The sequence below is a fragment of the Thunnus albacares genome, chromosome 16 (genome assembly GCF_914725855.1).
Source record: "Thunnus albacares chromosome 16, fThuAlb1.1, whole genome shotgun sequence".
Lineage (NCBI taxonomy): Eukaryota > Metazoa > Chordata > Actinopteri > Scombriformes > Scombridae > Thunnus > Thunnus albacares.
Window position 1 is genome coordinate 26,913,307 of NC_058121.1, and position 56,387 is coordinate 26,969,693.

A 56,387-nucleotide genomic window follows, 5' to 3' on the forward strand; every position below is an offset into this window, starting at 1 on the left:
CTCTGAGACTCCAGCAGTGCACGTTAATACATACTGATGCTGAGTTAACTTGTTTATACTTAGTTGAGCTTCAGTTCAGGCAGCTTAACATTTAATATGAAGGTTTTTCATGCTATATGCACACTGCAGAGGTGACTTTGGTCATTTAAGCTGCGTGAAATGTATTAACAGTCATCATAGTGAAGCAGTAACTTCCACAGCTTGAGGCTTTGTTACGTGTGGCATGTAGGTACAATACTGCACACTGCCTGTGGGAGTGTTTTCTCTGTCTCTCTCTCTCTCTCGCTTTCTCTCTTTCCGGTGCTCTTCCTCTCTCTCCCTCTGCCTTTCTTTGTAGGAATGAAGCACCTGGAGCCAATTATTCCATGAGAGAAAAGGGGAACCTGAGGGGTGGTGTGGACACACACCTGATTACTGACAGCAGCAGTGGCTTATGGGGAATTTTTCTTCTTCTTCTCTTAGTTTTCTTCTCAACATGGTTTAGAGTGTTGGGTTTTGTTATTTTAGTTTGGGATGGAGGTTACCGGTAGTCTAGTTTTCGGGTTTGGTTTTGATTAGGTTGAGTACACTTTTCTTTTAATAGGTAGGGGAATGAGCTGGGTGCAACGGCCCATGGCGTGGCTGGCCCAGTAACTTCCCATCTTTTGTTCTTTTTGGCTGGGATCTCCATCTCCTTCTGTTTGTTTTTTTTCTTTACCTTTTAAGTATGGTTAAATAGTTGAAAAATAAATGGCTGTTGTTAAATCAGAGGTTTTGGCGTCCTTGTTATGTTTCGGTCTCCAGGGGGAGCCTTTGTTTGGTGAGGCCGTAACATATTGGGGGCTCGTTTAAACGTTTTGTCACACTGGCGTTGCTTTTGTAGGCTTGTTTCCAACGCAGAGTGCAGGTAAGTTGTTGTTGGCTTTGTTTGTTTCACCTTAGTGTGGTAACTGTGCGTTTTGGTTCAGCGCAGTTACTCGTGACTACAAACTGCGTCATTGTAACTTTTTTTTTGCCTCTCCAAGTGTTTATGGATACATAGTTGACACTGTGGGGTGTTGCATTGATACATTGTTTTGTTTGCTAGTTGTTTGATAGTGTATACGTTGTGTGTATTAGTAAAGTTTTACGCACACGTGTGTTGGACGCCACTGACCGTGTGCTGCTGTCTTGTATGGGCAACATTTGGTGTGTGTGTGTGTTTTGTATCAGGCTGTAGTTGACCTGTTCTTCTGGTTTTGTGGTTGAACTTGGATTCTGATGGAGTTTAATCTTGAAGAGTTTGCTGCGCAGCCTAGCCTTGATAAATTCCATCATTGCACGAAGGAACATTTGTGTCCAAAAATTTGAGGAAACAAGTGATAAAATCAAAATAAATAAAATCAAACCGGCTCCGTCTGTCTTTATATGCAGCCTATGATCACAATGCATTGTCATGTGCTTTAACACTGCTGAATGTATATTGAATTATTGGATTTCTGTGCATTCTCAGGTAACTTTGAGTGTATTTCTATTTGTATTTAGAAACATTTTAGATCCAAGTGTGAATAGAGGGAAGATTTAGAGGTGAAAGAACAGACAGATAAGGGAAGTTGTATTCTGAGTAGAAGCAGGACGTCTATAGCTGAGAATATCCACCTTTCATTATCAGTCAGAACACTGTTAGTACATGAAATAATTACAAAACACAGTGTAGAATTAAGTGGTTAATATTTCTTTATTTGCATATTATATTATTATCAGATATAATAAAGAGAAGACTGTTACTGACTGCAGTAAGACTCAAAGCTCATTCAAACCAAACACATGTTGGATTCCTGACAAACATGTTAACAATGATAAATGAAAGTTAAAATTAATTCTTCTGTAAATTTAAACATGAAACTGATCTGAAGCTGCTGCAGCTTAAAAAGCAGCAACAAAAGTCTTAAAGTCAAGTCTAAATTCTTCCACTTGAAGCAGATTTAAGGAAGTTAAATGAGTTAAAATGTGAGAAAAGTTTGAGAAATAATGCAGGAAAAGACATTTAATAAAACTCACAGCTTCTTAACAAGAGATAAAATCCAGATTTGAATATTGTTGTCCAAGTCAGACTAAAAATAAAAATTTCTCAGCACACAAAACATACAAATCTCAAAGTGATCTTATGATTCTTTCTTTATGTAAAGAATTCAACTACTCATGTAAAACTGAGACCATATTAATGATATAACAGCAAGGGAGTCATTTCTCTGGTGAGTTGATGTTGGTGTGGAAGTCGTTGATCAGTGGAGTCTGACAGAAGTAGAAGGTTCTCCAAAGTTTTCATAGTTCACCGCACCATCATCTTCATCATTCTGCTCCTGTGAAAAACAACACAAAGAAACCCACTCTGACACACTCACACTGAAAACTCACAAATCACAACCCTACTTCTTTGACCTTTAGGTTTCTGCTGCTGCACATTCAACACAATCACAGATAATCTAACATATACAAATAAATGAAGTTGTTCCTCCCCAAAAGAGCCCTGAACTCCCAGATTTTCCTCCCAGCTGACTGTTGAAGTTTTAAAAGTGAACACAGGTCACAGTGGAGTCAGCAGAACCTGAACGCACCATCAGATATTTACCTGACTGGCTGCTGGACCAGAACGCTTCGCTCTTCGGCTTCTTGCTGAGTATAAAACCTGCACAAACACAAACAGTGAGACATTCACAGTCCTGCACTGACTTACAGTCTCTTAATGTACACATTTGTCTTTTTATACATCAGTTCAGTTGTTATTTTCAACTCACAATGTTGTCATCAGGTGGTCTCTGGTTCCCTGGAAAATAAATGACAGAGTAATATTTCAGTTCTAAAGTTACAGTTTGTTTTAAACTTAACAAATGTTGGTCTGAATTTTCTCACCTCGAGCTCTGAAGAGAAGAACAGTAATCACAGTGATGAGGAGGAGTTCAGCCACACGCATCACCAACATTATGTAGCTCAGAGCAGAACAATCTGTACGAACTGTGGAATATAGAAATGTGTCAGTGAGGAAAGTAGAAAGCAAAAACATTTGAAGTAGTGTGGCTGTAGGGACGACAATGTCAGTCGGTCTATTTGTCCACCAACAATTGCCACAAAATTTTGTACAGACATTTATGTTCCCCAGAGGATGAATCCTAATGAACTTGGAGATTTCTTTTTTCCTTTAGTGCCGCCATGAGGTTCACTTTGTAGTTTTTATTGAAATATCTCAGGATGAATTGTAATATCTTTGATGATCTTCTGACTTTCCATCATCAGCTCAACATTTCAAGTTGTCTAATACTTTGTTTTATGACCAAATACCTGCAATCTAATGACCTTCCCATCATCCTCGGCTGTACTTTAGGTTTTGTGCTGATTAGCAAATGTTAGCATGCTAACACATTAAACTAAGGCCTCAAACATGCTCCATGTAGTGCACAAGTGCACAAACACAAATGGAAATGTCTCCAATGCCAATCTCAGCCCTCAGTGAGGTGATACAGGCTGGTTAAAGCTAATCAGTATGTTTCCATGACCACACAAGTACACAAAATTGTGTCTGTGGAGGGATGTGTATTGTAGGGCTGTGCAATATATCGATATTATATCATCTCTGGACCGCAAAATGGATTTTAATGCACTGTGCTGCTAACTGCTCGTTCTTTTGTTTTCTCCTGGGATTTATATGTTTTCATAATTTTTTTAAAGGGAATTTTTAGATAAGAAGTTAAGAAGTGAACCACCGTCGTAGGACTGAAAACCCAGAGTTAAACCTGATGTTACCTCGTTAACCCCAAATCCTGCTTCATAGTACAGAACTCTGGACTCATTTCCATTGATAATAGTTTGTATTTTTGCAATTTGAACTGATTAAAAGTCTTTGGGAAAGAATGTCTACATCTACACTAGTAAACAGCTGTTTTCACATATTGCCGGGGCAGCAGTGGTTGAATACATTGAATAAAATGTTGAATACATATGAGTGACTTTGTTGCTCACCTTCTTGTGTTGTTGACGTCGTTGTTTCAGGTTCTGTTGTTGTTTCAGCCACACCTGACAGATTAAATAACAAAAACCAACAAACTTTAAAATGAGAAGAAAAAAAAATGTTCACCATCTGCTGTGACTAAATGAGAAAGTATGATATCATCTTAAAACTTAAAATATATCAAATAAACAAATGCAGTTTGTTGTGGTCGTATCTGTTTTTTTCCTGCTTTCAGTTATATTTTCATTTGTTGTCATTGTTGTTGGCTGAGTTGTTGTTGTTTTTCCTTCCTCACCTGGACAAACGAAATCACAAACTGTTCAGTAAGAGAATGCATCATGTTTACCATCTGCAGCAACCAAAGAATAAACAATGATGAAATATTTCAACTTAAAATACATCAAATAAACAAATGTAGTTTGTTATTTTTCATATCAGAATAAAGTGATTTTAAACAGCTCATCATCTTCTCACCTGGTTTCTCACATGACAACTGAGGACCGAAGTTACACAGCTGCACTTTTCCATTGTTGGGATCTGTGACTTCACACTTCAGTAACGTATAATTTGATGTGTAAATATCATGAGAAGTCAGGAAGGAGGCAGTGGCTGAGCAGGTAGACTGTGATGTCTTTGTGGCTCTGGTATTTACGTCCCAGTCGTTTCCATTATACAACCACTTCACTGTGTGTCTGCACTCATCATATGTCGACACAGAGCAGCTTAACGTCACCTCATCAGTGTCCTTATGTTCAGTCACTGGTGAAGATGGAGATATTGTGAGAGAAAGACAACAAGAGTCAGATTAACTTCATCACTGTAATCATAATTATTGTAATGTTTCAGTATATTGTTCTAACAAGACAGTTTGAGCTGAAAACATTATGATGTAAATACTCACTGGTAACAACAGACAGATCAACCTGAGAGTCTTGATATTGTTGTTGTCCTGATTTGAACTGTCGGCAGGTGTAATGACCAATATCCTCAACTGTGACCTTCTTTATAACCAGAGAACAGTTCGCTGTAACACTCAGTCTGTCTGATTTAGCTTTGGCTTCTTTATCAGTCTGCCCCTCTACATCCAGCTCTACTGCTGATGTGTTTCTTGAATGACTGAAGATCCAGGTAGTACTGTCACATTTATCCTGATCAGTCGTCACATTTTCACAAGACAAAGTGACTTCATCTCCATCTCTGACAGTGATGTCGAGGGAAGTTTGTTCAGTTACTGCTGTTGAGAATTTGAGAGAGAAATGTGATAAATGATCTAAAATATGACTGTAGTGTGAATGTTACAAACACACAACATATTTGACTGTCTCAGTAAAATAAATGATATTTAATAAAGTACAACAAGGTAATAATGCAGATTTTTGTATCTTACCTGTAAACTGAAGCCCCAGTATCAGAAATAAAGACATTTTAATCCATCTAAGTTCAACCATCGTGCTTCTCTGTCTTTCTCTCTGTCTTCTTCTCTTGCTCTGAACTCTCAAAATGCAGAAATACACTGTCTACTTCCTATCATGAGCAAAGTGTCTCCTCCTATTTTTCTCACTTGTAAGTTAACAAACTTGTAACTTTTTGTAGGCGGAGCATATTAGCTTCCCTTTTCTTCATGTTCAAAGGTTTTTTGCATTTTACAAGCAAGAACCTGTGGTATCTTATATAATCTTATATATTTATAAAATATCTGTATACTTATAGGATTCGATATTAGAGAAGTTAAGGGTGAATGTTTCCACCTACTCACCACCAAGACCACAACACACTTCCTTTCCACTGCTGTATTTCAAAGTTTATCATGTTTACAATCATGACCTCATCATGTAACACTTTTAACATGTGAAAACATTTTTTTCTCACATCCTGTGCACAGGACCAGAATTTACATTTAAAGATAAATGATTTTGCTTTAAAAAAGGACATTTTCTGTGGCGCCCTAATATTGGTTAAGACACAGACCACATAACTGCAACATCTGATGAGCATAAAGTAATTTAAATTATGTTGTTTGTCTGCACTGTCTGTGTGTCGACACAGAGCAGTTTAACGTCACATTATCAGTGTTCTTATGTTCAGTCACTGGTGAAGATGGAGATATTGTGAGAGAAAGACAACAAGAGTCAGATTAACTTCATCACTGTGATCATAATTATTGTAATGTTTCAGTATATTGTTCTAACAAGACAGTTTGAGCTGAAAACATTATGATGTAAATACTCACTGGTAACAACAGACAGATCATCCGATTTTCATGCAAACAGTCAAAAATTCATTTTTACTTTTAAAATTTAGTTCTGTCTCATCCACAGTGACACAACTCTGACGACAGTCTTGATCAGTAATATGACGGGTAAGCAGCACTAAAGAGGTCAGAGGTCAGATGTCACAGCTGTCTGACAAAGATCCTGTGAAACTGGGATGTAATCACGGATCACAAGATAAAGAAATATGTTTCTGCAGTCAGAGCAGCCATATTAAACCATATTAAGATTCAACAAGTGCACACTGTGTTCGTTCCCACAGTGTATTTGTGACAACGACGTGTTTGACCTCCTGAAAAGAAGAAGAGGAAGTTGAACGTGTGAAGACTGTTAAGTAAGATGAATGGTTGCAGTAACGCAACTCTTCTTAGGAAACACACAGACAGACATGTTAATCCATCTGAATTCAACCATCGTGCTTCACGATCCTTCTTTGTCGATATCTTCAGAACAAGAGATCGACACTCTCAACTGTCAGAGTCTGTAAAGTAGTTTGTGTTGTAGAGAGATACAGCATCTACCTCCTGCAGTTAGTGTGATGTCACTTCCTCATAGTGATACTTAGTCTTTTGTCAGCTGTTGGATTTACTGTATTTTCATCCAAACAGTCAAAAACTCATTTTTACTTTGACATTTGTAACATTTAGTTGTGTCTCATCCACAGTGATGCAACGTTTTTGATCAGCAATAACAGAAGCTGCCGACAGTCAGAGGTCAGAGGTCACAGCAGCCTGACAAAGATTGAACAGGATGAACATGTAGGATGGAGACATGATTATGTGTCACTGATTACAAGACAAAGGAATATGTTTCTGCCTTTAAAAGAGACATTGAGGCAATCTGATGCTGTAAGAAGCAAACTACTGTATATTAAGGCTCATATTTTGTCTCAAGTGCACACTGTGTCCAGTCCCATGATGCATTTGTGATGATGACGTGTCTGACCTCCTGAAAGGAAGAAGATAAGAATTGAGGAAGTTGAATGTGTGCAGATTGTTAGTTAAGATAAATGTTTGCAATAATGCAGCTCTTCTTTTCTGTAGATAGTGTTTATTAGAAAACAGACAGGATTCATGGTGACGTCTGACAGCACACATGAACAGACAGGTGAAGAGTCAAACTTTGACTCTTGATGCTCAACATGGTGCAACATGGTGATACTGTAGCAGCTGTAAAAGAACAGATAAGATGATGTTTTAGTGGTCTGAGACCTGTTAGTTCCTCATTGTATCTTTGAGGTCAGTTTTTCTGAGAAATGAGTGTCAAGTGTTTTAGTGAGAATGTGGAAACAACAGCAGCAGAGCTCTGGAGGTTTTACCCTCTAATGATGACCAGATAAGAATCAGAAACACAAGAAGCTCACAGGAACAGACAGTCAACACTTTATGAAGATACAACTTTCTGCTGAAATCTACTTTAATCTCTGGAAGGTTTGAGGTCTCTGAGACTCCAGCAGTGCACATTACTACATACTGATGCTGAGTTAACTTGTTTATATTTAGTTGAGCTTCAGTTCAGGCAGCTTAACATTTAATATGAAGGTTATTCATGCTATATGCACACTGCAGAGGTGACTTTGGTCATTTAAACTGCATGAAATGTATTTACACTCATCACAATCAAGCGGTAAGTACCATGGCTTGAGGCTGAAAGTACCTCAAGGTGCCACCGACGCTAGATGTTCCATCTGACTCCCATTCAAAAAGCCTCAACTTCTCTCTAGAAATACTGAGTCAAACATTTTTTTCAATAAGTCATTATTGTGTTGATTTGTAGATTAGCAGCTGGAGTGGTTCACAGGGTTTTAACATCACCATGGGTGCATCGGTAAGAATACGAGGAGATCATTGTTGTTCCTGTTTAAGACACTTATTGCCACAGTGCACACATGTAGAGCAGTTGATTGTTGAGGCTTGATATGGTTATGGTTTATATCTATGACTGACAAAAAATATAACAAAGATTAGTAATAAAACACAATAATTAATTAACTAGATACCTACAATTCAATGAATAGTAATTCAAAGTAGACCTGTCACTAATTAAATGAGCAGAGTACTACATCACAAGTATAGTATAAACAAGAATTCTACATAACAGAATAAGTTCTAAAGATTCACATAATTGCATCTCCTTAAGGTATAGAATCTGACCTGTTAACTTATAGTGTATGTAAAGTGTCCTATTACCCTTCAAAGTTTTTACTTCCTAATGGCATATTACCTTATTTTGCTCTAGAAATAAAGCATAAATACAACATCACTTCGAACAACATTTATTTTTACAAAATTTAACAAAATTCAGCATTTGTGTGAGTGGGTCTGTGTCTGTACGTGTGTATGTGTGCATATGTATGTGTGTGTGTGTGTGTCACAGGTAAGAAATGCATGCCTTGAGACCTGGCTGTATTTAAAAGTTTAGCTACGACCGCAGCCACATAAACAAACTGATAGTTTAGGGTGCCTTGTTTGTTTTTTGCCTTTGCGGTGCTGCAGGTTTCTACGTCTGGAAGGAGTGCATGTATATATGTGTTCAGGCAATCGGGGGGCTTTGGACTTACTTTTATCTCTGTATTTCAAAACATATGAATCAGTATTGAAAAGACACATAAATCAGAGCAAATGAAAAAAAATGCCATGGGAATCACTTGTCCTCTTGTTTCACACACACACACACACACACACACACATAGACAGAGTGACAGATATGCACTTGTTCTGTCACTCCAAGCACACGCGCATGCACGAACACACACACACACACACACAAACCTTCAAAGCGCAATAGCATATACTGTACTGTAACTCAGGTAGGCATCTGTATCAGGTATAATATATTTTACTGAGTCAGAAGGCCTGCATGTGCATGTGCATGTGTGTGCATGTGTGTATTAGTACGGGCGGGAGGGTGAAGGTGTGTGTATTTGTGTCTGTGAGAGAGAGAGAGGGAGAAAGGAGTAATGTGACCTGGAGCCCATATAAATAGCATCTTTTTGGCTGCACACACACACACACACACACACACACACACACACACACACACACACACACACACACACACACGCACCAATTTCTTCATACACACATATACATCACATTTAGACAACCCTACCCACATATACAACTCAATGAAGCTGTCATATACTTGGCTGCAGCATTCATAATAGAGGATTAGTGCCCCTAGTGGAACCAGGAAAATAGCATGCATTTTGCACAAAGGGTTAAAAAAGGGAAAATGGCTCAATCAGCTAGAAAATATGAAAAACTAAAACTTTGAAGCCAGGACTTCTACATCTAAAAACTACCAAGCGGTCAAAAACAGAAACAGTCAACAGTTTAGAACAAACAGGCTTTTATTTTGAAGTTACTGAGAAATACTGAGATCTCTTACTTTAGTAAAAGTAGCAATACCACAATGAAAAAATGCTCCATTACAAGTAAAAGTCCTACATTCAACATTTTACTTAAGGAAAAGTACATAAGTATTGGCAGCAAAATCTACTTAAAGTATCAAAAGTAAAAGTACTCTATGTACAAAATGTTCCCCATTGAAAACGTTATATTCATCATATACTGTATATATTTTTATACTGATTCACTGATATGTACATGTAAGCAGAATTTTAATGTTGTTAAGGTAGAGCTCATTTTAAAAACTTATACTGTTGGGGAGTCTAATCTATAACAATGCTATTTTATAGTTATTTTATAAAGTGATCATATGTTTTATGTACAAAGTAGAGATCTGAAAAGTAGCTGGTAACTATAACTGTGAAAGAAATGTCACACAGTTAAAAAGTACAATATTTCACTCTGAAGTGTAGTGAAGTAGAAGTACAAAGATTTTGATTTGTGTGTCTGATTTGTGACATCACAGCTAGCTTTGAGCCAATCATAGTCCAGTGGGCAACTTACATGTACAAGTGTGTAAACTTGAAGCCTCCAGTGCACACACACTGAGAATGGACTTTACAGTGAAGTAAGTGACCTCTTGTGTTCAGCAGTTAAACTTTTGAAATTAACAATGTTGATATTTTCATAGATTCTGGATTTTTCAGTGAGTGAGAAGAAGTAAAATTTATTTTCAGAATTTTAAACTAGTTGACTGAACTATTTTGTGGAAAACCCAGATCAGACACAAGCAGATATTTTTATAGACTGTATCTTAAAACATGTTGATCTTTAATGTTTAGTTTGGAATTCCTTTGTTTAACATGACCCTATAAATGCAGATTTGATCCCACTTTTTTTGTGTGTGTGCAAAAAAACACTCCACACGTCATTGAATCTCCACCTTTTCTGAAGCATTTGCATGCTATATGAAATACAAGTGAATGTGTTAAACATTTTAATTAGCAGATTATATCAATTATAATAAAGAAGAGACTGTTACTGACTCAACAGTCAACAACAATACACAATAAAAGTTAACTAAAATTAAAGCTGCAAGCAGCGTTGGTCGGGACCTCGCACTTTGGCCCGTCGGGATCAGATCATTTTGCTTTTTAAAAATGTGGTGTGCTTTAATTTTGAAAGTTTGATTGACAGGATGAGAATTTTCTGCAGGGTGAAACATGTCTGTCTTGCTCACACCTGTGTCCTCAAAATTATGCAAGTTTTGGGCCCATTCACTTGAATTTCAATAGTAAATTGAAAACTCTTGATGAGTTTGTGTGTAAAACAAATTATTTTCCTAATTTTCATCAAGTTTGTTTTTAGAAAAGGAAAGACTTTTAACCCACATGACCTGGTGAAAGTTTGATTGACATGTGTACTGTCAGGTATGTAGAGACAATAAGTAACTGCAGCTGGACAAATAATCATATATTTGAATGGAGAGTGTGAGCGAACCCACACCTTTTTGAAGCTTTACTGCTTCCACATAGTTTTAGATACAAACTTCTTTTGAACTTTAAATGACCTTTGACCTACAAATCTTGAATTTACATGTTTTTTCTATCTTTTATTGGTTTTGAGATATTAGAGTGTGAGTTTTAAAGTCTTTTCTTGTTCTTTCATCTTATCAGATAAAATCCAGCTGCTGTGTACTGAACTGATTACAAGTCAGAACAGTTTTCACAGCTGATGAAGGAAAAAGGCTTTTAAATGTAAGATGTCATCAGGACTTGAATATCATTCTGCAAATCTTTTTTGGTTCACTAGAACACCAACATCTGATGTAACATAAAGCTGTAAAGAGATGTTTAACTAATGACTAACTTCTCTGGTGAGTCTTTGTTAAAGTTGTTGATCAGTGGAACCTGACATAGGTAGAAGTTTCTCCCAAGTTTTCATAGTTCGCCGTACTGCCATCTTCATCATTACGCTCCTGTGGAAAACAACACAACACACACGAGATTCTGAGTTAAGAAGGAAAAAATAAATGTTAAAGTCAGCAGAACCTGAACGCACCATCAGATATTTACCTGACTGGCTGCTGGACCAGAACGCTTCGCTGTTTGGCTTCTTGCTGAGTATAAAACCTGCACAAACACAAACAGTGAGACATTCACAGTCCTGCACTGACTTACAGTCTCTTAATGTACACATTTGTCTTTTTATACATCAGTTCAGTTGTTATTTTCAACTCACAATGTTGTCATCAGGTGGTCTCTGGTTCCCTGGAAAATAAATCACAGAGTAACATTTCAGTTCTAAAGTTACAGTTTGTTTTACACTTAACAAATGTTGGTCTGAATTTTCTCACCTCGAGCTCTGAAGAGAAGAACAGTAATCACAGTGATGAGGAGGAGTTCAGCCACACGCATCACCAACATTATGTAGCTCAGAGCAGAACAATCTGTACGAATTGTGCAACAAAGAAATGTGTCACTGAGGAAAGTAGGAAGTGAAAACATTTGAAGTAGTGTGGCTGTAGGGACGACAACGTCAGTCGGTCCGTTTGTCCACCAACAATTGCCACGAAATTTTGTACAGACATTTATGTTCCCCAGAGGATGAATCCTAATGAACTTGGAGATTTCTTTTTTTCCTTTAATTTATCTCAGGATAAATTGTAATATCTTTGATGATCTTCTGACTTTCCATCATCAGCTCAACATTTCAAGTTGTCTAATACTTTGTTTTATGACCAAATACCTACAATCTAATGACCTTCCCATCATCCTCGGCTATACTTTAGGTTTTGTGCTGATTAGCAAATGTTAGCATGCTAACACTTAATGTGTTAGCCTAAGGCCTCAAACATGCTCCATGTAAAGTGCACAAACACAAATGGAAATGTCTGTCTCTAATGCCAATCTCAGCTCAGTGAGGTGATACAGGCTGGTTAAAGCTAATCAGTGTGTTTCCATGACCACACAAGTACACAAAATTGTGTCTGTGGAGGGATGTGTATTGTAGGGCTTTGCAATATATATCGATATGATATCAATATCGTGATATGAGATTAGATAGCATCATCTTTGATGACACCTTTGAATCGCTCACAGAGAAAGAACAGAGAATTCCTGTCTGTACGAAGGTGACAAAGTTCAGCTGGAGCTTCATCAAACTGCTCAGCATGTTGTTTTTGAGCAGAAGTGAACTCAAACCAAAGGGGGTCAGCTCTCTGTTGTTGCTATAGCGACCCCAGCTGCAACACTCAGACTGCAGCTCACGCTTGTGTCACGTTAAAAATTTTCAGGTAACACTCTCCAGAACGCAACACATGAAATTGATCTTGCATGGAGCATGTTTGGGGCCTTAGATGATGAACATTTTAAACACTTTAAATGTTATACCTGCTACACATCAGTTTGTTAGCAGTAAAAGCACTGCTGTGCCTCAGTACAGCCTCACAGAGCCACTAGCATGGCTGCATGACTCTTAGTCTTGGTTTAAAAGATTTTGGCTACTAATCAAAATTTCAAGACTTCGTTTGTGGGTAATTTTGCAATTTGAACTGATTAAAAGTCTTTGGGAAACAATGTCTACATCTACACTAGTAAACAGCTGTTTTCACATATTGCCGGGGCAGCAGTGGTTGAATACATTGAATAAAATGTTGAATACATATGAGTGACTTTGTTGCTCACCTTCTTGTGTTGTTGATCTCATTCTTTCAGGTTCTGTTGTTGTTTCAGCCACACCTGACAGATTAAATAACAAAAACCAACAAACTTTAAAATGAGACAAAAACACATTGTTCACCATCTGCTGTGACTAAATGAGAAACATTTATATCAACCTAAAACTTAAAATACATCAAATAAATAAATGTAGTTTGTTATTTTTCATATGATAATAAAGTGATTTTAAACAGCTCGTCATCTTCTCACCTGGTTTCTCACTGGACAGCTGAGGACTGAAGTTATACAGCTGCACTTTTCCACTGTTGAGATCTGTGACATTACACTTCAAAAAATAATTTGATTTGTAAATAAAATGAGAATTCAACAAGGACGCAGTGGCTGAACAGGTAGACTGTGATGTCTTCAAGTCTTTGTTATCTTTGTCCACATCTTTACCCTGATACACCCACTTCACTGTGTGTCTGCACGCATCATATGTCGACACAAAGCAGCTTAACGTCACCTTGCCATTGTCTTTATGTTCAGTCACTGGTGAAGATGGAGATATTGTGAGAGAAAGACAACAAGAGTCAGATTAACTTCATCACTGTAATCATAATTATTGTAATGTTTCAGTATATTGTTCTAACAAGACAGTTTGAGCTGAAAACATTATGATGTAAATACTCACTGGTAACAACAGACAGATCAACCTGAGACTCTTGACCTTGTTGTCGTCCTGATTTGAACTGTCTGCAGCTGTAACGACCAACATCCTCAACTGTGACCTTCTTTATAACCAGAGAACAGTTCACTGTAACATTCAATCCAATCTGCCCCTCTACAATCAGCTCTACTGCTGCTGTGTTTCTTGAATGACTGAAGAGCCAGGTAGTACTGTTACATTTATCCTGATCCTTTATCACGTTTTCACAAGGCAAAGTGACTTTCTCTCCATCTCTGACAGTGAAGGAGAGGAAAGTTTGTCCAGTTACTGTTGTGGAGCAAAAAAGAGAAAAACTATGAAAACCATTTAAAATAAGAACATGAAAAACATGGTGTGGAGAAAGTTGATGATAATTCTTAACAAATCACTCACCACGCCCAAAACAACAAAATAAATATTCTTCTAAGTTAAATGAATGTTTATTAAATGCTGTTTTATGTTTTTAAAGCAGTCTTACCTGTCAGAAGCAGCAGCAGCAGAAATAATGAAATCCATCTGAAACCAGACATTCTGCTGTGTCTCTCTCAGTGTCTAACGAACTAATGTGTCCTCAGATAAAAAGTCGTCCGTATGGTGAAGAGATGTAGATGTCACTCCCCTATGATTGCTTCACTTGTTGGTTTTGTGTTTTTTTTTTGTGATGAGGCATCTGCGTCACGTCCTCCTGGTTGCTGAACTTCATATTTCTGTCTGTATTGTCTGACATTTTTTGATGTAAATGTTTGATTTAAAAAAAAAAGCGAGAACATGCAGAAATTCAAAAAAACTAACTAAAACAACCCAAACAAAACATACAAGAACACACTAAAACCAGACTGACAAACTGGTTAACTTGATGACCTGATGACCCCTAACATGATGAAATGATGGTGTGTCAATGGTTGGTGAGCTGTCAGTTCCTTATTCTGTTGAAAACTTGATAAGAAGTTACACCACTGCAATGAATTCACAGTTTTTAGACCTGGCACTTCCCTTTTTATATTCCCTCAGTAAAAATAATACTCCATCTCTCATCTATTTATTATTAATTTACTCCCTCTGATTTGACTCATCGTTTAAAATTAGGACCATACTTTCTAAGACAAACTCTACCAGATCAATCCAAAAGTTAACAAATATTCGATAAGGTTACTGCGTCTGGTGGACCTCCAGAATGCTTCAGTTTCTACCAAATCTATCTCTGTTTTGTCCTCAGCTACAAACATCACATCATTTCTCTCTAGAAATACAAACACCTTGATGACTTCTCTCCTTTTAAAGAATACTGTGGATCAAATCATTTATACTTGGCTCTCAGGATGTCCGTTGTTAGTTCAGACTGAAGTGAAAACAACTATTGGATCAATTGATATAAGATGTTGTACAGACGTTTGTGGTCCAAAGAGGATGAATCCTACTGACTTTGAAGATCCCATGAGGCTCACATTTGTGTTTTTTAGTGAAACGTCTCAGTTAAATATTGGATGAATTGCCATAAAATTGGGTTCAGACGTTCATGTTCCTCTCAGGATGAATTATAACAACTTCGATCCTCAGACTTTTCATTTCCGACTGGCGTAAATTTGTGAACTGTGTTTTATTTTTGATTCTCCTGTTTTATCTGTCTTATTCTATTTCAGCTTATTTTTTTTAATCTCCTAATATTTTACTCTTTTAAATACTAGTTAAATGTGTTTTTGTGTGTCTTTAATGTCTTGTAATGTATTTTATGTCTTATGAGAAGCACTTTGAATTGCCTTGTTGTTGAAAGGTTATATACAAATAAACTTGCCTTACCCAACACCATCATAAAGTCCATCCATCCATCCATTTACCACCACTTATCCAGGACCGGGTGGTGGTGGCTTCAGACTGGGTAAGGTAACCCAGACATCCTTCAATGCCCTCCAGCTCCTCCTGGGGGATCCCAGGGTGTTCCTCCCAGGCCAGAAGAGATATGTAGTCCCTCTAGCGTGTTCTGGGTCTGTCCCGGGGTCTCCTACCAGTTGGATGTGTCTGAACACCTCCAGAAGGAGGCGTCCAGGAGGCATCCTAACCAGGTGCCCAAACCACCTCAACAGGCCCATCTCGATACTCCGAGCTCTCTCCGGATCTCCGTACTCCTCACCGTATATCTCTAAGGCTGAGCCCAGACACCCTCCGGAGGAAACTCATTTCGGCTGCTTCAGTGATCTCATTCTTTTGGTCACTGCCCAAAGCTCGTGACCAGAAGTGATGGTTGGAACATAGACTGACTGGCTCAGCTCCTTCTTCACCACATCATCAGGTCAACATTTTAGTTTTGTCCAAAACACTTAATACCCGCAAAATTAATGACATCAGCCTCAGGTGTACTTTGTGCTAATTAGCTAATGTTAGCGTGCTAATATGCTAAACTACAGTACATTAAGAACAGTTAACAGACCTGCTTATCATTAGCATGTTAGCATTGTTATTATAAGTAGGGTTATGTTAGTATTTAGTTAATTCTCACTGAGCTGCTAGCATGGCCATAGACTCTTTAAGGGCCTTACTTTTATGGTAACAAAACAATCAGCATTTTCCTTATCTTGAAAAAATTTAGCGGCTAGTGTAACGGACTTGGCAGAAATGGAACGTAATATTCATAAGTATGTTTTAACTAGTGTATAATCACCTGAAAATAAGAACTGTGTTATTGTTACCTTAGAACGAGCCCTTTATATCTACACAGAGAGCGGTTCCTCTTCCACGACGCCCGCCATGTTGCACCACCATGTTTCTACAGTAGCCCAGAACAGACAAACCGAACACTGGCTCTAGAGTTTTTTGTGAGTTTCGCGGACACTGTAGGTTCTCCTACATGCTTGAAAGGGGAGGGGGAGGGGTGTACACTCGGTTGCAATCTGCAACGTCACCACTAGATGCCACTAAATCCTACACACTGCACCTTTAAGTTTAGTGTAGCACTTTTCATACAGTGGTTGTAACTCAAGTGCTATACACAGAGGAAGACATTTAAAATAAGTACAATACATTAAAAATAAAAATAAACATACATAGATGTTGGGGAGGAAGTTAATTGAAGGCCAGTCTGTACAGGTGAGTTTTTACTTGGCTTTTAAAGGTGCTTGCAGAGGTCGCCTCTTTCATTTCTGCTGATGAGGTGTTCCATATTTTCTTATGTTGTATGCTTCTTATGTATTATTATGCTAAAAATTATCAAACGCCTGAGGTGAAAAAGTCTGTTTTTGTGATAGACTTTATGTAGGAGTCAAAATCTAGAGATCTGTCCACTCAGTTTTGTAAAAGCTTTGTTCTGGACACGAGGCCTGTCCGTGTGGTGCTTTTGTGCCTGGTGCAGCACACACAGTTCAAATAACAGGAAGTTCATTCAAATGAAGCTGCACAAAGAAAGTTGTTGATATTTTGGTCAAAACTGGGTCTTAGAAATTGCAGATAAGTTTGATTTCTTTTAGAAACTTGTAGGTAAAAAAAATAATGTTTCCAGCTGCTTATTGTAAATAACATCAACCAAAACAATGAGGTTTAAAGTTATTTCAGGAAGACGGTCCGTCAGCGGTTAGTGGTGAGCTGTTTGTTCCATAATCGGTGTTGAAATATGTGTAGGATGTTTTGCAATCAATAAAAGTTCAACTGCAACAGAGGCGTAGTTGTTTGTACTTATAATAGAAACACCTAATACACTGAAACACTTTGTTACGGATGTTTTGGTGTCTGATCTTAAGCAAGAAAATCCCAAATAGAATTTTTTCACACCATAAAGACTTTATAATAAAAATAAACTAAATGAAAATAGAAGAAACCGTCTGTAACAGGAAACACAAACACACTAATGTGACTTCTCTTAGCGTGTAATAAACACAGACAACATTTAATAGGGGTAACCAATATTTTAATATAATTTTTTTAATTTAGATATGAAACACTTCATAAAATAAACTTTTTTTTTTTTTTTTTTCCAAATTGTGTCATGGGGTCGTGTTGAGCATGTTCTCATAACTGGAATGAAATCATTTTAAAACATCGCAATGAAATAGGCAGTTTTTGAAACTACAGTAATACAATTTTCCATTTACGTGACGTCACAGAGGTCAAGAAACAAGATCCAGCAGCTGCCTGCATCCACAGAAACCATGGAGATAAAAATAAAAACAAAGAAAGAAACACACACACACACACACACACAAACACACACACACACACACGTGGTACATAATCACAAGATCGTCTGCCTCGAATCCAACACATACTGTACTCTTGGTAAAAAATAACGTGCTTTAAAGTATCTCAGAGAAATGAAAAAGGTAAAGAAGAGGTATGTGAAATGGAGTCGTGGGTGTGAAAGCAAGTCCCCTTTAAAAAAAAACAAACATAATATACAGACAAAATAAGACCACGTCCACAAGAAGCCGCCCAATTTTTAAAATGCTGTGAGAACAACGAGCGAGATCTCCGTCCGTAACCTCAGATACTTTATACTCTGGTCAAATGTATGTTTATCTGCCTCCATTGTCAGATAATGGAACAAGTATTAAATCTAAATAACTGTCCGTCATAGCCTGCTGCTCTGCCCCGCAGGTAAAAAGAATCGATGATTTTATGACTCGCACATGTTTTCATTATTGATTCATCTGCTGACTGTGTCCCAGATGAATCTATGAAATGTCAGAAAATAGTTAAAAATGCCCATCACAGTTAGAAATGTCTTGTTTTTTTGTGACTAACACGCTAAAAATCATAAAATATTCAGCGATATTCAAAGATATAAAAACAGGAAAAAGCAGCAAATTCTCACATTTTCAAATCGACTCATTGTCTGAGCTCTAATTAGACATTTTCTGACAAAAAAAAAAAAGGAAAAAAAAATACAGTTAAGTGACAACAGCTGTGTTGTTGATCAGCTATACTGACATTTAAAATGAGTGATGTGATAATAATGACTGGGCAGGTGTGCGTCTCGTCTCGTCGGGTGAGAAAGACGCCGACTTGTTGTGGACGGAAGGCAGAAACACAAGAGATCAAAGATTTTTTTTAAAAATTGAGCCGGTTTAATGTGGACGTGCTCTTGAGTCAGTGCAATGAAGTTTATAAAAAAAAAAAAAAGAAAAAAAAAAAAAAAAAAAGAAAAAGCGGTCTGGATGCTGGATACTGGCTTTCTGCAGCAGCTGGTTTGGAGACTTTTCACACGGCCATCTTCTCTTCAGTTCGCTGAGGCTCCGACGGCCTCGCCAGCTTCACAGTCCCTGATTTGACTCTTGGCTTTTTCCACCGGCTGGACCCGTGTTCGGGTTCAGGGAAGGAAGATTCAGCCACCAGTCGACGGCTGGTAAACTTTACCCGTTGACTTTGGGTTCGTCCGCTATCGGGGGGGCCGTTTTGAAAGTAACCAGCCGAGATGTGAAAGTCCTCTCCTGTGCTTTAATCTGGCTGGTGAATTCATCGGAGTGGCCGCTCAAGCTTCCGAACCTCAAAGTCAGGTTTCCCGCCCTTCCCGATTTTAGTTTTCAGTGCAAATCGGTAAGAAAAAGTCTTTCTTACGTCCACTGTACCTCACGCTGAAGGAGCTGTTTACAAAGTGCCTCAGTTCGCAGGGGACTTTTTTTTTTTTTTTTTTCTTCTTTTTTGGAAAAAAAAAAAAACCTCAGTAACAAAACTAGAATCTCAGTTAAAATAACGAGGAAAAATATACACAAATATATTATGTACATTTACACAAGCTCTTTTAAAAAGTCGATCGACGCGAGGCTGCCTTTTTCAAAACTATTCACAGAGAAAGAGCCTTCATCGCTTCGCAAACATGGAGACGCTGATCGTGTTGCTGCTGGAGACGACTTCAGCCTCCCGCTGCACTTTCATACCTTCACTTTTTCTTTTTTTTTTTTAATAGTAACCATTTGTTTTCTCATAAATTCAAATCACAAAAACATCTTACTCTCTTATTTCTCCTGTCAAAGAGAAGAGTAAATATCTGATTAAGGACCGACATACACAGCATGTCAGTCTGATCTCCAGCAACAACAAGGAGGCTCCGAACTGTTTACAAATGCAGGCAGCGTGCTGGCTTATTACAGGAAAATGTACTACAGTTAATAAAAACTCCCTATATTGTATTGCAATGTGTTAAAGGCCAAACTTAATTTATCTCATTACTAATTTTCCAGTTGTTGGCAATCGGTGATATCCGTCGGGACTCCGCACTCGCCGTCACGCTTTATCTTGAACCTTCAGCAGCGACTTTAAATGAACAGTCATTTGCTCTCGGCTTTGGTTGCTCTGTTGAGGCTCGTTTTCTCCGACCCAGTGACTGGGCGGTTTAGGTAAGACACTGGGTGAGGGCGGCTCACTGAACTTGGCTCCAGCGTACACCTTCTCGCCGTCTTTGAGGTATTCGGGCGCGGCTTCGGCGGGCGGCGCGTTGAAGATCTTCAAGTTGTTGGACGCGTGGAGGGGTTTTTTCTGCTCTCGGAGCGCGGGCTGGTGGGGGGAGGAGGGCTTGTTCGGGCTGCCGTTGTCTTTCTTCTTGGAGGCGTGAGGAGCCCCGGTGCTTTGGCCCTGCTTGTGGCTCCGGACGTTCACATTTTGGCTGATTTGTTCGTGTCCGACCGGGCCGCGGGCTGGTTGGCCTCCTGACGGCGCCGGCCCTCGCTCCGATCTGCCACCTTTAGATTTCAGCAGCTGTGAAACAGAAACAAACGGTTATTAATCAAACTATCTGACAAACTCTTAAATCAACATCCTCACAGTGAGTGTTTCACCACATCTCACTGTCTTCGTCTCAGTGACCACAAACCCCAACGTGTCTTTTAAATCAATTTAAATTAAATGATTCGTTTTGATAAGAGATGTATGTAACTTTAAAATCACAAAAGTTTCAGTTTCTTATAGCAGGTGCTTGAGTGGATGCAGATTATTAAACAGGAAGTCTGTGCTCTACATGAGTTGAATCAAGTGTTACTGATGGTTCAAAGCTGTACTTTTAAATATACACAATGATTACAGCCTTGCAAATGATGCAGGGCTCAACTGTTTTGCACATAAAGACCTAGAAAAAAATACATTTCAATCATGTTTTTGACTGACTGAAATCATGGGTTTTCCCAAACTGTGAACAAAAAAATAAAAGATTTTATGTTTCAACCGTGCTGCCCAGCTCACGGAGGAGCTTCAGTCTGTGTTCACATGAACTTAAGTAACCAGATTTCTGGAAGCGTGGCTTGCTGATTTTAATTTTAAATGGTAAGGACGCTGCTTCCTGACTTTTATTTTTTTTTTGGTATTTGGTGTGTGTGTGTGTGTGTGTGTGTGTGTGTGTGCGTGTGTGTGTGCGTGTGTGTGTGTTGGAGCAGTCGGGCAGGCATTTTAACAGTTAAAAGTTCAGCTGTGGAGGTGGACTTCTACACGCTTCCCTGTTTTAGTTTCAGTTTTAGTCAGACTTTGGACGCATCACTCTGTGTAACAATGTCTCCTTTCATCCAGCTGCTTCCTTCTGTGCTTTCCCTGTCTGCAGTCTATTGTTATGAACATGCATACTTGTAAAAAAAAAAAAAACAAAAAAAAAACTGGTCACAAGTATCTTGTAGATAGCAGAGAAATCTGCGTTCTCCAGAGAATAATCTACTTGGGGAAACAAGGTTTCTCTAATCCTCAACCCCAGTTACTAGAACCAGGTTCTTTGTTTACATGACAGTTAAGACATCAGCGTTCTGGAGAAAAACAGCAGTCAGGTGTCCATATGAACAGTGAAAGAGGTTTTCCTCGCTGTAATCATTCCTCCTGTTCATACTGGATATTAAAAGATCCTTCAAATGTGTTTTTAATGGAAGTGATGGAGGATAAAATCCACAGTGTGTCCACACAGTCATTTAAAAGTCTGTGTGAAGCTTCTATTCAGCTTCAGCAGTCTGAGTTAGTCACATCAAGTGGATATCTGACACATTTACAGTCTTTTTAGCATAAAATTTCCTCTTTGTGTTTCCTCGGACAGTGTTTCCCTGTTGAGCTGCAGGTGGAAGTATAGTAACAAAAAGAGGAACTTTGGCACTAAAAAGACTGTAACGTTGAAAGATATCTACTTGATTTGACTCATTTGGACGCTGAAGCTTCATATTAGCTTTTGTCCTCCATCACTTCCATTGTAAGGTCATTATGAAGGGATCTTCTAATGGTCAGTATGAACAGGAGGAATGATTACAGCAAGAAAAAAACAGGTTTCACTGTTCATTTGGGCTCCTGACTGTTGTTTTAAGACACAACTGAAAAACTGTGAACTCGTCCTTTAAGTGCACATAAAAAGCACTGAGTATGTTGTTTAGAAACTGGTTTTTGTTTTGTGAGTGAAAAGAGGACAACCACACACGGATGAAGCGGTTAGGTAACGAGGTTTAGGAGCTTAAACAGTTTCGTGCAAACCTCAAACCATAATCACACTTCCATCCAACCTGCTTCACAACATTTCCTCTTTTTACTCTCTGCACCGGTCCTGACAACATACGGTCGTATATTCTGTTAAAAATCAAGTTCCACAGCTTCCCCCCCCCCTCCAATAACTATCAGACACAGTCAGTGTCTGCCCCGTAACAACTGTTAAATTACATAACTTTAATACGTCAATAAACCATTATATATGATAGTGTTGAATACGTCATAAAACATGTGCAAAGCTTTTTCTTGTTCTCTCTCTTTCTTGTTTTCTAAGTGTTATGAAACCTGCAGTTCTTCTTCTCCTCTTTTATCTTACAGACAAACCTGCCGCAGCCTGCGTTTCTCTGCCTGAAGCGGCCGACAAACAGAGGAAGTCAGACTTGTTCACCACATGTCTACTTTCGATTCTTCACAGCATGGATTAGTAACTGCGTCATTTCAAACCCCTCAGGCACAACTGGGGATTTAATCAAGATTAAACCCGCTTTAGTTCAATAACACATGAACCTTTTATTCGGATGACAGAGTTTATTATCTTTTTATGAGTCTTTGAAAGCGCATATCTTTAAAAACTTTATGAAAGTGGTGTAAGTAGGGTGGCAAGTACGATTATTGTCAACTGCTGATTATTCTCTGCATCTACAGGATGATATTTTGGTCTAAAACATGTCAGAAAATGGTGAAAATGCAATTTCAGAGGCCAAATTAATGTCTTATAATGTCTTGTTTTGTCTGATTGACAATCAGAAACTCAAAAATATTCAATTCAAGATCACAGAAGACTAGAACTACAATGATTAGTCAATTAATGGATAAGTTGCCAACTACTAAATCAATTGCCAGCTGTTTTGATAATCAATTCATCACTTGCAGTCGTTCTTTAAGAAAAAAAAAGTCCAAATTCTCTGATTTCAGCTTCTCAAATGTGAATATTTTCTGGTTCTGGTTCTGGTTCCTTTAGTCCTCTATGACAGTAAACTGACACTAAATCTGAAACTGTGTTTTAATGAGTCTCTGGAGTTTCCTGGTTAATCTAATCCAGATTTGCATGTCTAAGTATAGTAGTTTTTGTTCTAGACCTAGTCTAATGTGGTCTGGATGGAGAATTATTTGTTTTATATATTTTATAATATTTTTTTCATTTTTCACAAGCAAAAAAAGGGTTTCACAAATCTGAAAGTGGGCTAACAATTTTTTATAAGTGTAAATGGTGAAAAGACTGAATCAGCCGTTGAGTATTAATATTTATGTTTCCCCTTAACTTTCCCTTCATCCCCGGAGCGGAAGCTAACTTTAGCGTCGTTTAAACCGAGGAGTTAATGTTACCTCTTTCCTGGCTCCCGGTTTGAGATGACGGAGGTTCAGTACGGTCTCGGTACCGGCAGGCAGCTCGGTACCGGGCTGAGCTGCGGATGAAGCCGTCAGACTGTTGTTGTTGTTGTCGGTCAGGCGGATGTTGAGGTTGTTTCGCGGAGGTTTCTGGTGATGTAGCGGCCGCAGCTTCTTCCCTCCTTTCTTCAGTACCGCCGGTCTCGCCTTGTTTCCCGTGTTCACCCCATCGCTGCCGGTGATCGGGTTGTTGTTTTCGACGTTGCCGATGTTGGCCTCACCGCTGTGAACCGAAGATCCGTCCAACATTTCTCTGAAGTGGCGAAAACATAAACAGGCTGTGAAATTCCTCCGCAGCTAACAACGTCACAAGCTAACAGTTGACTGAATTCGCTTCTTCGCGGGCGGATAATAAACTTTCTTATCCGAGTTGAGGACAAACTTAACGGATATAACGTTATGTTGTCGTCTCACGAGTTGCACCGTGTGAAAGTGTCGGGTTTTATTTATTTATGCTGTTAAAAATCGTCGGACGTCTAATCCCGTGATGGCGCGTCGGAGCTGCCGAGTATGTCCGCCAACGAAGAAGAACTCTAATGCTAACTTCCGGTGTTGTATTTCAAAATAAGACGCCTCTGAAGGATGTACTGCTGACTGAAGTTTTACCCAATTTTTTTTACTATGATGGAGAGTGAACCAGAGTTATCTGCCAATTTGAACAAACAAAGGACAAGAAAATAAAAATGAATAAACAAAAAAGACCTACCTAGATTTAACTGAACACTAAATTCTTTTGGTCGACCCAGTTTCTCTCAGATAATAGAAGAGACTCCCAGCCCAATGGTAAATACATTTTTCAGATTCCACTCCAAGCTTCCTGACTGGGACTCCACTAGAGTATCTTTGCATGATTCAGTTAAAAGAAACTCTCTGTGTCTTTAAGGCCCTCCCAATGAGCCCAAACAGTAAACATAATTGTACCTGTATTTATCTAGTGGTTCCCAGTCGTGGAAGAAGTATTCATATCAGTAAGTAAAAGTAGAAATACTACAATATAAAAAGTAAAAGTCCTACACTCAAAAAGTTTAAGTATCAGCAAACTGTAATGAGGAAGCCACCTGTTTACTTTCACTTCTTCACAGCATGGATGAGTAACTGCGTCATTTCACCCCTCAGGGACAACTGGTGATTTAATCATGAATAAACCCACTTTAGTTCAATAACACATGTACTTTTCATTTGAATGACAGCAAGTGATGATTATTGTCAACTGCTGATTATTCCCTGCATTTATAGAATGATCTTTTCATTTGTAACATGTCAGAAAATGGTGAAAATGTCCATTGTAATTTCCAAGGCCAAGTTAATGTGTAATAATGTCTTGTTTTTTCTGACCAACAGTCTAAAAATCACAAATATTCAATTTAGGATCTATATCAGTAAGTAAAAGTCCTACTACACTCAAAGTTAAAGTATCAGCAAATCTAACACGAATATTACAAATAAAAGCGATCTGAGTTTTTTATTACTTGAATTTTGATTGCCTACAGGTGAATTATATTTTCTGTAAAATGTGTTTCCCAGTAGAAGGTGTTGTTTGTGGTGAATGTTTTTTTTTTTTTTTTTTACTAAAAATAGTTGAATTTTATTAGATTTTGTTCCTGGAATCAGCATATAAAATACCTATATCATTAACTGTAAAATATATAATCAACCCTGAAATTGCAGAGGACATGATGTCAGTGTCGGTACCTGCTCATATGCTGCAGAATGGCCCCTCTTAGTGTTATTTTATAATATAAATTATTATTATCATTACTATATATTTTAATTATTATTACAGATATGTGCATAATCAGGATCAGAAGAATCAGAATCAGGTTTGCACGTACAAGGAATTTGTTTGGTTGCGGTACCAAAATATATAATATGTATAATCTATACAAAGTAAGAGACAATACAAGTCATCATACATAACACACACACACACACACACACACACACACACACACACACACACACACACACACACTGCTTACCCAACAGCCCATTAAACACTCACACACTCTTCCCTACTAGGCAATATTTATATTTTTACCACATCACAAATGTGCAATAGATATACAATATATATATACAATTGTAAATATTTATTTCATGATCTAATTGGAACTAGAAGAAGACAAATTTGACTGCCTTCAGTGTTGCCACCCAGTGTGTTGCTGTGAGTCTTGAATCATAAATACTATGAAATAGAAATTTACAACAAAAAGTAAAACATATGAATGTACGTATATGTGGAGTAAAAAGCACAAAAATACAAATTGTAGTGAAAACACATATCTCAAAATAATATGTAAAGTACTTAGTTACTCTCCAGAATTGATCACTACAACATATTGATACAGTATTGTTATTATTGTTATTTGCAGGTCCTACACTATTATTTTTTTGTACAGAAGCTCAGCACTTCCTGTGTCATTCCGTCTAACTTGACAGCTTTTCTCTTCCTTATTTCCAGTAAGGGGCGTTTCTAGCTGCATCCTGTCAGTGACGTTTTACCTTTTTATTTGGTCGCACCTTTCTGAGGTGGAGCACAACTGCAACACACATAACAATAGAAAAATACTATAAGTCTGCTGTGTGCAAAGCTGTTATGTAACAACAATAACGGAGAACATGAACTAACCTGAACTGTGTGGTTCCAGATCAGTCAGAGAGCTTCAGTCAGTTTTCACATCCTGTCTGCCTTCAGATCACTGCACCACACGGTAAAGTTTTCTTACCTGGAGGCCAAATTAAATCTAAAGCTCCTTTAGTTTATAGGCTCCTTCTTGTGTCACGGTTGGTCCCCTTAATGTCTTTTAATGCAGAAACATTTCCTGTGCTGAAACGATATGAGCCGATTAATAAATTACTTGTTCAACAGAAAATGTATCAAAACTTTAAAACTCCAGCTTGGTGTTTTATTGCTGTAAGAAGCGCTTTTTGCTAAGTGATCACATTTGGAATATGTGGCAGTAAAATTAGTATCGGTTTAATTGATTTGTCAGTCGACAGAAAATTAACCTGCAACAATTCAGATAGTAGATTATTATTATTATTTTTTTAATCATTTTTCAAGCTAAAATACCAAAAATCTTCTAGTTCAAGCTTCTTAAATGTGTTTGTCTCAGTTTTATATCAGTCAACTGAATATTTTTGGGTTTTGAACTGTTGGTTGAACAAAACAAGCAATCTGAAGACATTATGTTGGTGTCTGAGAAATGCAATGGGCAATGTTGACTGTTTTTCTAACATTTTATAGACTAAACAATGAACATATTAGTTTAAAAAAACTGTCAGATGAATAAAACATAAAATTTATCATTATTTGCAACCCTAAAGATTTTTTCCCCTTGTGTATGAAATGTGTTACATGAATACAGTTAACAGTATTGCTGCTGTTTTGTATTAAGTCACAGACACTGAGGACGGTTTTTGTATCACACAATTTTACTGTAGAAAACGTGATGAGCAGATTGACCACTTTTTGCTCACAACAGACCCCAAACACACCTTCATAACATTCAGTAAAATCCACGTCTATGTGCATGTCTTAGCTACATCTACACAGTCATCATTCTTTCTAGAGCCCGGACGATCTCATCCAAGAAACACTTACACTAAATTGTTGGGCTTGTACTTTTTTTTTTCCGTACAGTACATCTTGTTAGTGCACAAAAGTCTGAAAAACTACTAATCATGAGTGAAAAAACACAGCTGCTTTAATCCACTACATAGCAGGTTAATTATTTGGCAAAGAGAACCAAGAAACTGAAAAGGCAAATCTGAAACTCACGTGGGAGGACTTATTAAAGGTTTGTTTCAGTACAAAAAATAGATATATAAACAATATACAAATACAACATAAAGATCTAAACATCCCTCCCTGTGAGTGCAGTACATATCATTTGTCACCATGACTGTAGAAGGCAAATCAAAGAGACATTTAGGGTCCTGGAGGTGTTTCTTTCTCAGGGCGTTGGAGGCAGCGTCAGGGCTCAAGGCTGCGCCTCAGCTTCAGGATTGTCGTAGATGTAACTGCCGACACCTCCGGTGTTGACACCTGAGAGAGAGCAGAGCGCAGGCATTACCTTTTAAAGGGTCAGTTCACCCAAATAACAAACTTCCTACATGAAAAACCCTTTGTGCTGTCTAGTCATGTAGATAGTAAAAGGTTTCGGGATAGTTTCATCTGAGATTTCATTTAATTTTTAAAAACTCAGTAGAAAAACGTCTTTTGAGAAACAAGGTCCTGTATTCTAGATAATCCACAGACATCACTGTGAGCCGTTTTAATTGGAATTACAATTTTAAAAAAATTCCCCAAAATTGTTGACAGTTCATTCTGGGGATTGTTCAGGGTAACAGGGACGTTGTTTCAGGAAAGATGCAGCACTGTCGTGTTTTTCATTTGTATGTTTTCAATGGCTTTGAGAAGCAAAAGCAAACTTTATTCGCCGTTGTTGTAAAAAGAGTGGAAAGAGAGTTATAGTCTCTAAACCTGAGTTCAGTGAGATTTTTGTGAGTGATTTAGGTGGACTGATCCTTTAAAACAAGGCAAGACAAGCAATCCTGATATTTTTCTACTGTAAAGGCTGATTGGAGACACTGAAAAGCATTGATAAACATTTACAGAATTGAACAATAAAGACATTTTTAGATCAATATCAGCCCAAAAGTTTTGTGTAACTGTTGTAAACTCTTGTATCTAAACTGATAAAGAAATCCAGACGTTTGTGCGAGTTACTGCCCATTAAATCAAATGGAAAGTGAAACTATGACCAGACCAGTTTTATAGGTGATGGTGTCGTGTGTTTTTACATCAATAAAAACTCCTCAGACCTTTCCCAGTGAATATTAACCATCAGTTCCCTTAAACCTTTGAAAGAGGAGCCACAAGTTTATGAAGTGCAAACTGGCAAATGTTAATTATTATTATTATTACTAATAAAATTAGGAAGATATTGAAAAACATTTACAGGCTACTGAACTAGATAACAAGGCTATCTAGCTATTTATGTTTAATTATCATTACATTGGTGATATATGAGAATGTGTTTTCAGTTATAGTACTAGTGTTTCCACAGTAGTTTCTCCTTCTCTGTAAGTACGACTTGTGCTTTTCTCCGACCTTCAATCTGACACTTCTAGGCCAAAACAATGTTGGGACTACATGTGGACCACAGTTTACCACATGTTTCAAGACTCCAAGAAACCTGGGGGTTCGCACCCAAAGTGTGAAGCTCCACCCATGGATCCAGGTTATCAAAACTAGAGATTCCCCTCTTATCTCTCTGCTCTTTTCTCCACGAGCTGCAGCAGGAGCAGCTCCTTGCTCTCTTTCACACCTCCAGCAGCTGCTGGAGCAGCTCTCTGCTCTCTTGTGTGGCCTGCTCACAGCAGACACACACAGTCTTCTTTACGGCAGAAGACGCGAGAGCCTGCCTAATACTCAGAAACTAAGTTTCCTTGTGCCAGCAGCTAACACACAAGTCTGCTGGCCAGTTTAACAAGTACAGGAGCCGCGAAATTGAGTTAGCTTGCTGCTAACTCTACACCAAGGAGTGACCTGGGCCCTCTGCATGACTGGAGTGCTGTCTGCCCAGCAACGCCTGCATCTTCAGCTTCAGAGCCAAAGCCTTCTCAGCCTGACTCACCCACGGATTCACCGGCTACAAAGCAGGACACCACAAAGCATCTCTTCCTTCATGGACTGTTAACAACTGGGCATAGCCTAGCAACACAGTGAAGCATAGTACGGCTAAGCAAGAATGTTTAACTCAAACAATGTACTGTACGTGTATTGATTTGGTTAAGGTTATACATTGAACTGTTGTTGTGATGTCCTTGTTGCTTATAGTCAGGCTACTGCATAGCCACACCGCTAGGTTAACGATAGCATGCTTAACACATGTTACATCCAGTAACTAGGCCTTGCATGCAACTAACCTCATCTTAACCTGGCACCTTTAGTATACACCAATTGGCCTTGAATAGAGAACCACACAGTTAAGAGGTTAAAACCTAGTTTGGCAAACTTTGGTTCAGGCAGCACATGTGGTTCAAGACACCACATGGTCTGGCCTTTTATCCCTGTAGTTCCCTTTATCAACCAACGTGTCGACATGCCATGTGCTCAGTCACCAGGTGACTGCAGCCATCTTGCTATTGTCTTCCCTACACACACACACACACACACACACACACACACACACACACACATTCACACTTGTATATAGGTACACTTAGCTAGATTAGTATTGTGTGTTGCTTTTACCCTTTTGTTAAATAAATGCTTTTGGATATACCTGTTGTCTGTTTTAATGTTGCACAAGAATGAGTTTTGCCAACCTCTGCTCTGTAAAGAACTCCAAATCCTTCAACCTTTACTAGCTATTGATATGGTGATTTTGTTTATAGTTATTAAATTAATTATTAATCAAAGTCCCAAATTCATAGATTAGTACACTTTGAGACTGAATTGGCTATCTTTTTCCCTGAGTCCAGGGTGGTGCCCCGTTATTATTAATTCTTATTAATAATTTTATTGATTTTAATAATTAACGATTATCTTTGATAATCGTTAATTATTGCTGATAGCCAAACTTGTAGCCACGGCCCAACAAAATGGTGCCCCGTGTGAGGCAGAGTATTGTTGGCAATTATTCATAATTGTGCAATATTAATTTCAGCATAATTTTGGCCAGTACCAAAATTCTGGAATCTAAAACCTTTAGACTATCCAAAAGTCTATATTTAACACGACCAGTCTGCCACAGGAGAAGATATCTAGCTGTACTTACAAACAAGTGAAGTGTTGGGAGAATTGATTTTTTTTTTTTTCAAATCAATTCTAGCTAAAGCAATTGGTAACCCAAATCTTGAGTTGTTGATAACTACCACTTTAAGCCCTCGTAGTGTTAAACTAAGAGATTGCTATTGCTGCTAGCCACTCAGGTTGAACCTACTCTTACCTAGGAAGTGTAAGAATTTTGGTTCAGCATTCGAATAGTATACATTCAATGCCATCCAGTCAAGCTGTCAGAATTAGTTGTTAATTCAAGTGCTCCCCTTGTTAATTAAACCACAGTGTGCCACCGGCACTGTGACACATAGAGAGCTTGTAGCTGGCTGTTACTGCCATGCATTCCAGCCTGAGTAAGAAATAGAGCCTGTGAAATAGAGCCACAGTGTGCTACCAGCCCTGTGAAACTTAGAAGTCCTCTAGCTGTTACTGCCATGCATTCCAGCCTGAGTCAACTTTAAGAAACAATCCTCTAGCTGTTACTGCGCTGCATCTCAGTTAGTGCATGTTGAAATCTGTTGTGCCCACTAGAGCCACTAGACGGTGTCGTAGCTACCCCTCCTCCACAGGAAGCTACTCCCCATAGTGTAAGCCACAAAATTGTTTGGTTAGGCTAGTGTACTACCCAAACTACACTACAAAGTGTCTGCCACGCAACACCATAGCCAACCACATTGTTTTGTTGTACTAGTCAACTGTTAATCTAATCCTCCGTTCCGGATACAACAATGGAGAACCCCTGTGTAGAACAGTTTATTTCTTCCCTAGCACAGAGCCTAGAACCTGGCTACCCAGAATTCATCAGCAGGTTGAATTTCAGTGAGTGCAGGAAAGAGATAGACTCACTACTCAAGGACAGGAATGATGCACAGACCTCATCCAAAGATCCATTGTTATGCTTGCTTCTGAACTTCCACAGGCAAACCAGCCTTGCCTGTCAGAGCAGAGCAGCCCTAGAAAAGGAGGTAGATCTCCTTAGAGCGCAAAATGCTTGCCTCCTCCATGAGGTTCAGACGGCCAATAAGAAAGCCATGCGCTATTTAGAAGACCTGTACTCAGCAGAGTTAAATCTATGCTCACACAAGGAGGAATTGTTAAGGCTTAGGTCAGAATGTCCTGCCCCACTACAGTCATTCAGCCAATGTGATTCCGGTTATTCCGATTCACACTCCTCCCATAATGAAAGGTTAACTCCCTCTCCACTCGGGGGATTGGAACAATTCCCAACTGACCCTAAGTTCTTGGGAATGAAGTCAGCTTCTCAACCTCCACTGAGAGACAGAGCTAACAGCTACCTGAGTTCCCATCTCTCTGAAACAGACACTGAAGAGACATGTAGTTTATCCTCTAGAAGATATTCTGCCCAGTGTTTTTCTCAGCCACCGATACATGACACATTCATCCGTGCTCATCCTTCCGAAGGGGGGACTAGATCATCCCAGAACTGTTCAGCCTCTCCTCAGCACTATCAGGAAAGTGATAACAGTTGTTCAGCCCCTGCCCTTCAACAAGAGAGAATTGTAGCATGTGATGCACATGTCCATGATAGTGCTAGTTTAGTCTTGTCTTCACCAGAAATGATTTCACAGTGTCCCCACCTTAAAGTGCTTGAGCTCATAGCTAAGGACATTGATCATTTTGACCCAGACAGCTGTAATCACCACATTGAAGATTACTTTAGAGAACTAGAATACAATCTAGTTGACCTGCCCCATGCAACCCAAAGTGAGAAAGTTAAACTTGTGTGGAAAACCAGCTCTAAAGCTGTACACAAGTTTATACAATCACAACCTTCCAGAGTCAGAAATGACTACCAAGAGCTCCATCAAGCACTAGTAGAAGAATTCTCTTTTACTACTGACGAGACCACATCAATGGTTGCAGCCCTCCAAGTTAAACATTCCCGTCGTGAGCATCCCAGGGATTATTACCAACGTTTGAGGCATGCGTACTTCCAGGGCAAGAATGCACCAGGCTTAGAAGAAAACCCCACCTTCAAGTCCTTATTCTTGCAGAACCTTCATCCATGCGTACGCACTCACGTTGTACTTATGACGCACCAAGGTAACCCCTCACTGCGTGAGATAAGAAAGATGACACAGGTGGCTTGGGAAACTGCTGTCACTTCCAAAGCAGGAGGGAAAACAATTGAGCCTGCCAGCTCAAACACTGAAGCGTCATACAGGTCTGCTGCCTCAAAAGATCACCCTCAGAACAGTCCAAAGGGGGGTGACAAAAGGCAGCATAGGGACACTGAGCGTAAGCGCCATGCTCACCAACTGCGTCGAGATAGGCAATCACACAGTAGAAGCTTTAGAAGGCCATACGCAGAGATTCTGGCCCAGAAGTGTGACCAGACAATGGACAGATCAGATGATGACCACAGCATCTCTGACCACAGTTCAGTACATGGTCACCATCTATCAGACAGTGACAGTGCCTCTGAATGTCTCTTTCCCTCTGGCTACACGGAGCGTTACAGCCCTGAGCCACAAGTTAGAAACTTAAGGCACAAGAGCTCTAGAGTTCGCTTCTCACAATTCTAGACAGCAACACAGTCCACCCCTGTACTGACAGTAAGACAGATACCAGTGCCTTACTTTTCCTGCAGTTACATAGATACACTTGGGTTTGTTAGCAACAGTAGCAACCTCAGTTATTCTAAACTCAGTAATAGCCAGACAGCCTGCTATTAGTTGAGGAAAGCCTAAATTCTGATTCAGCTCAGACACAACTGTCCTACTTTGCAAGTACAATTGGATCAACTCCTTGGTAGTATTTTGTCAATAGGATCACTTTGCAAAATACTAGCTCAGGACACTTGATTAGGTACTTTCAGAAGTAGTCATACACATATCCTCACCCACCACAAGTTTAGGACATAGTGCCAAACAAACAATGATACAGCCATTAGGACTTTGGGATTTTTGGAAATATGATGACATCCTTCTGCAGCTACACTTGCCTGAAGGACAAAATTGTAAAGTCTGCCAAGATCAGACTGAGTACTACATTGAGTAGTCAGTATTGTCATCAGATCCAATGAGTGAAACAACAAACACTCTTGGACACTCCAGAAATGGCTTTATCATTTTAGGTGCCACTCTCTCTGCATCTCACCTTAACAAAGTTACACCACTAACATTCCTGTTCTCACTAACCCAAAGAGTAATGAGAAACCCAGGTTATGTTATTTAGGACTATGCCTTTGTTGTTGTCTGTCATGCTTTTGTTTTGCAACTCTGACTGTTCTTGCTTAGCCAAGATAGATAGTGTTAACCACTGCCCAGATGTTACAAACTTGAATGAACTGACAAATGAACTCTTGAACTCAACTGTGGACCATACAGTACATCTATGTTTGTGCTCCCAGGATCACACATCAGGTGCAATCCTAGGACCAAAGGGGGGATGTTGGGACTACATGTGGACCACAGTTTACCACATGTTTCAAGACTCCAAGAAACCTGAGCCCTGGGGGTTCGCACCCAAAGTGTGAAGCTCCACCCATGGATCCAGGTTATCAAAACTAGAGATTCCCCTCTTATCTCTCTGCTCTTTTCTCCACGAGCTGCAGCAGGAGCAGCTCCTCGCTCTCTTTCACACCTCCAGCAGCTGCTGGAGCAGCTCTCTGCTCTCTTGTGTGGCCTGCTCACAGCAGACACACACAGTCTTCTTTACGGCAGAAGACGCGAGAGCCTGCCTAAGACTCAGAAACTAAGTTTCCTTGTGCCAGCAGCTAACACACAAGTCTGCTGGCCAGTTTAACAAGTACAGGAGCCGCGAAATTGAGTTAGCTTGCTGCTAACTCTACACCAAGGAGTGACCTGGGCCCTCTGCACGACTGGAGTGCTGTCTGCCCAGCAACGCCTGCATCTTCAGCTTCAGAGCCAAAGCCTTCTCAGCCTGACTCACCCACGGATTCACCGGCTACAAAGCAGGACACCACAAAGCATCTCTTCCTTCATGGACTGTTAACAACTGGGCATAGCCTAGCAACACAGTGAAGCATAGTACGGCTAAGCAAGAATGTTTAACTCAAACAATGTACTGTACGTGTATTGATTTGGTTAAGGTTATACATTGAACTGTTGTTGTGATGTCCTTGTTGCTTATAGTCAGGCTACTGCATAGCCACACAGCTAGGTTAACGATAGCATGCTTAACACATGTTACATCCAGTAACTAGGCCTTGCATGCAACTAACCTCATCTTAACCTGGCACCTTTAGTATACACCAATTGGCCTTGAATAGAGAACCACACAGTTAAGAGGTTAAAACCTAGTTTGGCAAACTTTGGTTCAGGCAGCACATGTGGTTCAAGACACCACATGGTCTGGCCTTTTAACCCTGTAGTTCCCTTTATCAGCCAACGTGTCGACATGCCATGTGCTCAGTCACCAGGTGACTGCAGCCATCTTGCTATTGTCTTCCCTACACACACACACACACACACACACACACACACACACACACACTCACACATTCACACTTGTATATAGGTACACTTAGCTAGATTAGTATTGTGTGTTGCTTTTACCCTTTTGTTAAATAAATGCTTTTGGATATACCTGTTGTCTGTTTTAATGTTGCACAAGAATGAGTTTTGCCAACCTCTGCTCTGTAAAGAACTCCAAATCCTTCAACCTTTACTAGCTATTGATATGGTGATTTTGTTTATAGTTATTAAATTAATTATTAATCAAAGTCCCAAATTCATAGATTAGTACACTTTGAGACTGAATTGGCTATCTTTTTCCCTGAGTCCAGGGTGGTGCCCCGTTATTATTAATTCTTATTAATAATTTTATTGATTTTAATAATTAACAATTATCTTTGATAATCATTAATTATTACTGATAGCCAAACTTGTAGCCACGGCCCAACAACAACAAAAGTTATTTGGCTTCACCCACCAACTCTGCCTCTGATGAATATTTGTGGATCTACAACTATAGTACAGGCTCCCTTTTCATGATGTTGTTTGGGGACGTTTCTGTTGTTTGAACCATTGTTTAAAGGATATGTCTGAAGATTTTCTGTATTTTTCTTATTGTCAACAAATCTCAATGAGCTGATCTACGCTAGCTTGTTGGCTTCATACTAAAACTCTTTACACTGTACAGTGTAGTAGGTTGTGATATGTATGCATGCTCAGTGCTGTCTGCCTTACACAGAACTACTCTCCAGAGACTGAAAACATGATCACTGTTATTAGTCTTTGGAGCCGTTTCTAAACAAATTAACATGACCAAACTCTTCATGATGAAGGAACGTGTCACCCAGTGCAGCGGTTTGGCTCACTGATGTGTTTTTAATAGTTTTTGGACAACAACAGAGGTCTACAGCACAGAGGAATAAGATATATCAGTCTGTGGATATACATACAATACTTGTTAGTAGATCAGTTCATTGTTGGTTTGGCGCTGCACGTGAGATTTGCTGACAATCAGAAAAATATATGATGCACAGTCTCTCTCTGAGAACCTGGCCTGCTGTCCTGTACTGCGCTGAAAGAGTTTGTGATTTCATACCTTTAGGTCCAAACAGCACAGCGTAGCAGGGTTTGTGGCAGTACGGCTGTCCGTCATGCTGCAACAGGGAGAAAAGAGTGTCTGAAAAGCTTCATTTAGTTTTTTAACAGTGTGTAGACATTTTTTGAATGGAACTGACTATTGGTACGGATTCATCAATAGTATCAATAGTCAGTTTATTGTCGGTATGGAATTATTACGCATGCGCATTGATATTGAGTGTGCAAGATCAGGTGATCAGGTTCAAACTGTTTCAAAATGGAGGAACGCTTTTGCCTGCAGGTAATGCGTCAATCCTTCCCATGGTTTGGGGTAAACTGGTTAAGTTTAGGCACAAAAGCCACTTGGTTAGGGTTAGGGAAAGATCATGGTTTGGGTTAAAACAGTAAAATGTGGTAAAAATATCCCATTAAACGGCACTAAAATGCCCGACATGACAGTAAAAAATGTCTACAAGAGGTCGGGTGTTGTATGAAAGTCTGTTCCCCCCTCGAAAAATGTTCCCCTCCTGTTAAAATTGTGTTTACGTACCAAGAGAACAAACTACTATCTGCATGGAAAACCAGTCTGGTGCCTTTTTGAATATGATGTAAAGTAGTAAAATGACCAGACATATTATGAAATCAGCACTGTCAGCGTGTTATTGTCGCATCTCTCACCTCTGCGTGGCTGCCGGGAGCCAGAGTCTTACTGCATCTCTCACAGCGCAGACAGGGCCGGTGCCAGTTCTTCCCGAGAGAAGACACCTTCTCAGCTGAACACCGTGGAGACAGTAACCATGGCAACCAGTGGGACTTAGTCACACATTCCAACACTCAAACTGTATGTACATGCAAACAGAGAGAGAGATGTGGAAAAACACCAATCTGCTCACCGAAATACACCGTCTTATTGCATCTGGGGCAGGTGTTGGGTCCTCCGGAGAAAGATGAGAAGCTTGCAGCTGGACGAGGAAACAATTCATTATTTACTGTCGAATAATCGTGGCTTTATTGGCAATGCATGAACACATTCGGTATGAAATACAGATTTAGAGCCTTTTAGCTACACACACCATCTCTCATGCCATCCTTTTTATCTCCTTGTTGTTCTCTTTAAACACACACGTCATCAAAGTCTCACTTTCACTAAAACATCAATATGCTTTTCTCAGTTTTTACTGACAGTTTGACATATTTTCTTCCTCTTTGTCATCTTCATTTTCTCCTGTTTTTCTCTAAAAGCTGCCCCCACATGTTTTAAATGACCTTAACTAAACCTAATCCCTCCAGAGATTACACTATCCTAGCAGACATTCAATGTCTCCTCCTATTATATGACAGTCTTTCTATTTTTGCTCCACGTATTTCTCACCCTTCACTGGTCCCCGAGCGGGGGCTCTTTTCTCCTCCTCTGGTTTGGCATCTGTTTCCACGGAAACGGCTGCAGGGGCTTCGTTGACGGGAGTATCGTACACGTAGGATCCAGCTCCGCCTATGTTCACCCCTGAAACACACGCAAATGTTGCTTTAAAAAAAAAAACAACCTGAAAATGACCAGTAGAAATGTTTATTTTTAGGTTTAAACAAGAAGAAACCTTTTGGTCCAAAGAGGGCGGCGTAGCAGGGCTTGTGACAAAAAGGCTTCCCATCATGCTGCAAAATACAAGGAGGGATAATAAGCAGATGCATCCATTCCCTTTAAAAGTCTCTAAACTAAACCTCCAGTTTTTTTTTTCTTTTTAACGAGAGTGGGAAAGTTTTGTTAAACACATTTTTGTTTTAATCTGTTTGGATTCACATAATGCCAAATAACAAATGAGCGAGAACTTATTTGCAGGAGTTTATATGACTTGTCTGCTCTCTGTTATTTTCTCTGTTTATACCAATTAATAAGGCGTGACAAAACAGCTAAATATCATTCCATACTGCTGTACGTTTACCCCTTTGTTCATCTTATTATTCTCTGTGAAAGCCAGTTCCCTAGTAAGAGCTGCACCATTAACATTTTGATGTGCGTTGTTTACAATAATACAGACTGATGTGTCTTTTCCAGTGAAAAATCCTCGGTTTAACTTTCCATTTATAACCCTTTTCAGACAAGGAATCAAAATATTACTGACACACAAAAACAAGTTTTTCTTCTTGTTCCCTCAGTTGGATGTTTGTTCTTCTTCTCTGTGCAGAATGATGTATGTTCAGAGTTTGTTTTCACTTTCATCTGCTGAAGGAGGAAAGTTTCTCTGAGCTCACCTTCGATCTCAGTTTAACACGTCTACCTACAAGCACGATTTGTGACATCGCAACTAGTTTGAAGCCAATCATGGTCCAGTGCACAGATACTGAGAATGAACCTCTTGTGTAGTTACACTTATGATGTTTTTCAATGAGGCAGTAGGACTAGATGTAGTTAGCCAATTCAGACACAAAATATAATTCAAAGCAGAGTATTTTTTATGTGTCTTAAACATGTGTAGAGAGGATCTTTAAAATAATTTATGTAGTATATAATATAACATGATTACTTATAAAGTATCAGGTTTCTATCAGAGAAACTAAACATGGTACTGTATGTATAGTGCATTGATGCAGAGTTCAGTTTTTTTCTTATTCTACTATTAACAAATCCCATCATAGTTTACCTGTTAGAATTACATCAATGCATATGAATACAGACAATACATTTCACATTTTTGAATGTTTTTATAATTGTTTTCATTCATTTCATTATTTAACCCTTCATTTTTATTATTAGTATTATTTAATTACTTATTTTTGTTGAAGAACCTACAACTACACTGTTCCCTCCCGACTTCTACACCCATAGATATACATTCTCCTGTTGTGAACAGGCTCTTAAACGCAGGCAGATAAATAACTTTTTCAGCCTTTGACGACAGAGGACGTGACCTCAACAGGAAGTGCATGTGGTTTCCTCGTGGCGAAACTCGAAACTGAATTTTTAGACACTTTTCTCCCAACTTCTCTAATGGTTAGAAAGTACAAGTACAAGTTTGACCACGAGGAAACCGCATGGACTTCCTGTTTAGGTTAAGTTCTCTTTTGTTAAAGGCTTTGGTTTGCGGGTACATTTACACCACGTGTGTATGGAAGGGCCTACAGCCTGTAACGGCAAGTAGTTTTACATTATTAATCACAAAAGTTATTATGATATTTGATCTAGTTCACCAGGCAGACTCTTCCCCTACTGTTATAATCTAAAATAGGACTCCCGGGGCTGCTACATATTAATACTGACACAGAAATGTTCAGTTACACTCGTCATAAATCCCTCTAGATTCATCTTAAAATGTAAATACATGAGCTTCCTCTCACCTCAGCGTGGCCTCCGGGATTCAACGTCTTGTTGCAGCGCTCACATTTCAGACAGAACTTGTGCCAGTCTTTCCCTAAAGACGTCACCTTCTCCGCTGTGGAGGAAGAAGAGACAGAAATCATGAATTTATATTAAAATGTGTCATAAAACTACAGTGTTATTGTGCCATTACATCTACCTCAAGTGTTCTCAATCCCAGAAGTCCAGATTTTAATGGGGTAGCCCAAAGGATGCATAAAATCTAAGTGGGATGAACAAACTTATGAACTCTCTGTCTCTCTCTTGTACTCAAAAGTTTTAGGCACACAGACTGTTGTAGAAAGGACAGAAGGTGAGAGAAGTTCACCGACTGTCATTTATCTGTTTGTCCTCCTCCCAGAATATCCCAGCAGACACACCGAGGCCCTGATACGACATGACACTACCTGTTTAGACTCACTGGCCAGCCTGTCACTGTAATATGTGACAGTAAGTCACCTTGGCACACAGAGAACACTCTGCATCCATGCTGGAGGATATGCATATGTACATTAGTCAGCTTATCATTGTGGAACCTTGGAATTATAAGAATCTACTGAGCAAATCACATAAACCATGTTGTTGTTTTTTTTTTAAAGAGTATCTGAGTCTGCAATTTCTAGAGCAACATCAGATATTTTCTTTTTCTTCCACTTCGTTTATTTATTTAATGATGAAACTGCAGTTTTTTTCCTTTTTTTACTCATGATCCTGTATTTTTTGATTTCCCCTTCAAAACATCTTCCTTTTGTTTTTCCCCCTTTTCTTAGCTTTTTGTCCCTTTTGTCCTTTTTTTATTTTATATACAGTATATATACACTATATTAATTTGTTGTAGTAATGAAATGCTGGATATACACTCTTGTGGAAAATAATAAAAATCCTTAATCGCATAAAGAAAGACTGAATGGAAACTGACAGGAGCTCAAAACACTAACAAAGATAAAATCTCTGAGCGGTTCGGTTCATTTCCCTGTGTAAGGAAACATACAGTTTTTCTTTTGAGATACATTTTTTTCTTTTATTCATTAGATTTACAGCAGAGTTACGAGTAAGAAAGCGAACAGCGTGTCTGGTTGAAGCTGCAGGGCGTGGTTTGCTGCTGCTCTCCAGAGTCATGAAGGGAAAGAACAAAAAGAAAATCGATCCATGTGCAATCAATAAATTATTGAACAGGCCATGTGGTGTGGCTCCAAAATGAAAAAGAAGGTGAAAACTGAGACACGATCACTAAACTCACTTTTTAGAAAGATAATACCCTCCTTTTGAGCATTCAACAATGCTGCTTAAAGACGAGGAAAAGAAGACGGCTGTTAGTCGAGCAACCGACACACATAAACTCAACTCACTTACATTTAAAGATGGACATGAATCTGAAAAATGTAAATGTAAAGATGGTGATTTGTCATAAGCTGTCAGTTTAGACATTTTAGGCTGATGACGACAAGCAAACAAGTATGTTAATGGTTCACTGTAATCTTATCCAAAGATAGTAAACCCATTACAGCCTGAGATGGGACACATAGCTGTTACCAGTCTGAGTCTGGCACTGACCAGCTGAGACATTTTTGGACATTTTGGAGAGAAACTTTCATTTCACATCCAGACTGGTAATCTTGTTGGAAATGATAAACACGAGGACACACTGAGGCAGCACAGACCAGACACGAGATAATTACTGTAGGAGGGTTATTAGATTGGAACATATTAGACGTTGGAACATGACTGTAATATTCAGACTCTTACAGTGTGTTTGTGGTACTCAGGAGTAAGTTTATACTTCATGTTTGATTGCATTACTGTAATATTCCTGCTGTCACATGGTGTCTTTGTCGTACGGCTGATGTAAGAGCCAAAACTGACTATAAATATCAGAGTTGAGTTTGTTGTTATGTACATATTATTACATATGGCTGATAATTTTATTATTATGATAATTCTGTTGTAAGTGGAATGATGTATTTGTAAAATAGATGTATATTGAGACTTAGTTACTGTGCATGTGCAGTTAGTTAAGAGAGCAGCAGAATGAAAACATGCTGAGTGGAATAAAAAAGGGTTTTGACTGTAAAACCAAGCAGCAACTAACACAGAAGAAATGCTTTAAAGTGTCATCGACAGCCCTGGTTTCAATAGACTCCCATTCAAAAAGCATCTCTCTACCAATACTAAATATATCTTTTTTTTTTTCAAGGAGTCATTGTGGTCTCAATCTCTACATTCAGGCCCTCTGATAAGTGCGCTGATGGTCATTTTGGAAATTATTGCTCTGTTCATAAGATTTTATGACTTGTGTTCCCAGAGCGTGAAAGGCAACGCCCTGCACTCCTTATCTGGAAAGTCATGGCTCAGAACAAAAAGAAGGCGATGACCATAAGCTGCAACTCTGGACTTCAAACCGTCTCAAGTGAAACCAACGGGTGAAGTCACACCTCGCTACGACCAACCTTCCAAATTTCCAAATGTTCCCCTTTTATCGTGGATGGGTACTGAAAACTTGAATGGATGTTAATGAACTGTCAAAATCAAATCTGATCTCCGCCCTTCTTTGGATTTGAGAGTTATTAATTAAAGAGTATGACTTTAAGTATGAGTTTGATTTCCCCAGTTTGCCCCAGTTATTGGTGGTTTTTCCAAAATTCCATCATTTACATTACTGGTCAAAATAGGCTCATACAGGTAAGACTGAGAAAAGCATCTCTCATAATAATATGACAAAACATAATTTTCTAAATTTCATACCAATCCTTTAAGTGCAATCTGATCCAAGACCTCAAATGTTGTTACTATAATATTCTTATTATATGTATGTGCTAAAAATATTTAATTCATAGCATCATGTAGTTTGTACGTTTCCTGCTGCCACCTAACAGTTACTCGTCATATTGGTGGTTTATTTCTTTTCATGAGGGTAATAGCTCTAAATGAATGATAATAAAGTTGGGCGATGTGACAATATACACAAGATGATATACCACACACTGTTTATACCACGGTAGCTATCACTTCCATAGCTTTGAATATACTTTATAATATATACTTGTCCATTGTGAGCAGTGCCGCAAACCATTTAACAGGACTGATTAATGGCAATATACATTTTTTAATGGCCTTTATTTGCATCAATGTGATTTGTACCTTGATTTGTCATGTATTTCATTCACTAACCAAAAACAGACATACCCATCTGGTTATTTTTGACGTAAACTGTTTTTCTGTTTATTTTACATGTACAAATACTGTATACCTTACATATATATATACAGCGTTTCACAAATATAATACATATGCAAGGATAGAATATTTTATCGACACTGCGCCACCTAAATTATGAGAAATTACATTTCACCAAAATGTGCTGCAATGTGAAATCTGAAATATTTGAAAACATGTATTTTATTACATTTTGACCGAGTAAAAAGGTAGAAATGACTTGGACTCAATGAGATGAACATTAGCTTCACTTTTCTCATTGTGATTTTGAATATTTCAGTAAATAACATTGAAGTGATGTCACAAAATGTATTTTTCATGTAAATTTTTATTAAAGGGAAGATGTGGTATAAAGGAATATTTATAAAATTAAATCTTTTGTTAGGCTATTATCATATCTAGAGCTGCAGCGATTAGTCGATTAATCAATTAGTTGCCAACTATTAAATTAATCTCTAACTATTTTGATAATCAATTAACTGTTTTGACTCATTTTGAGCCTGATTTCAGCTTGTGGAATGTGAGTATTTTCTGGGTTTTTTTGTCCTGTATGACAGTAAACTGAATATCTTTGGGTTGTGACTGCTGTTCGGGACAAAACAAGACATCTGAGGACGTCATCTTGGGTTTTGGAAAACAGTGATCAACATTTTTCACCATTTTCACCAAATAATCAACAGATTATTCAATAATGACTTTAACCTTTAGTTGCAGCCCTAATTATATCCCTAAAAGTGTTGCTGTGAAGTCTGTGAGACATGTAAAATAAATCTACATTAATAAAACTAAACCTTTTATTTTTATCAATGGTCATCTCTGATCCTCCATAAGCGCTGTAGGGCAGCTACATGGTCATTAAAAACAGACTGAATAACGTCATGGGAATTAAATAAGATAAGGGATTAAAGAAGAACAGCGGGCTATTATTTCATGAGAAAGCCTCACATAACGTTAATATTCCCTCCTCTGATAATAACGCTGCTCGGCCTCTTCAGCGGTTACACAGAAAACATGAACTTACCGAAATACACCGTCTTGTCACATTTTGGACATTTTGACGCCATGATCCGTTTATCCCGGACTGAAACAGACAGAAGAGGTCGCGTCCAGTCGGTGCACCGGCAGTCTGTCTTGTCTGTCTGCAGCTCCAGCGGCGCAGACACACCTTAGAGGATGACGATGGTGAGGGTTGGGGGGGTGATGGGAGGCTCACATCCTCCCTTTCCTTCTTCTCCTTCATTTGCATAACCCCGCCTCCACGGTGACATCATGCATCAGTAGATCTGAGATGGTACAAAATGTCTGTGGATATTCATACCAGTTGTACATTTTAGTATAATTCCCCCAAGACTTCACTAATGTTGCCCTTTTCTGAAACTCATCTGTCTCACAAGCCATATTCATGAAAATGTTATATTATTTTGTAAACATGTACTGTTTGGAATACTGGAAGATAAATCTAAATTGAGTTATCAGCTCTAAATCATAAATCGTTTTGGCTAAATTTCATATAAATTTTATTGGCTAAATTTCATCTTCATAAAAGAAAATTTCCAGGTAAAAAGCCGAACATCTTGGTTTTCACAAAGGAGGTCAAACAGTACACTGATTCAATTCGATTTTCCTCCAAAGGCTGTAAAAACTCTGAATACCTGTATTTTTATTTAAATTCTTTATATGAACTGTAACTCCTTCTAGCTCAGTTTCTTTGGGTTTTTTTTTAAAAACTTTTCTTCTGCAACCAGTAATATGAATATTTTGATATTTTGTACATGATAATTTTGTTGAAGAAGAAATTGTAACTGTTTTATATGTCAATTAAAAAAACAAATGTGTTTCTGACTTTGAAAACCAGTAAAAGCTTTGAAAAGAAACATTGAGTATACCTGTTTTCATCATTATATAAAATCATAAAATAAAACTACTAATATCTGAGCTCGTATTGTAAATGATTTTACCAATCAAAATCCTGCTGGTACTTCTTGGGGATGTCCAAACTCCTTTTCTAAAATTAGTGAAGCAGAATTCCAGAAAATCATTCCACAGCTGAAATCCTCCACTTGCTCCCTTGATGCCATTTGCACTTCCTTTTGTAAGGAGGTTTTAGACAGTTTTATCCACAATGTACTTGACATTGTAAACTCTCTAGAGACAGGCATCTTCCCAGATACACTCAAAACAGCTCTAGTCAGGCCTTTACTCAAAAAGCACACTCTTGACCCTTCTGTTTTGAGTCATTTTAGGCCCATATCAAACCTGCCTTTTCTGGGTAAGATTTTAGAGAAGGCAATGTTAAAACAGTTGGATGCATTCCTGCAAAAAAATGAGACCCATGAAAAATTTCAGTGTGGCTTTAGAAGAGGACATAGCACCGAGACAGCCCTTGTAAAAGTAACAAACGATCTTTGTAGTGAGTGCAGATAATAAAAACGTCTCAGGCCTCTAAGTGCTGTGTTTGATACAGTCGACATGAGATACTCCTAGACAAACTTGAAAGTTTGATTGGACTCTCTGGAACCATGTTGAACTGGTTCAAGACTTACCTCACTGGAAGAAGTTATTCTGTCAGCCTACGTGAACATGTCTTAGAAAAGCGTAACTTTCTCTTTGGTGTTCCTCAGGGTTCAATTCTTGGTCCGCTACTGTTCTCCCTGTATATGCTTCTGATTGGAGAAAGTGTTCACAAACATGGTGCAAATCTTCATTGTTATGCAGATGACACCCAGTTCTATTTATCTGTAGCAGCAGACAATAAAGAGACCCTAAATCCCTTGATAGATTGCCTCTCAAGCATTGTACAGTGGATGAGTAGTAACCTGCTTAAATTAAATGAAGACAACACAGAAGTTCTTATTATAGGCACAGATGCACAGAGAGAAGAACTGGCTCTACAGATTAAACCAGAAGTAAAAAACTTCGGCGTTATCCTCAACTCTGAATTGAACTTTAAAAGTCATATCCACAATGTTACAAAGATAGCTTTTTATCATTTAAGAAACATTGCAAGAGTCAGACCCTACCTTACTTTGGAAGATGCCAAGAAACTCACTCATGCCTTTGTTTTTTCACTTAGATTATTGTAATGCACTTTATACTGATTTACCAAATAAAACCATTGATCGGTTGCAACTTGTTCAAAACTCAGCAGCAAGAATTTTAACTAAAACTAGGAAAAGGGAACATATTATACCAGTATTAGCGTCATTGCACTGGCTACCTTTAATGTTGAGGATAGATTTTTATTTTTACTTGCTTTTAAAGGTCAAAAAGGTCTAGCACCTTCATATCTCTCAGATTGCTTGTCAGAATATGTTCCAAACTGTTCGCTTATGTAGCTTAACACTGGCTTGTTAACTGTGCCACAAATAAAAAGTATGGTGGGGCAGCTTTTTGCAGCTATGCACCAAAGATCTGGAACAAACTTCCATCATATATTAGACAAGCATCCTCTGTTGATATGCTCAAGAAGTAGCTCAAAACTTATTTTTAAGGTCTTTCTTTTAATTAACTCAACATTTTATTTGCTCTTTACTGTTATCAGCTGTTTTTAGTACCTGTATTATCTTTCTTTCTCCTGATGATTTTAGCTATTTTTATCTTCTTTCCTCTTTTTTATCTTTGTAGTTTTTTATTGTTTATTGTGTTTTTTTCTTTCTTTTATTGTTTTTAAATGTCTGTTTTTTGTTTGTTTTTAATACCTTTTCTGTAAAGCACTTTGAGCTGCATTTTATGTTATGAAAGGTGCTTCATAAATAATGCTATATAAATAATAATAATAATAATAATAATAATAATAATAATAATAATAATAATAATAATAAAGTTTATTATTTTATATTAATATTGTTGTTGTTGTTGTTGTTGTTGTTATTATTATTATTATTATTATTATTATTATTGAGTTTACTTTTTAAATCACTGCTCACTGTTATAAATTAATCTGTCCATTATATTCTCAATTAATCAATTAGTTGTTCAGTCCATAAAATGTCAGAAAATGGTGAAAATATCGATCACTCACTTTCACTTTCCCAAAACCCAAGATGCAACCTCAAATGTCTTATTTTGTCCCGTCATTCAATTTATTATCATAGAGAACTAAAGGAACCTAAACATATTCAAATTTGAGAGGCTGGAATCGAAGAATTTTGACTTTTTTCTTTTAGAAAAAGTCTCAAAACTATTAATCAGTTATCAAAATAGTTGACAATCAATTTAATAGCAACTAATTGATTAATTGACTAATTGTTACAGCTCTTTTACAGTATAGTATCTCCTATCAGATGTGGAAAAAAGTGTATTTACAATAATGTGTTTAATTAGAGTACTTGTATTTGTGCATTTCTATTTTCTGCTACTTTATACTTTACACGTTCTACATTTATCGGAGAGCTGTAGTAAAATATGAAAAACATGTCAGAAAAATAAACATTACTGTTCAAAAGTTTTAGGCACTAAAAATAAAGTGAGAATGCTTACAAAAATATTGCTATCAATTGTTTTAATTTATCAAATCACTTCTTACAAAGTTGAGTAAACAGCAGAAACTTAAATGAAATCAATATTTGCTGTGAGCAGCTTTACCTTTAAAACAGCAGCAGTTCTCCTCGGTTAACTTTAACACAGTTTTTCATGGTAACTTGCAGGTAGGTTGTTGTAACCATCCTGGAGAAAGAATGTTCTTTTGTGGATTTATTATTTAGTCCATCTCAGGTGCTTCTTCATGTAATCCCAGGTTGACTCCATGATGTTGAGATCAAGGCCCTGTGGGGGCCAAACCATACCATCTGTTGCAGGACTCATCATTCTTCTTGTTGCTTAAAATAGTTCTTTATGACTCTAGCTGTATGCTTGGGGTCATTGTCATGTCATGAATAAATTTGGGACCAATCAGACACCTCCCTGATGGTATTGCATAATGGATAAGAATCTAAACATCTAGGGTGCCTAAAACTTTTGCACAGTACTGTATATAAAAAATATAATAAAATATAATGCATTGTTACAGATTAAAAATGCACAACAGATAGCTTGTACTCAACCAGCTGCAACATTAAAACTATAGTATATACATATATTATTAAAACCTGTATTATTTTTGGGCCACTTAGGGGTAGTGGCATGTAAACACCATAGACATATCACCTTGTAAAATTCATACTGCAAATGTGGCCAAACAGTGGCCATTTTACACAACCAGCGTAAACAAAACTACATTATTATTCATAATACCGATCAGTCACATTTCTGACCATCTGACAAATGTAAATCCAAAAATAACACTTATATTTATAATATAAATATATACTTATAATAACACTTATAGCTCTGTTTTGGTCTCCACTCCTGATCAGGACTTTTGCTGCTAAATGTTTATCCAAGTTTCAGCTGTCTGCTGGAAATGCGGTTAATGAGAACAGTGAGAATGAACCAAACCAAGTTGCTGGTCATAAAACAAAAACAATAAGCTGAAAGAGGTTAAAACACTCTAGAACTGAAGGAAACTTCTGTTACTCCCACACACATAATCAGCCGTTGTTAGCATCAAATTATTGGTCACAACACCTTCAAGTAAAGTTTTCAATGCTGGACTTCTGTGCTAAAGCATTTTCAGAAACATTGCAACAGACTCCTTTATATCTGTAGTCAAAGTTTGATTATAATAACTTTAATTAACTTTAAGTATTTATAATATTCTACTTCTTGTTTTGTCATGAAAGGATAATCTGCCCATCCATCTTCGGTCAGAGGTGGATAGCTGTGCCACATTATCATGAAATCTGGTACCTGTTGTCCTCACAGAATAGTTGCTGGATGATTTGGTGCCACTACAACTTTTCATTAAGCTCCCTGCCTCCAAAAGACTAAATCTTGGGAGAATATTGCCATGAAATCCACAAAGGACATATTTTTTAGTAATATAAACAAAACGTCCACTATTTTAGGTTAGAAAATGACTTCCTGTCGGCCTTCTGTTCCACAAATGAACACCATTCATCATCATGTAGACTTCCCGGACTACAGACAGCCCACATAAGTGACGATATGTCTGTACGTTTGCATGTGTGGTCTAAATTTAAATGTGACAAGTACAATCCTCTCCACAGATACAGTGTGTGTTGTTGCAGGTCCCTCTATTTTGGAAATGTGATTAATCCTAAATCCTAGCAATGTCAGCTCTCTTTGCATTTATCAGTGTCACCCTTCAGCTGTGTTTGTTTCCTCTGTGTGGTTGTTAGGTTACGCTGCCTGACAGCACAGCTCTTCACAGGGAATGTTAAGTGATGCTCTGCAGCTCCCAAGAGCATTTCTCTGTACATTCTTTGCACTGACATACTGGAGGAGCGGACATTAGATGGCCTTTTGAGTGGAATTAAGAAAAAAAAGTACATCAAAATATAAATATATGTTTTTTTCTTTTTTGAGGCAAAAAATTCAACAGAATCTTCAAATAAATGTGACTCATGGTCACATTTTCCCCTCTCCTTTTCTAAATAGTTCACTTAACTAAACTGGTGACTGGAAATATTGAATTTCCTGAACCCAATATAACCTGCTAATTAAATACCTGAAAAAATGTAGCAAAAAGTATTTTAGCAGTTGAAACAAAAACAAAACCCTGTGAAAAAAATGTATATATAGATTTGTATAAGGTGTAAGTATGCTTCAAATGATGTGTTTGTAAGTTCATCTAGCAGCGTCTGAAATGGAATAATTGGGCTGGCTGTGTTTTTGACCAACAGTAATGCTATGGAGCAATGTTTTTATGAGTATGTCCACATTTTGTTTGTATTGTGCACACACACAAGAACGCACATGCACACTCACATGCTTGCAGGTGAAGCATTCCTACTTGTGGTTTCATGTTATTCTGCTTATCAACAGTTGGTGGCTGTAATGGGCAAAGAATGGCAGCAATGTGCCAACAAAGGCAGCGAAAAAGAAGTAAGCTAACAAACATGATTGTAAACAATGCATGACTTAAAATATTCAAAATATCGGCTCATGGATACACAAGATGCATGTAAACATATCTGTTTGTTTATATGGCCCCATTTAAAGGTTCCATATGTAAGAATCAGAAATTCCTTCTCATTAGTGACACTGGTGGCCGTTAAGTGAGCTGCAGTCAACATCCTGTTGCTCGCGCTCCATCAGCAACGTGAGACTATTGCATGTGATGTATTTTTCCTCACTTACACTTCTTATAATAACATAAAAGATCTCAAACGTTGGGTGCTGCACCTTGTGGTGATGCAGGGGTCAGGGTTATATACCTGCACCCACCCAACCTGTTATGAGAGCCACACTGCCCGACCTGCAAAAATATGCGTTAATCAAGCACCCGACCCTGACCCAACCCGCAAACCGCCAACTGTGTTCACCAACCGTGTTTACTAAACACCAGTAGGCTCAGTGAGCTGTGGTCGGGGAGCAATGTGCTGCGGTTCTGTTGTGAAATGTGCGGTGGCCGACGAAAGCAGCTAGTCGTCCCAACCCCCCAAAAGACAAAGGTACTGTAGCCAGAAACGATGATGGGTGGCATGGTTGGGCGGCTGGCCACAAGCCAACCTGGGGGGTAACAGAGCTGGAGAGATAATATCTGCAGGGTGTTTATAGTTGGATAAGTCTGTGCAGTTTTTGTTGTGGTGGGAGCCAGTCGTTTGTTGATGTTAGTGGGAGAGAGGCAAGGCACTCAGGAGCATGCAAAAACATTACATCCATTGGATTTTTGCGGAAAAACCAGCATGAGTCCATCACATAGAAATCGACTTACATAGGCAACTGAGAAAGTCAGGGAAGGTCTCATTTTTTAAGTTGCCTTACAACCTATTCACACATTGCCAATAAAAAATGATTAACAATGTAAATTGCTTCACAATTTTAAATATAGAAGCTTTAACTTTCTAAAACAGTCAAGTCAATGCCTTCAAAAAAAGATTGCCCTAAAGTGTGTGCTGCTATACAAGTTGTATAATTCATTGTGTTAGACTCCACCCTATGACGTCAGGCTTCTCTCACCACCTTCAACTGTGTCTTCTTGTCTAGAAGACACATTGATGCAAACTGAAGGATGATTCCTAACTTCAACACTAACTAATAATGTGCTTGGTGCTCGTCTTTGTTTCGTTCCACCAACCTCAAAAAACAGGGTGACTGGAGACTTAATGTTGCCCAGAAATGTGAACATATTCAAAGTATTTCACTATAATACTAAACTATATTACACTCTTCTTACACTGTGCAGGATGGAGACATTGAGTAGTGAAGCAGAAATTTGTGTCAGAGGAACTGGCATTTCTTGTCTCCCAGTCCACACTGTGGATTAAGTGCACACTGTATTTTTTCAATGAGATAAACACACGTAAACATATTCAGCAAAGATGGAAACAGTGGCAATTTTTTCCACAGTTAGTGTACTTGGTCGAGAGCCATCTGGGCCCTGGGAATGCACTAAACTTAAAATAAACACCTCCAGATTGTGTCTGTCTGTAATTTTGGCACAGACATCAGCGATGACTGGACAGTAGGGGTGTAGGGAGGGTCTACTCCCAAGCAGCGTCTGTCTCATATCTGCCTAAAAGCTTTTTTGTCTTTTATATTTGTCTGTTTGACCATTCTGCTCAAGAATCCAACCAACAACCTTTTCTTAAAGCATGCGCCTGGTAATATTCTATATTTTCTTTTATCAAAATCAACAAATCACATGAATGTTCAAAAGCAATAATGAACTGATTCTACTAACATATAGTCTATGTACCCAAAGCCTGAAATATTTTATTCCTCTGTGCTGTAGAGCCCCACTGTTGTCCAAAAACTATTAAAACCACGTCAATGAGACATAAGACATATTCCTTCATTACCATGAAGACACAATCTAGTTCATCTTAAAGACGTACCAGCAGAGGTATTGTCTGTACTGTGTAGTTTGTGGTAAATGCTGACTCATTGTGACTTAAGAACTCAGTATATTCGCTGTTGGTTAATTTGAAACACAACAGAAGAGGAATAGAGTTGCCTACTGTTCATATGCTGACTCATAATTAGTCTCTATATCAAACTTCTGAACCACAAACATATTTTTCATTCACAAATATCTTATTAGTTGAGTGATTAATCCTTAATGAGGCTTTCAGAGAGCAGAGAGAATGTTTACTTTAGGTTTTATGCTATTTATGGAGAAAAAACATTCACAATTACACTATACTGTATGATGGTCCTATGTTACCTAAAACAGTAGAACATAACAACCATAATAATGATTTCAATGAATGTTATTGATTGTGAAGAATGCATGATGAATAGTGATTTTTTTAATTTTTTGAATAAATATACAGATCAAATTTTGTATATTCTGGATCACACTGTAAAAAAAAATGGTAAAAAAATGGTAAAAAAGTCTGGCAGCAAAAGTTGCCAAACACTTACGGTCAAATAACAGTAAAAAACCTTTAGTTATTCTACAGAGATTTATTTTAAAAATACAGATGTTTACTTTGGACATTGTCTACATTTTTACAGTCCAACCATCATAAAATAAAAAGAAAATCTCATTATAAAACATTGCTAGAATGTTAAACAAATGTATAAATCTGCACAAAAAATGGAAAAGATTGCAGAACTACCTTAAAATTACCTAATTTAAATGAAGACTTTTCATACAGTAATCTTTGGTAAATTCATAGGATTATCCAATCCATCCATAAGAACTCCCTATCAAAGTACAGATTTCTGGATGTAAAACACAGAAAAAATATGTAAAATTACATTCAAATTACCCTCCTTTAACACCCATTAATGGTATCTTGGGAGCTTTAAGCTTTTATTTTATGTGATTATCCAATTTATTTACAGTAGATCCCTGGTAAATGTTGGTTTTATACTGTACAAAAAAATAATATCATGTGATAATAGTTTACAAAAACACAATTTTAACAATCATCACTTTACTAACATTATTTGATAGTATTTAAAAGCAACTATCAAATATATCTACATACATTTCCCCATTAATGTATGAGGTTAACTTTATATAAACATTATTTAACAGTAATTACAAGCAGCTCTCCAATATATTTTCAGGCTTTTCCCATAAATGTATGGGGTATAATTATATAAACATTTTTGACAGTAATTAAAATCAACTCTCCAATATATTTACAGGCTTTTCCATTAATGTATAGGGTTTACTTTATATAAACATTATGTGACAGTAATTGCAAGCAACTCCCCAATATATCTACAGACATTTCACATTAATATATGGAGTTCTGAATGTACAAAAACCAGAAGGTCTATGTAAAAGTACCTTTATATCAACTTTGACACTGAATAAATATATACATTTTTCTACTGACATTTTACAATATTGTGCAATCCATTCAATACAGATCCCCATTTGAGATGTATGAGATTTCAAGATGTTTAATAAGAATATATCATAAAATTACCTTTTAGTGCTTGCTTTACAAAGTTATTCTGTAGACATTGCCCAAGCCTAGTATACAGGTACATTTTCTGGGGATTGAATCAACTACAATTTGTTGACAATTTATGTCAACATAAAACTAAAGAACATCATGCAGGTTGATTAACTTGATGAATTAACTTCAATAAATAATCTGATCTAACATGTTTTCCAGGATCTAGGGTTCATAATTTTGTATTTTATGCAGTATTAATGTGTGTGAATGTTGTATGACTTCTGCCATTCTGCCACCAGGTTGTGCCTTTGAGTAAGGTGAGAGTTTTGAAGCAGAAGTAGTAGAAGAAGAGGAACTTCCTCCAGTTGCAGTAGTTAGCACAAAGCTAGTGGGTTTTAACAGCAGCAAAAACATGCTGATGGACTGTAAGCTACACATTCTGCTTTGTTGTGGTTGTAAAGTGCGCAGATAAAAAAAACCTGCAAGTTATACTACAGCCTGAGTCTCTGTCTGCAACACATGACTACTTTGGTATATTTGCTCGCCAAATGGAAAATCTGTCTGCATTTTGCGCTTGCACAACGAAACACAGTATTCTATCTGATGATTACTTTTTTCTGCTGTGGATTGTGTAGACTAATACATCCATTAATTTAGAACACTGAAATTGTTCAAACATCAAGCATCATCAAGGACAAATACTATCTTGTTTGCCTGATCTTGAAGGATTGCATTTGTCACACAGTTGATTAAAGAGAAAGAGACCATTCTGCTGTGGTTGAGTTACATTGACTTTGAAGTAGTGAGGGACTGCGAACAGAACAGTGACGCTCTGTCATGAAAAGCTGTCAATTCATAAGCTGTCTGGTCTGAATCAGAAACGGTCTGTTAAGCTTGAGAGAAAATCAGCTCAGGTATGGGAAAATGCTTTCAACAAGCTTTGAGCTCAATCCTGTCTTGCATTGTTTTCTATGTATGGTAACAAAAAACACTGTCGTGGCAACATCTCACAAAAAAAACAAATTAAGTCGTCAGCCCTTACAAATAAGTGTATATCACTTTTTTAATGATGCACAGCAGCAAAAAAGGGTTTCAGCCCTAGGATTTCCTCAGCACTAGGATGGAACATAGGATACAACAAACATACATTTTTATCACCATTTGATTTGATATGTAGCCCCAACACCAATATATTGTGCATCAAGACCTAAATACAATAGAAGTTCTGAAGAATGATGGCAGTGTACACACAATACATAAGAAATATGCCTCTGAAGAAGAGTGTCAGACGGATATGTTGGATAGTTGCTTGTAATTACTGTCAAATACTATTTATATACTGTTAATATCATACATTAAATGGAAAAGTCTGTAGACAGTTGCTTGTAATTACTTTCAAATAATGTTTATATGAAGTAATGATTATTGAAATTATGTTTTTGTATGCCATTTTCACATGATCCTATTTTTTGCACAGTATAAAACCAGTATTTACCAGGAATTTACTGTAAATAGATGAGACAATCACATACAATGAAAGCCTAAAGCTCTCAAGATACCTTTAATGGGTGTTCAAGGAGGATAATTTGAATATAATTTTACGTAATTTTTTTGTGTTTTACATCTGGAAATCTGTGCTTTGATTGGGCGGCCTCAAGGATAAACTGGATAATTCTATGAATTTACAAAAGAATACTATATAAAACAAGCCTTTATTTAAATTAGGTAATTTTAAAGTAATTCTTCAGTGTTTTTCATTTTTTTGTGCAGATTTATACATTTCTTTAACATTCTAGCAATATTTTATAGCGAAAGGCTCGAAGGGGCCACGGCTGGGGATCCTGCACAGGGGCCTCGACGGGCGCCCCGAGAGCCTGTGCTCCCCTGCGTTGTTGTTGTCGTCATCATCGTCGTCGTCACTATATAAAAGTTAAACCCTAAAATTTTCAGGGATGAAATTAGTTTTCCATATGAGTCCAAAGAGCATTTGTTTTTCAAGTGTTTGTTCCCAAGAGCCTTATAAAGCTAACTCAGTCATTACAGAGTAAAACCTCCAGACTTCTGCTGACGTTGAACCCACATTCACCCCAAAACACTTCCCTCTTAGTTCTTAGAAAAATATATTTAGCTACAATGAGGAACCAACAATTCTCAAAACACTAAAATGTCGACATCACCATGAAGTTTTCAGCTGTATCTTGTCGCCTTAACAGCTGCATAACTGCATTTACAACTCAACGTCCTCAGTCGTCTTCCTTCAACCTAACAACCAATGTTGCTCCGTAACTGCTGGATGTAGAAATGAGCAACTGTTTGCTAACAAGTTCAATGTTCATGTCAGTGTTGTGTTCATTTCTTGTTTCTGTTGCCCCCAAGTAGCCAAAAAACTCAGTTAATACATGTTTAACATACATGTTACAGATCACAACAAGTGACATTTCCTGTGTTTATTGGATTATATATAAATTAAACATTTACAAAATATCAATTCAAATTTAGAAAAGAAAAAATCCAAACATTTCAACAACAGAATGAATACTGTACATCTAAGCATGAATTTCATCCTGATGAGTGAATGAAACTTGCAAATTCTGATTTATTTATGTTATATGACACATATGATACTTGTTCAACTCTTTTATTTCCACAGCAAACACAAACATGCTCCTTAAAATGTTTTAACTTTTCCAAAAACTGTTGAATGTATATTGGAAAGGAAAAAAAAGGTTTCTACTCTTTTCTTTTAAAACTAAAACTCTTCACTGACACATTTCCATTTTCCACAGTTCGTACAGATTGTTCTGCTCTGAGCTACATAATGTTGGTGATGCATGTGGCTGAACTCCTCCTCATCACTGTGATTACTGTTCTTCTCTTCAGAGCTTGGGGTGAGAAAATTCAGACCAACATTTGTTAAGTTTAAAACAAACTGCAACTTTAGAACTGAAATGTTACTCTGTGATTTATTTTCCAGGGAACCAGAGACCACCTGATGACAACATTGTGAGTTGATGTGTAAAATCAACTAATAAAGTCCATGTTGCTGTGATGCAGGACTGTGAATGTCTGACTGTTTGTGTTTGTGCAGGATTTAAATTCAGTAAGAAGCCGAACTCAACCTAATCAAAACCAAACCCGAAAACTAGACTACCGGTTATCTCCACCCAAACTAAAATAACAAAACCCAACACTCTAAACCATGTTGAGAAGAAAACTAAGAGTAGAAGAAGAAAAATTCCCCATAAGCCACTGCTGCTGTCAGTAATCAGGTGTGTGTCCACACCACCCCTCAGATTCCCCCTTTTCTCTCATGAATAATTGGCTCCA

General features: G+C 38.0%; 3 protein-coding genes across 3 annotated transcripts; all 3 read right to left on the reverse strand.

Moving 5' to 3' along the window:
* Positions 1–1,677: 1,677 nt before the first annotated feature.
* On the reverse strand, positions 1,678–14,020 carry LOC122965568. Its single transcript, XM_044329721.1, has 7 exons — positions 13,938–14,020; positions 13,514–13,795; positions 3,976–4,029; positions 2,872–2,973; positions 2,757–2,785; positions 2,591–2,647; positions 1,678–2,321 (listed from the first exon to the last, which is right to left on the reverse strand). Coding segments are annotated over exons 1-7 (603 nt in total). The 5' UTR covers positions 13,939–14,020; the 3' UTR covers positions 1,678–2,243.
* A 4,368-nt stretch (positions 14,021–18,388) lies between these two features.
* Positions 18,389–24,309, reverse strand: pnrc1 (proline-rich nuclear receptor coactivator 1). The gene is made up of 2 exons (XM_044329714.1): positions 23,703–24,309; positions 18,389–20,630 (listed from the first exon to the last, which is right to left on the reverse strand). Exons 1-2 carry the CDS (start codon positions 24,012–24,014, stop codon positions 20,160–20,162), a joined length of 783 nt encoding a protein of 260 aa, XP_044185649.1. The 5' UTR covers positions 24,015–24,309; the 3' UTR covers positions 18,389–20,159.
* A 2,941-nt stretch (positions 24,310–27,250) lies between these two features.
* LOC122965567 (cysteine-rich protein 2-like) lies at positions 27,251–43,845 on the reverse strand. The gene is made up of 8 exons (XM_044329720.1): positions 43,658–43,845; positions 39,405–39,499; positions 37,667–37,724; positions 37,444–37,575; positions 36,965–37,033; positions 36,750–36,844; positions 36,091–36,148; positions 27,251–27,813 (listed from the first exon to the last, which is right to left on the reverse strand). The coding sequence occupies exons 1-8, from the start codon at positions 43,698–43,700 to the stop codon at positions 27,749–27,751; spliced, it is 615 nt and encodes a 204-aa protein (XP_044185655.1). The 5' UTR covers positions 43,701–43,845; the 3' UTR covers positions 27,251–27,748.
* Positions 43,846–56,387: the final 12,542 nt, after the last annotated feature.

Bases quoted from the DNA above. Each gene is read 5' to 3' on its own strand.
- LOC122965568 (XM_044329721.1), bottom strand. The intron at 2,786-2,871 runs GTGAGAAAATTC...TTTATTTTCCAG, and splicing joins TCTTCTCTTCAGAGCTCGAG to GGAACCAGAGACCACCTGAT. The intron at 2,648-2,756 runs GTGAGTTGAAAA...GTGTTTGTGCAG, and splicing joins GACCACCTGATGACAACATT to GTTTTATACTCAGCAAGAAG.
- pnrc1 (XM_044329714.1), bottom strand. From the start codon at position 24,014: ATGTTGGACGGATCTTCGGTTCACAGCGGTGAGGCCAACATCGGCAAC. The intron at 20,631-23,702 runs GTAACATTAACT...TCTGTTTCACAG, and splicing joins AACCGGGAGCCAGGAAAGAG to CTGCTGAAATCTAAAGGTGG.
- LOC122965567 (XM_044329720.1), bottom strand. From the start codon at position 43,700: ATGGCGTCAAAATGTCCAAAATGTGACAAGACGGTGTATTTCG. The intron at 37,576-37,666 runs GTTTCTTCTTGT...CGTGTGTTTCAG, and splicing joins CGCCCTCTTTGGACCAAAAG to GGGTGAACATAGGCGGAGCT. The intron at 37,034-37,443 runs GTGAGAAATACG...TTCCTCGTCCAG, and splicing joins CGCTCGGGGACCAGTGAAGG to CTGCAAGCTTCTCATCTTTC.